We start from the raw sequence: 72089 nt of genomic DNA, 5'->3' as shown, positions 1-72089 counted from the left end.
TCCAGATTATAGATTTGCCCTCTTTGCCTTCATGATATGGAGGAACAATCTGTGTGCTCCTTATTTCCATGGTATAAGACCCTCCAATTTATTATAGCTAAGTTGGGTTTTTCTATTACTCACTTATTGTTGATATCTTTTAATCAATGGAATGAACTACTTAAACAGAGAATGACCGATATTACCCAACCAGAACATCTGCCTATGATTCATTATTCTAAGTTTCATTATTCTGTTGGTTTTCTACTTTGAAGACAACACATGTTTTTGAAGGATTTGAATGAGTTATCAAATTCTAATTTACATAAGGCCTATACTCAGTTAAGATTCCAAGCCCTGGAAACTGCTGTCCTTAAAGGTAGATATGGAAAATTCCTTCACATCTTTGTTTTTCCTGATATAAATTTGGAGCATTGATAGATCTACCTCAGTAGCTTTTGGACTGGTGAATTTTCCAGCTTCTGAGAGCATGCTGGATTTTACCTTTCTTGTATAAAAACAATTTTTATTAGCATCTCAAAAGAGAATGTTTTAAGTATTTTCTCAGTTCTCCTGTAGTAAATAAATTGGTGGCAATTTTTGCCCTTTTAACTTTGTGCTGAAGAAGAGAGTTTTTATTAAATCATGATTGACATTTAAATGTATTATATGAATGTTGCTGTTGTCTTAGATTGTGTATGTTTTTCTTTTGGTATTCCCCAAGGTCACATGTCACACGTGATCTAATAATACTGAAGTGACTACTTCTATGACAGTTTTTACTTGATCATCTAGAAGCATTTTATACACATTTATGAACTAAGGAGCACAATAGCCCTGTCAGGGAGGTAAGAATTATTGAAAGTAATAAATTATCATATGTAATAGAGAGGATTAGAGCTGGTCAAAAATAGGATATAATTTTTTAGTGAAAATATTCTCAATTTTTCCTTTTATTTTTTATAAAAATCACAATAAAAATTAAGTAAAATTTTCAACCAGTTCTAGAGCAGAGCTTCAGATGTTCTATGAAAATGGAATTAAGACAGTCATTAAGAGTTTCTGGAAAAACTGGAAAATCCTCCTCTTTCATTTATAAGAGGTACTATTGTCTGGTGGTTGTTGGATGGCATATTCATCATAGATCTCAAGAAGTAATTGTAAATTGGGAAGCATCATCATCATTTCTATTGTGGTCCCACCAGGGTCTTTACTTGGCCCAATGCTATTTAATGTTTTTATCAAAAATGTGGAGGAAAATATAAAATAATTGTTAGTTAAGTTCATGGATGACACAAATTGGTGGAGTAGTAAGCAATGATAAGGACAGGACTGTTCTACAGGTGGTCTGGACTGTTTGGTGAGCTGGGCTTTCTTGAATAACATGTATTGTAATTCAGCCAAATGAATGGTCATACATTTAGGAACTAAGAATATAAGTCACACTTACAGAATAGGAGACTATCCTGGAAAGTACTGGCTCTGAAAAGGATTTAAGGGTTAAGATGGGATAACCAACTGAACGTGAGCTCCTATGCAGTGATTAAGAGAGCTAATATGATTCTTGGATATATAAACAGGGGAATATAGAGTATAAAAAGAGATGTGGTATTATTAACTCTCTATCTAGCATATGAGATCATTACTGGAATACTGTGTTCAGTTCTGGTGTCCACACTTAAAAAAGGATGTTAAAAAATTGAAAAGCGTTCAGTAAAGAGCTACAAGAATGATTCAAGATCTGGAAAACCTGTTTTACAGTGAGAGAGTTAAGCGGATCTATCTATTTCTTTTGTCCAAGAGAAGGTTAAGAGATGACTCAATCATAATCAGGAAGATTTCTGATGGTAGAGCAGTCTTTAATTTAGCAGAGGCATAACAAGAGGTAAAGGCTAAGCACTAAAGCTAGACAAATTCAGATTGGAAAGAAAGTGTACAAGCAAGGGTAATTAACAATTAAGACAGTTTACCTAGGGGTGTGGTGGATTATCTGTCATTTGAAAACTTCAAATCAGAAGACTGGATGTCATTCCAAAAGACAGGGCCAACTCAATCAGATGTTATTCGACTTGATGCAGGAATTGCTGGGTGAAATTCTATGACCTGTGTTATGCAGAAGGTCTGACTGGGTGATCATAATGGTCCTTTCTGACCTTGGAATCTATGAAACTATAAATGTGAATTGAGCTTGGTGGTCTCACTCCAGTTCCTAAAAGCAAAGTGTCCTCAGCTTGCACTAATGCTGCATGTTTATAGTCCTGCCACCAAATCTGGGTCTGACTCAGTCCCCAGTGCAATTTAGAGCAGCTGCAGGCCTGTTCCAAGTTGCCCCAAGAAGCTGTTCCAGCAGCTGGGGATCACCAGATCTTATTAGCTCCTTGGCCACATTCCTCCTTCAAATTTTCCCCAGACACACCACCTGTCCTGGGGACTGAGAGTGGGAGATGATGGGCCAGCTGTATGCCACATTGCCACATGGGGATTCCCCATACAGCATGGAATCTTCAGGTAGCTGCAAAAAGAAAAGGAGTACTAGTGGCACCTTAGAGAGTAACCAGTTTATTTGAGCATAAGCTTTCGTGAGCTACAGCTCACTTCATCTGGTTATGTGGGCTTTCTGGCTGCTGACCAAGGATCTGGCACCATGTTAGCATTTGATGCCAAAGGTTTAATTGTCAAGGAGCGTGAACTATCCCTAAAAATGTCCCCTCCCAATCCAGATTGAGGTTTGGTGGCAGGTCAGTATGCAGAAGTTGGCTTTCCTCCCTTCTGTACTTTATACAGTGAATGCAACAGTTAATGTCAACTGCCAGGGGCATCAGTCTGGCACCTTTAATGAGCACTAAATGCACATGCATGCCTATATGAATCAATAGTACTCGATCAAACAATCTCCTATATCGGTTCCATATTTTACTGTGTCTTTTTGTGGCGTCCTAGACAAAATACAACTGTGAACATACAGCACACTGGATGCTTGTGTCAGTGCCAAGGTTATGTGTTTATTCCATCGGGATAAATATCCATTATTTTCTGTCACTGGCTAATGTTCAGATTTCTTTTATTTTCATTGGCTAGCCGACACCAATTAGTGTGTGAGGATTTAGCTACATTACATCACCAGCTGTGTCTCTTAGAAGCATGTGACTGCAAAAACTGTACACGTTTCCATTTATCCATTGCATGCCTGTGACTTGCATTCACCCTGCAACATGCTTCCACCCATTAAAGAAAAGCTGTCACTCTCCTCTCCCTTTTTAGAACACAAATGGAGCCACTCTCATGTACTTTTGGTTTCAGATCAGCCCTCTTATAAGTTATAAGGGTGGAGAATTTCCTCTGGGTCCTTAAATAGTGATTTAGAATGCTTTAACTCACCATCACAAAGATGTTTCTAAAACAGAAAAATAAAACAGCCATAACTTTTATTTGCCCCCATAAAATGACCATTTACAAGCTCCCACTGCTTACTAACAACTGTAGTTTCTGGGGCAATGCTACCTTGGTTGATGATATGAAGTAAGTTAAGAATCCTTGGGCCAGATTCACTGTTGCTCATGCAAGAGGGTGTAATTTACATCCCCCTTCACCAGCCTTGCCCCTGGTGCTTAAGGGGCATATTCACCCTAAGGGAGGATAGGCAGTGGTAGCCACTTAAATTGTGGCTAGAACAGTGGTGGAAGCTGTCAGGAGCATGGGATGTTTGCAGCCTCAGCTTCCTTGGCCATATCTCTGATCCAGCCAGTGCAGCTCATTTTATGCTCTGTGATAGCCTCTTGTAACTCCACCCTTGGTAGAGGTGAGGTTATGGGCATGTTCCTTTGTTCTGTATGCCATCTTGGGATTGCTAGACCACACTGGACTCCAGCCATGTCTCCAATACACTCCTAGACAAGAGGCTGCTGAAGGGGAGGGGCTGATGTTAAAGCCATCTCTGCCATCTTTCCTCCAACTCTGCTACACTGTGAGAATACCCAGCAGGGGAAGTATGAGCTTTCTGCTCCCTTTGCACTCCAGGAAGGTTGCAAATGAAATGGAATTGACCTGAGAATGTGATCCAATAATTTCACACAGATATGGTCATAAATACTCTGTAAGATGACAAAAGTGGTTCAGAAAGCCCTCATGTCAAAATAAGAGGTCAAGCAGTTCCCACAGAAGAAGAACAAACTTGAAGAATGCACCCGCTGACAGAGGCAGAGTAATTGCATAGATTAATCAATGGGATTGCCAGAAATGGTGCATACATTCCTGTCTATTTCCATAAACAAAATGTACAGCTTTTATTTAGAAGGATGACCTGCCTGTTATTCTGTCTTTTTGCATACGTGGACCATAGTAAAATTTTTGTAAGACCTTGGTGCTCCAAAGGAATCCTGTTGTCATTGTTTAATTGAAGCCTTAATCTCTCTTCACTTTTTCAGTTTAATATATCTTGAATGACCTGGGCTCCCTGTTGAGTTGTGTTACTCTGTTTGACTGCTAGATAATTAGTGCAGCGGGTTGTTTTCCTGGCTGTTATCCAATTGGCTGGGATAGGGTCTGTTGCTCAGATGCTGTGGCTCATTGCCCATATAGTGGAATATCATTTGGAAAGACTCTCCTTGTCTGACCCAAGATTTTAGCTAGCAACTTGAAAACACACTGGTTGATTTATTGTCCTCTTCTTGAAGTGTACCTATAATCTTCAGGGCATATATGCCATTATACACAATACAATCAATATCACAGCTGGTGCAGTTGGTGTGACCTAGCAGCAATAAAGACCCAATAATAGACAAAAAGAAAATGCTGGTACATTAAAAATAAGTCACCATCCCTCAAAATTCAAAATGGTATGTAATGGTGTAAACATGCTTTTCTGTACACCTGCCATCTGCCTCTTACTGTCCTCCTCACACATTTTTTCCACTTTTGTCTAGCTCCCTTGCACTGGGTCTTCTCAACTAGCTCATAGGTCCTGGCTTCATGTCTGCAGTACATGACTTCTGTCATGGGCATTTGACTTGAATCTCTGACTGCCAAAATAGCTCCTAAGCTGATGAATTACATACTTGGTTGATTGGCTTTCCACTGAATTGATCGCCTATCTAATCAACTGAGTGATACTTGTAAGCAGAGTCAGGATGAGCTCCACCCTGACATCTGGTGGTGAGGTGTGGCAAGTTGTGGAAAAAAACTTCAGGTGCTGATCTCATTTGCATAGGCACACCCACTCCGCCTAGAATGAGGACATAGCTGCCCAAATGGTCACTTTGGCTGCTGTATGATCCCCAGTGTCTCTGTTATTGGGGCAGGAAGAATAAATTGTTATTACCCTGATTATGGGAACTGTGCTTGGAATTGTACTTGGTCTTTTGTTATGATGGAGGGACTCACCATCAACTGAGTAGCACTCGCTAGGCAAGGGTCATGGGTTCCAAAACTCTGTGAATTGAGAAAGACTGGGGATAAGTATTAATACTTGGTGGTATGGGCCCCTTGGTGAGGGCCTTACATGCTAATTGCACTTTCTTCTCTCTCCACTGTGGAATATCAGAACTAATTTTGATTCCATTAGGAGTCTAGTTACAGGCTGCTGAGCTCACTTTGGGCTAATAGTGTACCAGCACTGAGGCTTCCCTACTACAAGCTGAATTCACCAAAGAGCTAAGCTGAAATCACTGAGTGTTGTGTTAAGTAGTGGGGGAGCCTGAAGATATATTGTGGAGCAGTTTGCGGGACAGCTGGAGTGCCTTGTGGACAGGCTGGTGGAGCAGTTCATAGGACGGTGGGAGCCGCTTGTGGGGAGCGGAGTGGAGCAGTTTGTGGACCGCTGGGAGTTGCTTGTGGGATGCGGAGCTGGTGAAGTGGAGTGGAGCGGAGCCCTATGGAGCTGCGGGGCAGTCAGCTTCAGATCATGTAAGGTGCCCCTTACCTCTCTTCTCCCCCCACCCCCCCGATCTCCACCCAGGTTGGGAGGTAAAACTCTGCAGATAAACTTTTGAACTCTGGGGCTGCCCTGACCAGAGATAGAGACTTTTGGGTCATTGGACTTTTGGGACTTTGGGTGATTTTGGGTTGCTGGACTCAAGAACCAAAGGGAAAGGACATGACCCAATTTGCTTGGGGTGGGTTTTTGCTCATGGGTTCTGTTATGAATCCTGTTGGTGGTGTTTCCCCAACATAATGCCACATTGTTTCTCTCTGTTATTAAAAGGCTTTTTGCCACACTCAGACTCTGTGCTTGCGAGAGGGGAAGTATTGCCTCTTGGAGGCATCCAGCGGGGGTGGTATATATTTGTCCCAGGTCACAGGGTGGGGGCTCAAGCCGGTTTTGCATTGTGTTATTGGAATGGATTCCCTAGATATTGAACCCGTCCCTTGTTGCTGCCAACTCTGACAGGCAGAAGGGTTACGCTTAAAGTGAAAGCAACCTCTAACCCTTTTTCCAGATTCTGGCTATTCTCTTGTTAATTAAAACCAACTTCTGCTTAATTTTTCCTGATTTCAAGGCTGCAGTAAATTCCAAACGCCTCTGTTTTTCCCCCTATGAAAGCTACCACTTCCTGTGCTCAGGCCATGCTTTCCTTTCCTTTTCCTTATTCAGTATCTCTACTGCAATTTTTCATACCACGTGCATATGATCTATGGGAGAGACATTATCAAATGCACTTTAAATCTCTAACAGCAGAGAGGAAAGAGAGAAATGCAAATAATTTAAACCACAGTTTGTTCTATGAAGAATCTGCAACTGGGAATGAAAAATTGAAGCTGGTTCAAACATGTAGAGGCCTATATCTAAATTGAAGGAGAGCACTTAACTCATAGTGCCTCTAGCCTAGACTTTCTGTCCGGTAGAGGAGAGCAGTAGGTACTCTTGAAATTAAAGGAATAGTTTTTGGGGTTTTGCAGAAGGATGAGCTAGAATGCACAGCTACAGACTAGGGACCGAATGGCTAGGCAGCAGTTCTGCGGAAAAGGACCTAGGGGTGACAGTGGACGAGAAGCTGGATATGAGTCAGCAGTGTGCCCTTGTTGCCAAGAAGGCCAATGGCATTTTGGGATGTATAAGTAGGGGCGTAGCGAGCAGATCGAGGGACGTGATCGTCCCCCTCTATTGGACATTGCTGAGGCCTCATCTGGAGTACTGTGTCCAGTTTTGGGCCCCACACTACAAGAAGGATGTGGATAAATTGGAAAGAGTCCAGTGAAGGGCAACAAAAATGATTAGGGGTCTGGAACACATGACTTATGAGGAGAGGCTGAGGGAACTGGGCTTATTTAGTCTGCAGAAGAGAAGAATGAGGGGAGATTTGATAACTGCTTTCAACTACCTGAGAGGTAGTTCCAGAGAGGATGGTTCTAGACTACTCTCAGTGGTAGAAGAGGACAGGACAAGGAATAATGGTCTCAAGTTGCAGTGGGGGAGATTTAGGTTGGATATTAGGAAAAACTTTTTCACTAAGAGGGTGGTGAAACACTGGAATGCGTTGCCTAGGGAGGTGGTGGAATCTCCTTCCTTAGAAGTTTTTAAGGTCAGGCTTGACAAAGCCCTGGCTGGGATGATTTAATTGGGGATTGGTCCTGCTTTTGAGCAGGGGGTTGGACTAGATGACCTCCTGAGGTCCCTTCCTACCCTGATATTCTATGATTCTAGAACCAGATTAAAGGGGTATTAGCAAGGGGGACTCACTATATATGAAAAAGGTGGATGATGGAAGGATTAACGAGGTACAAGATCAAGCAATATGAATAGAAATAAAGTTACACATTCTTAGGCCTTAAGTGAGTGGATGCTTTGGATCAGGTTTTCAACTGCTTTAAACTGGTGTATCAGTTGAATTCAACAGATGGAATAGCGATAGACAAACCCAGAAACTGTTACACACACACACGTGCTTACACAAATGTGTTTGCATGAGTACATGTCCAGCCCATCAACATGCACCCCTGCCCCAAATAGCTACATGAATAAACACACATCTACCTCCATATAAGCTTTCATGCCCATATGCAAACATGCACTACCCTACACCCCATGCATTCTTTCTTAATTTGATGACCTATCAATGAAAATTCAAGGCAAGTGACATACTGAACTGAGAAAAGAAGGAAACAAAACAGAAACCAGGATTTATTCAACACACATGCTTTCTAAACATAGATCCCACCCTTTTCTTACATAATTGCCTATTATGCAAAGTTTTGTTCCCAAAACATTAACATCCATCTTGATATGATTTCTTCCTCCCCCGCCCTCTCATTTTAGCACATCAGTGTTGGTGCGTGTGCAACAGGAAAGCAGAGTGATGATTGAAGTGATGTCATTAGTGAGGAATGTCATCATTTGCCATGATATACAATCCCAGTGGAACACTGAGTAAATGGGCAAGAATATTAATATCAATAAAGAGTGTGTCACTAGTATTGTGTCACTGTATATCAGCTTAACATCTAAAAAAAGAACACATGGCGAATCATACATGTAGGGAAAAAACATCTTTGCAGTCTCCTGATAGTCTTGACTGATCCGAAGTCAGTAAGATCTTGAATGGGGTAGAACACAGAATCAATTGCAAAGTTAAAGCATGGCCAATAGCGTACAAGAAATGGTAAAGTTCTTATATGTGTCATAGTGGAAGCTTTACAAAGAAACATAATAGATCAGGCAAGCAAAAGGGTCAAACTGTAACAAACGGAGGCTCAGAAAGCAAGCACTGAGGAAAAGTCATTAAGATACTGTTATCTCCTTATTACTTAAAACTCAGCTGTAGAGGTTTTTCTAGTTTCTGCAGTTTTCCCAATGTCTCATCATGTTGCTATACTAAATTAGTGAGGTAGAAGGTTACAATGAAATTAAAATCCTTTCTGGTTGCTTTCCATGAGGACCAAATAATTGTTGCAGCAGCATCAGATCAGAAGGAATAAGGCAAAGATGGTCAACAAATATTTCTTCAAGTTTTGAAACATCTTCACTCTTTGCCATGGCTTTTGTGTTTTGTGAACAGTGTGTCACTGAGGTTTCCTTACACAAATGTTTGCAGAAAGCAAATGACCAAGTTGGATGCATGAAAATAGTCAGAGGCCAAATTTTTAATTTGTGCATGCAAGTATTTGAGAGGGCTTGCTTGCTCATCCAATCAGGGAACAGAAACAGATCCGTGTGATTTATCTGACCATTCAGAACTAAGCAACAGAGCTTCAGTTTTGATTGTTTGTGATCAATACAAAGAAAAGAACTGCAAATACATTCAAGTAATGAATAAATTAGAGGAAATTATGATCTGTTTGTGGATGTTCTGGGTGCAGAAAAAGAGTCAAACAATTAGAGTCAAACACATTATTTGTATTTGCTCAGCTTTAATCACGTAATCATTATCAAACCAGAGCTGGATGAAGACCTTTCTCCTCTTTGGGGTCCCATATCCATCTCATGAATTTCCTTCTTTTATCTCTATGCCCATCCTTTGTGATCTGTTACTATCTGTCTTTTTCTCTCTGGCAGTTGTGTGCATATGGATAAAAACTAGGTCCCTTGACTGCTTTTTGTGGTTTTTCCACTTTTTGGAAACAATTTCAATTCTTAGAATGTTTTTCTCACTCTGTTAGTACTGCCCTCCCTTCAGTCAATTGTTCCTCTGGATTTTTTTAAAAAGATATGTGAATCCTCTGTCTTGTGGGTGCTCCATACCTGTTGGGACAGTGGAGTGCCACACTTCCCTAGGACTTCCTCTGGGTGCACAATACACCCTCCTGCATGCACACCAAAATGTGTGGGCCAGGGCAGCGACTGGGTGCTGAGCCTCGGGAGTTAAGTGCACTCCTGGCGGGACATAGAGGGAGTACCCTTGTTTCCCCTGGACTCAGGCTCTGCAATTCTGACAGGTCCTTCCATGGAGTGCGCAAGAGAGAGGCTCCTTTCAAACTCCCTCCCCCTGTGCACCCATATAAAGTCACTGCAGAATCTGTCCCTGTATAACTAAATGCAAGCAGTACAGTTAGGCCTACAGATGGGGTATCCTATCTCAACAGTAATATGGGTAAGTAATCTGTTCATTTTTTAATATATACACATACAAAGTGAGTCTAGGGGTTTGGCTACACGGCAAGTTACCATGTGACAAACTAGGATGTGAATCTACAGCACGCCAGCTTGCTGCGAAGTAATGCTCCATGTGGACACAGTTACATCTCACTGAAAGTCCTGGAGTGCTGCCCTCTGTGTAATCAAAAGCTATTTTCACAGTAAGATTATCCAAATCTCATTTCTTATTGGTTTTTGTTTCCAGTGGATGATGTATCTTTTATTGCACATGGTGGAAATGACCAACTTCTTGGGCTATGTATTGAAGTTCTCACTTAGTTGTCCTCTGTCGTTATCCAGGTAAAACTCCAATTTACCTCAATATGTTTTGCCTGAGAGTAAGAATTGAGTATAAACTGGTAAGGACATAAGTTTGGTTTTTACACATAAATATAATATGATTAAATTCCATTTGACATAGAGAAAGTCAACTCAGTGCTAAAATGAAAACAAAATTAAGATTATGGCTTGAATACTGTACAATGAAGATAGTCTTGTGCGTTTCAAAGTCTACAGTATAGTGATGGATGCTGTCATCAATGGATATAATTGAATACAGCACACTGTCTTCATGGTAGAGTGAGGAACTATGTAGCAAAAGTATAATAAAAATATGAAGTGGAATAATAAAACCACTCAAACTAATGGAAAATATGTTGTAGAATCCACAGCAACAATGTGGGATCCATTGAGCATTTCCAATACACATATACATAGCAAACTCTCTCAGTGGGGGAGTATTCCTTATTGTATGCTGACATTTTTTGGCATCCCTGATGTGTTCTGTGGTGCACACTTGGTGAAAAAAAATACAAAAAAATCCAACAAAGAGGATAAGAAAATATTTAACTATTTGTTAGTGGGTAAATATTCATTATTAGTTCTGAGCTGTGTTCCTGGCTCTGCCAGTGACTTATTACGTGGTCTTAGTCAAGTCACTTATGGCTAAATACACAAAGGAGACAGGCTTCACGTTGCAACACCTGATATTAGGTCCAGTGGAGTTCACAGTGCTGAATTCCCTAAACAATGCACGGGGAGAATTCGGTGCCTAAGAAAGGGATTCACAGAAACCAGCCAGCTGAGTGGAGAACTGTTGAAGTTAGCCAGTAGGAAATTCTGAAGTGATGGGTGATGCCTCAAAGGGGGTTAGGCACCTAATTGTGGGCCAGAGGGTGCTGCCTATCTCTGCTCCAGAGTCACAGCCATAAAACCTATCCTGGAGTTAGGTGCCTAAGCCGGGTCAGCCTTTCCTTGTGAAAAGCCCTCCTCTTAAAATACTTATTCAATGGGCCTGAGAGAGTGAGAATGATTCCATAGCCTAGTAGTTAGCATACGTATCTGGGTGACCCAGGTTCCAATTCTGCTTTACTGGCTCATTAGGTATTTTATACAAAGTGGAACAGCTCCAACAAGAGAGACTGAGAGAGACTCATTGCAGAATACTGCATAAACTAGTGGTTAGGACATTCAGGTGGGAGAGAGGAAACCTGAGTTCTAATCTTTGCTTCTGCGCAGATAGAGTAAGGAATGGAACCTGGGTCTCCTACATTCTCGGTGAGTGCTCTAGCTGCTAGGTTATTGGGTATGGCATAATAAGGTGGTGTGTGGGTTAGACAGGCTCAGAAAACGCCTACTTGTTCAGGCTCTACAGGTGAGAGAGGCAGGGGAGCACCTCATTTATGAATCCAGCCAAGACTTAGGCATGAGCTGGCTGCCGAACAGTTTGGTAGTATCAGGACTTAGGTGGCTTTATGTATTCCCACCAGCAGAAATTTAGGCATGGGGACTTTACTGACAATTATCTTGGTGCCTAAGTGATTTATGCACCTCCAGAGTTAGGCAGCAGCTGAGTACGGGTTTTGAAGACTAGATTTTGGACTTAGGTGCCTAAAGTGGCAATTAGGTGCCTAAATCCTTTGTGTCTAGCCTTTAGGCCCCCTGGTCCAGCAAAGCCCTCAGGCATATGCTTAATTTTAAGCACATAAGCAGTCTTGTTGACTTCAACGGCATTACTTATATGCTTAAGCGTTTGTTGGATTGAGGCCTTGATCGGTCTCTGACCCAATTTTCTCATTTGTAAAATGGGGGTAATATGATTTCTTGCTGACAAGGGTGTGGTTAGGATATGCTAGCTGATGTTTGTAAAGCACATCGTGATCCTCTGCTGGAAGGTGTTATACAAGTTCACAGTATTACTATTTTAACTCACGGCTGGATACATTTAGCTTCCAGAAATAGTTTAGGGAGAGTTGGAAATAGAATACTTCACCTTATGTGTCAAAGAAAGACAAACATGGAAATCTGTTTAGGTTTGTGACGTTTAGCCTCCCCCTGCTCCTCCTGTACCAGAGGGTAAATTAATCATATACCACACTTTGGTAAAAACAACTTTCACCCTCATCAAGGGCAAAGACCCCTATCATGTAAAATAATCTACTCCAGTAATCCAAAATCTACATTCATTTTTTAACCGGAGTAGTTGCAGAGGGACATCTGAAGAACACCTCCCCTCCCCTCAAATATTCCTGGATAGCAGCACAAACTCATTCAGAAACTGTATAGCTGTGTCACAGTCTGCTCTGTAGTCAGATATGTTAGTTTTGTGGCCCAGATTGACACTAGATTGTGGAAATTAAATCTTGCTTGACAATCCCCTCCTCCCACATTTTAAAATGTTTATTTGTTTGGCTTTACAAAATAAGAGCAAATAAACTAGATAACACCTAAGCCCTAGATCTGAAATGTGGCAGTAACACTAAAGCATCAATCCTCAGCTATTGCTGTAACATTTGGAGAGGATGTTTCATATATTCGTAGATTTTTAAAGCCAGATGGGACCATTAGATCATCTAGTCTGACTTGACAGGCCATACAATTGTACCCAGTTACCAGTGTTTTGAGTTCAGTCATTTGTTTTTCTGAAATGACCAACAGCTCCAAAGACAATACTTCAATAACCTTTGATCTGGTGAAGATTAAATTCCATGAGCCAGATTCATTCTTGATGTAACAACACGGGACGTCAGCGGTATTACCCTCTGGATTAATTTCATCCAGTATGCAGAAGGTTCGTGTTTACCCTACTGGGCAGCTCATGCCCTTTAAGATCAATAGTGGGAGAGCTAGTATAGAAAAGGCTCTTTTACACCTGCTCAGAGCATGTCTTGATGAGATGCGTTACCCATTCTTGGAACCAGCCAAGAAATAACCACAAACAAAGGGTGAACTAGAGCAGCACTGAGGGCTGATTTATTGCTTCCCTTATTTGCCCAGTTATACTCACACACACAACACATTCATGCTGGCCAGCTGCAGGCGCAGATATTGATTTTGATTTTGCAAGTTGCACTTGTTGGCAGTCTGAAGAGAATAGACCTTACAGTGATTTGCAAATAATCCATTCTGAATGTCATGATTCTCACCTGATCCAAAATGAAGACACTCGAATTCTTGGTGGAGCAGAACAAACAAACGTAAAACAACCAATAGAAATAGACAAAAACTGAAAGGGAGAGAAGATGGCTACTGCTTAGGTTAGAGTTATAAAGGGGAATTGCTGTGGTTCAGTAGTTAACAGTTTCCTTGGGGTTTCCTTGTGTTTTGCTTCAAACCTTAATATAAGACCTGCAGTTAAATCTCTGATATTTCTAAATGTTAGTAGATTTTATTTTGAACCCTCTCATTGGCATTAGACACTTTTACGGTTTACTCAGCAATTGTTTAACACAGACACCCTTTTAAGAAGGCAAATGGAAAAGGTTTGGATGTAATCCCTGGTTTTGTGAGCGTGTGAGTAGCCAGCACAGGGTTAGGAGCATAGCCCCTTTTCTCTGGAAGAAGCTTCTTGGGCTGAAGATGGCATTTGCTATTTTGAAGTTGTCAAGTGGAGAATGAATAGTGAATATTTGCAAGGTTGTGGAATAGATAGGAGCCAATCTCACCCTATATATAATCATCACCCTATATATAAATGATCATCACCCTATATATAAATGGCTCAGTCTGAAAGAAGATTTTATTAATCCTTGAGTCCTACAAAGCATACTGAGATCGAAAGGAGGTTTTATTATATGGTACTTGGTTAGAAAGAATCTTATTGGATTTATTTCCTTGTTTCTCCGCCCACTAAAATGTCTTTTTTACACATTTGCAGATTTCTACTGAAAACAGTATTACTACAGGTACCAACAAACAGGCTGCGTTATCCCATTTGCTACTAAGGATACTCTGAAGTCACTTGAAACCAATGCTTCGGTCTGTCCTTCATTTGGAAAAAAAAAAAAAAACCAAACAGCAGCTTTCTCTCCCTCTTCCCCCTCCCCCTTTGGCCCCTGGGAGAAAAAGAAAGGGGAAAGTTCCCTGGTTCACACTTCTCACATGGGTCAGTAGAGGGAGCCCAATCTGGGAGGAGCTTCTCTGGCAAAGAGAAAGGCAGGGATCCTTGCTCTGAGGTCTAATTTCAAACACAGCTGTTCCTGATTATTTTTAATTTTGAAATTTCAACATTTTTTCACTGAAATTGAATTTCAACAAAAATAGCTGATGACATCTTCATAATTTCTCTCCATATTTTGACCAGTTCTTACTTCTATCATAGTATCTCCTGTATAAAGGTACATATGGGTGGTTCTCCAATTTCTTCATTTTGAACACCACTTTGGACCTGATCCCAGGCCCACTGAAGCCAATGGGAATCTTTCAGCTGATTTCAGTGGGCTTTGGCTCAGGTGCTCAGTGGCAGAATCAGTGTCATGGAGCCACCCCACCACCTGGCACCCCATCTTCCACTTCTTGGTTTTCAAAATGTTGTTCATATTGTTCCCTATGAAAGGTTCTGCAGACTGCTGACTATTCACTTTGTTGTTTGAGAATTAACCTGGATGGTGAGGTGTCTAATAAAAAATCTGTTGCTTAAAGCATGGGGTCTTCTAATCAAAGTGGAGTAGGATAGTAGTCATGTTTGGAGACCACTTTGAGTTGGTCTTTCAAAACAGTAGGTTGCCTAGGAAGGGTGATCTGTGTACAGATTTTAACTTTCCTGTGCGGGACCCACTTGCAGGGGTGCGTTAGGTTAAAAAGCAGATGATGCTTCCATGATGATAATAGGAGACTGGTGGTTGTTGACTTAAATGGGAACAGGAGCAGGGCAGCTACCCTGGAGTTGGATTCAGGCTCCCATAAAGCAGTGTAGACCCTGGAGTGCCAGGTTGGGACTCAGAGTTCAGCAGTTCCGAGCCTGGGGTTACAAATGAGTGTAGAGGCTGGGTCTGCTAACTCGAGCTCTACTAACCCATGGCTTACATTACAGGACAGACATACAGTGGATCGCTTAGGAGGCTGTTGACTCAATGGTCTTCAGCAATGGAGAAGACTCCTCCTGTATATCCAATGTCTTGAAAAGTATCACAATCAATCACCAGCAGCATCAAAGGTAAACAATGGCAAAAGGAAAGGTGAATTCCTCCGCCACTTTATTCAAGGTACTCAGCTTCATAAAATCAACCAAAAATTGTTCCTGGAGGTGGGGGGAGGAAAAGTGAAGAATTTCCTGCCTGCAGCTCCCCCCCCCCCCATGTCCTGGGGAGCATGACTGTGTTTGCACCTTGAGGTATTTTCCCTGGCTTTGTCTCGGCGCTGGTGTCACATTGCGGTGCAAGTTCCCGGAACGTGCCAGGGTTTCCAGGAGTGAAACATATATCTCCCCCCGCCGCCCCCCTGTTCTTCGACCCCCATCCACAGCCTGACTCTGGAGCTGGAGAGCGGCGGCTGCTGCTGGCGGGCCTCCAGCCATCCACCGACCCAGCTAATGAGGGCCAGGTTTATTCCGCAAGTACGGCTGCCAAGGAGCCAATGTAGCTAGAAGAAGGGAAAGAATTTCACGTCAGACACGACTTTCCGTTTCTTTCTATCTTTTTTTTTCAAAGTGCATACATTTGGGGGGTGGGGGGGGTGAGAGAGAGAGAGATCTGCTGGGCTACATGCAATATTACACAGCACTGCAACCCATGAATACGCATGTACTAAATAACCCCCAGACAGGGCTGTCTAACGCGCACAGCTTGCGCTATGAAGTGTGTGTGGACCATCCCGTTGCACTGCATATAGGCAGCAGAGTCCTATACTGGATACAGTACTTTAGCCATCGACCCGTTTTCTCTGGCAACACACAGCTTCGAGCGCTCCTCTTCTCTCCGATCCGGAAAACAAAGGCTCCCACGTGTGAGGGGGCTGAGGTCTTCTCCAAATGCAACGCCGGGCAGCCCTCAAGAGACTTACAACCCGAAAGGACCCCTTCCCCTCTCCCACTCCCCCCATTTTTTTTTTTCAAGGAGGCCAGGGCCGATTCAGTTGCGCCCGTTCTGGCTTTCTTGCCTTCTATTTTCAGACAGTCCGTTCTCCAGATCGGTTGCCGGTGCCTTTTAAACGACTTAAGGGGGGCACCCAACTTTTGCGGTGTGTTTAAAAACGAAGGTTCCGGGTCATAAAAAGAAAGGGGGTTCTGGCTGGGGGCGGGGGAAATGCGGTGCTTGCACGGGGCGACCCGAGGGGACGCGGCAGAGCCGGGCCGATTTCCGGGCGCACGGCGAAGGTCTGAGCCAAGCGAGACGTTGAGGCGAAGGACGCCGGATAAGAGGCTCGGCCGCCCTTGGGGGCAGGGCGCCGTGCGGTGGCCTCGTCTCGCGTCCGCCGCGTTCACCCTCGCCACAGCCAGGGCTGGAGGCGCCGGGTTCCTCTTCCCAAGAGAGGAGGGAAATGCAGGGCGCTTCCTGTCCTGCCAGAAGACTAGGGAAAGTAAGAGAGTGACGTCCCTTTCTGCTTCGTCTTGCTCCTCCCTTGCCCCAGTGTAGGACCGTCCCTTGTAGAAACAGGAGAGGGGGCGGGGCGGGATGGCGCTGGGGGGCTGGAGCTGGGATCGCCTTCCAGGTAGACGGGAGCAAATTGTCAGGTCAGAAACGGGAATTATGTCATTCCTGCGGAGGAATGAATGCACAAGCGCTTCCTCGTGTGGCTGATTGACAGCAGTACATGCGAAGGAGAGTATATAAAAGCGGAGAGCAGCCCCTCGCAAGGCACTGGAAGAAATCTCAGCCAGACTACGGCGGATTCTGCAGCCCCGAGGAAGCTTGGAGTTTGCACTTCGCTTTTTCAAATAACTCCCGCTCTCTTTCTTTTTGGATTTGATTCGGAGCGTGAACGATAAACGAGCTGCAGCAGCAGAGCCTTTTATGCCGGGTAAGGGGGGGGCACCTTTTAAGATTTCACATCTGTAAATGCCGCGATTGGCAGAAAACTGCTGTTATTAGCTGTGGGTGATGGATTTGTCTGTCTGCTTATCTCTCTGTCCCTCCATCTCCTCTTAGGTCTGCTTAGCTCAGTATTAGAGCATCTGTTATTCAATCCACCTTTCTTTCGGACGACTATCTTTTCAGCTGTGATGATAGCTGGGAATTTTGTCCCTTAAGTACTTCGTGTTAACTAGTATTCATGCTTTGTGCACATACAGTACAGGTTAATTTTTTGCACAAACAGAGTATAGGACATCTTTCCTGGTGATGGTTAGTGAGGTAGATAATACGATTACAGAAACAGCATTTAGAAATGGGATGTAAACACGTTTGTTATACTACTGCTCATTGTATCCTATCTACCATAATACGTACATTAGATAGAAAAGAAAATATTTGTAAATGACTGGTGTTGCATCTGTCAAAATGTACTTGAAGTAGGATTTTTAGCTACCCCCCCCAAAAAAAATTTTTTTTGCAGATAAGTGGTTTTGTAGTAATGTCCTGAGCAGCAAACACTTATAGTTTTATATTGAAACTTTGTCTTTGTGTAAAAGATAATGTCCCTGAGCTTTTTGGAAATGTAGGTTAGACATTTTTTAAAGTGTCAAGGTAGCATACTCGTATCTTGAAATTTGTGTGTCTATACAGTACAGCTGGCAAACTGGGTTTGCTCTGTTTAACAGACATGCATGTACATACACACAAGTTTAGATGAAAATGCAGATATACTGCTTACACATCTCTGTAACCATACAGGAATACCTAAAGGGATTGCTATCTACCTTAAAGTCAGCATTGAGATAAATATTGTGTGTGTGACTTTCTAAAGTGGCATGTTAAAAAGTTGAATAGAACACATGAAATTCCATTATCTTGCAAAGAATTCAGGTATATGTTGTGATTCAAAGTGGAGTTAAGATGGAACAACTAGTATACTGTCTATCCTGTCATGTAAAGCCTTGATGATGTCTCATGGAAAAACCTTGAGGAAAATTCTGCTCACATAGCATAGATTTTCTGTACATCTTTCCTTTTTTATTGTTAGGGACAATACGTAAATACAGGATCTTTATTTTTAAGAATTCACTTGAAATCATCATGCTTTGCATTTGATGTCAAAAATCAAGTCCAGAGCACACAACTGTGATGTCATAAACATAAGAGCATGACCACATATAAGGGAGAAGCAGCAGAACTCTTAATCACAAACATCCTGTTTCATCTTAAAATGAACCAACAAGCAAACCGCAAACAAACAGGAAGAGAAATACTGTGAATTAGAGATTTTATTGTATATTATATGTGCTGTTTGGATATAAACAGAATTGCTTTTGGTCTAAGTTTTTTTTCATTACAGTCCATGAGGCATCTGAAGGTCTTTACAATAGAAAAAGAACATTTTCCTAACTGATTTTTTTGTTTATTCATAGGAGTTATGCTACAGAGGAGCAGGCTGTTGTGGCTAATTGTCTTGCTAACTTTGTGGGCTTCTTCAAATGCTCAGGGTAAGTCCTTAAACTTCGTAACTTCCTGAAGCTTGAAGCATTTGAAAGCAAGGAGAAATGACAGTAATTTGCAAAGCTAAATGTTGACTTTAAAAATGAGACGGCTAAACCACTGGAGACAATCCAGTAGGAGCATAATCTAAGGAAAACCTGATTAAAATGAACAAAGTAACACAAAAACTTTAAGGTTTCAGAGTAACAGCCGTGTTAGTCTGTATTCGCAAAAAGAAAAGGAGTACTTGTGGGACTGTAGCTCACGAAAGCTTATGCTCAAATAAATTGGTTAGTCTCTAAGGTGCCACAAGTACTCCTTTTCTTTTTGCAAAAACTTTAAGAAAAGCTTATTACTACTGGCACATTTGGATGGTAACATTTACCTATTACTGATAAAAGAAATATATAAAAATAGTTTTCCCCTACTGAGCATTGACCTAAATTTACCTATTCTTAATTGCTAAATGATTTCCTTCTGTAATGTGTATGTAATATGAGACTTAATGGACTGAGTGGATGGGAGCTGCTTTCTCAGAAATTAGAGAGAAGAAAATCTCTATGGATCAAATCCAGGCTGGGTGTAAAATGGCACAATGCCAGATATTAATTTCCAGGTGGCCTCCTGGGCAAAATTCATATCTTGTGTAACTCTACCCTCTTCTTGAGAGCTAACCTGTTGTAACATGGTGGGTGTTCATAATTTGATTCTTCTTCACTGAGAGTTAGAGTAGGTAGCTTGAAATCCTGTCCTTGTAAAAATAAGCATGTTTATGTATATGGAATTTTGTTCACTTTCACTGAGGATTTTTTTTACATATAAAGTTGCCAAATAGATGAAAGTGCTAAATAGATGGAAATGCTGTTTATTGTGCCATGCCAAATATAGCACATGTGCTTCTATCTTCCAAGCAGTTGGAAGTAATGGGTTTATTGTGCCTGACAGGTAGCAAACATGCTAGTGTCTATCAAATCGTTAGAATTATTGGGTGTACTATGCACGCTTATTTTCCCTTATGCCCATTTTTGTATTCACATTGCTACATGCTGTTAACTTTTGCAGATGGTAACAAGGAAGATGAGACTACGTTTGACTTATTTCAAATCAGTAACATAAACCGAAAGACAATTGGAGCAAAATTATTTCGGGGTCCAAATCCCACCGTCCCGGCATATCGTTTCATCCGATTTGACTTCATACCTCCATTTAACCCAGAGAAATTCAAACAGATTCTTAAACTCATCCGGAAAAATGAGGGCTTTATTCTTTCAGCCACCCTAAGGCAGGACAGGCAATCCAGAGGTACTATCATTGCTTTAGAGGGCCCTGGCATCTCTCAGAGACAGTTTGAGATTATTTCCAATGGCCGAGCCAATACCCTGGACCTTATCTATTGGGCAGATGGCTCCCAGAATGTGATTTCCTTGGAAGATGTGGACCTAGCAGATTCACAGTGGAAGAACATCACAGTGCAAGTAACAGGAGAGAACTACAGCCTCTATGTTGGTTGTGACCTTATTGACAGCTTCATCCTGGAGGAGCCTTTCTATGAGCAGCTGAAAGCAGAGAACAGTAGAATGTATGTGACAAAGGGGTCCATTCGAGAGAACCATTTCAGGGTAGGTAACGTGAAAGTGTTAGGGTCAGTGGTGAGGTAAAGAATTTAGCTATATTTAATATTAGAAGACAATGGGCCCAATTCTGCTTTCACATGCACTCCAAAGTCAATGGGGAAGCATGGGTGAAAGAACAGAATTTGCTCCAGTGTGTCTTTTAGTTGGTTGCTTGGGGTGAATTATATGAATCTTAGTGCTCATGAAAGTGAAGGACTGATACAGCACAGTCTAGAGCCAGGCAAAATGCACTCCATCTCTGTATAGGTTTCCCCATGCAGTGTCCAACAGCCCTTTTTCCAATTTGTGAGGCTTCCCATAGCAGAATGTCAAGCATGCCATATTTTGCAGTGAATTTTAGAGCTGGTCAAAAATTTTCCAGCAGAACATTTTCTGACAGAAAACACCGGATCAGTGAAAGTAAAACATTTCATGGAAATGTGTCAATTCTGGTGAAATTTCATTTCAAAAGAAAAATGTTAAAAAACATTTAGACGAGGTTGAGACATTCCATTTCAACCTTTTCAGAACAGGACATTTTTGATTTTCTAATTTTAAGTGACTTTGTTTCAATTTTTAAAAAATTCTTTGATATAAAATAAAATTTTCAAAGTCAAAATTGGAATGAAACAGTTTGATTGACCCAAGATTTCTGGGGGGGGGGATTTTGTTTCAAGCAAAATTTCAAATTTTTTGATTTTGTTCCATTTCAGAATGGAAAACATTTTGAAATTGTGGATTTTCCTGCAAAATGAAAAATCCAGCTCCTATCCTGCTCTAGTGATTTGTACAAAGTTCTTTAGGGGATAGGTTGAGCCGTCCAATTCTTTATACCTGAAATCAAACATGAACTCTTGTCTCCAGAGTTGAAAAGCCAGTGTCTTGCAACCCACTGTGCTACGAATTGTATGGAAATAGAGATTCGAACTCACAAGACAGTAGCATGAAAATCTAGTCAAATATTACTTTATCATGACTCATTCTGAAAAAAACGCTTCCTTTTGCACTTCATTAGTATAATAAATAATAACGTAACTAAGTTATCGAAGTTAACTTTTAGTATATATTTCTCATGGATTGTATCCTAAATTATTTTTGAGTATTTACGTGAGATTAAATCCAGCCAATAGACAGCGGAGGTTGATAGGTGGAGGAGAATACATACAAAAATCCCAATGCTATAAATTTAATCCTGAATTGATCTGAAAGTTGTTTTCTTTAATTACAGGGTCTAATTCAAAATATTTATTTAATATTTGATACTTCAGTAGAGGATGTTCTGCGTAACAAAGGATGTCAGAGGAGCCAGACAAGTACGTATATTTTTTCACACTATCAGTGTTCAATTGAGTCTGAAAATGAAGAAGCCCAAGGTTCATATATTAACCTCAAACCATGGCATAGCTCCCATTGAAGCCAGCGTGAATTGGGGCAGAGGTAGAACATGTCTCTGGAAGGTTTGGAATTGCTGGCAATGAACATTGTTTGGCAGTGACAAGCGAAGCAAATTGTTGTAAACTTTGCTATGAAGGTAGTGAATAGATATAATCAAAATATTGCTTCTGCCAGATACTCTGATCTTTTATCCCTGCTGCTCAAATTTAGAATTTTGGTTCTTTATGTGCAGGTTGAGGAAAAGCTAATGACCAAGGAGAAAGTTATTGAAAGTTGGAAAAAATTTTTTAGTATATGTGCAAATATCCATGTACTTCCATGAAGGAATGTTCTCCGATGATTAGAGCAAGGGATTGGGGATATGTCGACACTTCAGCGTCATTTATGTGAATAATGCATACCTCTGAGTGACATAAGTTATACTGACATAAGTGCCGGTGTGGACAGTGCTATGCTCTCCCGCCGACATAGCTACCGCCTCTCCCAGAAGCAGGAGATATTAAGCTGACAGGAGAGCTCTCTCTTATCAGCTGAGAGCAGCTTCACCAGAAGCGCTACAGTAGCGTAGCTGTACAGGTGCTGCTGTAGTACAGACAACCTAGCAATCACATGTCCGGGTTCTAATCCTGACTATTTGACTGGCTCACTGTGTGACCTTGGGCAAGTTTTAAAGAAGTGAAATTGTTAGGTGCCCAATCTATTGGAGATATTATTGAAAGGGTGTTGTGTCTGAATCTTCGTCGGTTGTGATTCAAAAAAAGTATTAATTGGGCCAGAGAGTGAGTGAGAATGACGCTTTGGCCGAGTCGGTGGGGCACTTAGACTCTGCCCTGCTCTTATGTCAGTATAACTGTGCCGCTTAGGGGTGTCCCCTCACACCAATGAATATTTAGTTATTTATACGTGGTGGAACAGTTCCATCAAGAGAGGCTGAGAAAGTCCTGCCCTAGAATACCTAGTGCTTAAAGAATTGTGTTGAGAGGGGAGAGACCCAAGTCCAAATTCCATATCAGGCAGAGGTGGGAATTGAACCCACATGCTGGGTGAGTGCTCTAACCACTAGGCTAAAAGTTATAAAGTGGACACCAACTCCTCCTGTAGCCACTTTGTGTGGGGTTAGATATGTTCCTAGGATGCCTAGCTGATTGACCTTGCATGCACCTCGGGAATTTTTGAAACATTTTATTAAGGCAAAGTTATGATAAAACATTAACATAGTACATCGTACATCACTTATTAAGGATCAGGTTAATATTCAAAGAACCTAGCTAAAGATTCTGGCTCGCACGCTGGGGAGACCTCCTCGACTGAGTACTCTAAAAAAGGTGACCAAATGTCTAAATACCTATCCTCTTTTGGCACTTCTCTTGTGTGTGAACTTGGTATGAAACTTTTCTACTACAAAGACACTCCATATTTGATTAATTCCACAGGAGAAGTCAGATGTTTCCAATAATGTGCAATTCAAAGTCTTGATGCTAACAATAAAAAATGAAATGAAATTGTCATTCTGTTTATAAGAGAGATCCTGTACTGGAACATTAAGTAAGAAGCCCAGGGGATTTCTAGGAAGACAGCATTTTATCATAAGAAGAATCTTTTAAATAATTTCCTCCCTAAACTCTCTAATTCCTGGACACAACCACCATATGTGCAAGTATGTTCCTCTTTCCCCACAACCCCTCTAACAGAGTGTCTCCCTAGCAGCAAAAATCTGATGGCTCTTAATTGGAGCCAAAATGCCATTTATGCAATAATTTATTAAAATGTTCTTTATGAACCACACAAATTGAAAATGTATATCCCCTCCTCATACAGAGACCTGCTCATACAGATCAATTTCTTTGTCCAGGTCCCTCTCCCATCTTTCTTCTGGGTTGTTTTCTCAGGAACAGCCTTTTCAATCAAAATTGTATGTATCTTAGAAATTAAACCTTTTGTTCCAGCTTGCTCCTGCATCAACTCCTCAAATATAGTTGAAAGTCTAGACAGAGCTGCCCTGTGTCCAGATTTACAATAAAATGTTTGGCTTGTAAATAATGAAAATCCCATTTGTTTATATTATTTACATCACATATCTGTTGGTATCATTCAGATCAGTACCTAGAAACAGCTGTCCAAACTGAGTAATATCGGCTGTTACCCACAACAAATAGCCACTTTGAAATTTCCTAAAGATAAATTCCTGATTATTAATGAAAGTAGCTAAGGGAGAGGACAGGACTTTAAAAACAGGAATTTAAAAACATTGTCCAAAGCTGTGGTGGTTTGGATGAACGGGTGATATTTCTTTTTAACCCAACAATGACTATGAATAGCTATATTTGTCTTCCAGTTTTGTTTGAATTTTACCCAGTGTTTGGATGGTCTATTGTTAACCAAATCAATCACACCTTTTATTTCAATGCATAATGATGATAAACCAAATTGAGGCACACTAGTCCACCCCACTTTGTAGGCTTACACAGAACTATAGCACTCACCCTTTGTCTCTTCCATTTCCATATACATTTTAATAGTGTATCTCGCCGTGTTTTTAATGTCACGGCAGGGATACCAGTAGGGATGCACTGAAACAAAAATAGTAACTCTATGAGAATATTAATTTTTACCTATTTAGCTAAGAAATTTAATATTTGTTCCATTCCTCCGAGTCTTTTATTACTGTATTCCACAGGGAGAATAATTTGCCTTAAAAAGATTTTTATATTTCTCCACAATATTTATTCCTAAATATTTTAACAATTTCTTGCCTGTTTAAATTTATGTAGCTGACAACAGTTTGTTTTGACCCTTTTGGGAATATTAATTCCTAACATTTCAGATTGATTGTAGATTATTCTGAAGCCTGATACCTGCCCAAATTCTGGAGTCAATTGTTCTATAAATTTTAATGCGGCTTCTGGATCCTGAAAATACAACAAGGTATCGTCAGCATACAAAGCTATTTTGTGTTCTAGTTCAGAATACATTTTAATGCCCTTTGCCAAGGGGCTGTTTTTTTCATATTTGTGGCAAATGGTTTCATTGCCAAAGCAAACAACAAGGAGCAGTCCCCAAGGGAATTGTAATGGTGGAAATTTAGGTGCCTAGGGGCTTTGGCAATCTACAAAACTAGGTGGCAGCTGAGCAGGGGTTTTGAGGACCTCAGTGGTGCCTAAAGTAGCAGCTAGGTACCTAAGTCCTCTTGTGGTTCGAGTTCTTAGATACTGTAGTGATGGGTGTTTTAAACATTTGTAGGCTTGATAGTTGAGTATCTTACTTTAGGCAGCATAGGCATCAAGGCCTCCTATCATTTGATCATTGTGGCACATTTCATTTAAGCAGGTTCCTTTGCTCAGGTTAGGCGAGAACTCTACATAAGTCATACCTACCTTTCCCACCATTGCTGAATGGTAAAAGGGAGGAGGGAGTAGGAGGGGAAACATCTCATTGCTAATGTTTCCATTCTGAATAGAGAGCAAATCAAAACCTGTGATCAGTTTTATCCATGGCTCCCTTGTTAGTGGCAGGGCATGTGTGGGTGAAGGGACAGGTATGAGAAAGTGTAAATCTTGTTTTGGTCTATGCCATGGTGCATTCAGAGTAAAGCAGAAGGCTGGCTTCCAGGATGCCAAAGTTCAGGCATCACTTCCCTCATTCCCCAGCAAAGAGTGAGCTTTGTAAATATCAAGCTCATGTGGACACCAAGGACCACATTAAACCATCTGATCCACAAGGCAGAGCTCTGAAATCTAGAGTAATTGATGTAATTAAGGGACTAACAGAACTCTCTCCACCTAGGTGAGGATATAATGGCATGATCTGTTGTGCCAATACAGAGCGGATCTCCAGATCTTCTCTATTTGTGTTGGAAGATTACTAAGAAGGGAAATAGTATCATTAAAAGTAGATTGGATCATGCCAAAACCCATGGAAACATACTATAAAGAGAAAGTAGAAGGAAAATTATGACAGTACTGCATGCTGATACTAACCTTAGCTGGAATACCTTGCACACTTCAGCAATTGCAGTTGTTTAGTCAACTAGGGAGTTGTTTTGCTACAGGTGTTCCTCCCCCAACCATATCCGTCAGCTATGTTTGGGGTACAAACACAACAGCTACAAATCAGTTACATTACACAAATTTGTTTTTTTTCACCCTCTCTGGAAGAAGGTGGGTCAACAGACCAATTAATAATGTTCTTATTTTTATTTTACAACCCTAAATTGAACACAATGGAATGGAAATTCCTCATTCAAATACATGAGGTGAAGTCGCGTCATTTTGTGGCATGCATGTGAGTAACATGAGACATGCCACACACGTGGTTGTAGTTAGCAGCTTCATGACGCTGCCCATGTAGATTAATTACCACAGTAGAAAAGCCATTGGTGATATACTACTCACTTGACTAACAAGTTTAACACATGCCACACTGTGCTGCATTCCTTAATGCACTGCAACATATTGATGGGGGTGTAACATTCTGTATTTCAAATCATCTTAATGATCTGATGTTGAGTAAAGACATGAAAGGGAACACTGGATTGCTATTCAGGCCAAGCCTGTATGTGCCTCTTCCAGTTTAAGGTCCATATTGGTGTTCTGGCCTATTATTATATGGACAAGGGCCACCTCCCATTATGAACTTTTGGTCCATATTTGTGACAGAAAGTGATTGTTTCTGCTGCAGCTCTGGGTTAGCACCTATTACTGATACTGGCAGGGAATTCTGCAAATGTGCCGGGAGCTGCCTGCAAGCTCAGCAGCATGGTTTCTGTCCAGGTTGGCTTGTGCTCCTGCCCTTCCCCTTGGCTGGATTGCACCCTTCTACGGGAGGTTTGTGAAAGAACAAGGCTAGGGCTTTAACTGAGCATGGTGATGCTACACACTAGAAGTATTTGATCAAGTTTGGCAGGTTCAGAACTTGTTTGGGGACAATTTAACATTTTATTTGAAAACCATTTAAAATACAGCTGAGAGAACTGAGAAGGTTGGGAAGTAGAAAGGTTGAGGGATGTTTTCTTGGAGCCTGGAGAGAGGCAGGAATGGTTGTTAATCACTTGGAGTCTGGAGAGAGGCAGGAGGTGTAGGACACTGGACCACCATGTCCATGGGAACACTGAGCAGGCAGGAATATAGAATGGCCCTGCTACTTCCATGGACTGTTCTTTGCACCCGGGGAGCCTTATATTAGCAGTTCTTGTTGCTTCTTGCATGGAACTACCATGAAGATAGTCTCAACCTTTGTGACCTGTGACATTCTTGCAAAACACATTCTGGGATCTATGAAAATCCATCATGGAGCAAGCTTTCAGATTATACTTCAGAACCTTGGTATTTCAGCACAAATCTAAATTAGGTTTCACATAAGGCTATTCTCTATTTAGACAATCGCTGTACTTTCAGATAAGAAAACAACTAGTTAATCCTTGGTATGGTTTGATGCCAAGACAAATTACTTTCAATTAACACCACACACCTTGATCAAGCCCCAGATGCTAGTCTGTCCGAACATTGACCAAATGTGACTGACGTATGGATCTGCATTGGGTCTTTTTGGATCCTCAGTTGCCTCTAGATGTTCAGATAGCAGCAGTGACCAAGAAATCTTTGTCCCGTCTACACTTGATTAGCTTGCAACCTATTCTTTAGAATTTGTACCATGAGTTGCCACAGTTATTCATGCCTGTGTTACTTCCAGATTGGATTACTGCAATGTACACTACTGGAGGCTATCTCTAGTGAACTCTAGGGAACTTCAGCTACTGCAGGATGCGGCTGTCCACTTACTGAGAGGAGTTTCTTGCTGGGAGTGTGTGGCAATGTCTTCCACTATTTTCCTGGGTGCAATTCAAGGAGTTAGTTTTGATTTATGAAACCTTTAATAGCTAGAGACCTCTACTTTTATTATTATTTATTTGTATTATGGTGGCATCTAGGGAATCCAACCCGGTTCAGGTCTCTATTGTGCTAGGTTCTGTACAAGCACATAGGAAGAGAGAATCCATGCCCCCATCTAAATAGACTAGACAGACAAAGGGTAGGAGAAAGGGAATGTGATTATCTCCCTTTTACAGGAAGAGAACTGAGTCACAGATCGATTAAATGATTTTCCCAAGAAAGTCTATGGCAGGGCTGGGATCCTGCAAGCTTTAGGACAATGCGCGAAACAGAAGGCTGCCCTTCCTTTCTCCTTCGCTGATTACATGACAGCTGAGCTGAGGTGCCTGAGCAAATTGACTCCAGATTTAAATGTGAGGGGGGCAGGCATTGTCAATGAAATGCCCTCAACTCTGGGATTACTCCTGTTGCTTTTCTGAAAGGGGCCTGCATTTGTTGACTTTCAGGGCACAGGGCAAGGCCTATATATTTTTAAACCCTTTCTGAGAGGAAGGCTGACTAGAGAGGTGGTCCAGGAGGGAGCTATTGGGTTGATGGGTGGGGGAGCCTCACTATAATGTGTGCATTGTGTGCATTTTAAAAAATGATTTATACATGTGCCCAGAGATTTGGAGAGGCATGTTTAAAAAAGTAAATAAATACATAAAATAAAATCCCACCCACGGCCAGGTCAGAGGAATGAGAGTTGTGTTTGGGAAAAGATGCACGGTTTTACCTGTATATTAACATTTGCAGTTTCAGCACCTTTACCTTCCAAAGCGAGTCATCTAGCCCTAAAGAAATGAGCAGGAAGCCAGCCCTGTAGAGCTGACTCCCCAGAAATTCCCAGGTGTCTTCTTTCGCAGATTGCCAGGGGGGAGTAGGGAGCGTAGATGTAATGCTTCTAACATAGTTTAGGGCTGCACTCTCTGTTGAGATTACAGATTTAATAATGTTCTTAAAATGCTCAGGTCAAGTCAAAAATCTCCATTGACTTGACAAGTATGAAATTAATTATTTGAAAAGTATCACATGGCGAATCATAGAAGCCTAATGTTTCCTCATGGTAAGAAAACGGCATTCATTTCAAGGAATCAAAAGGCAACTGAGGTAAAGGGAGTCACACCACAGATGATTCTGGCCCATCGTGCCACATATGTAGTTTCTTTCTGTCCTAGTTGCTAAGATACCAATATTTTAAAATTTGATAACTGGAAACAATTCAAAGTCGACTGTGTCACAGGGTATTCACAACCATGAGGTAACCAAGAATAAAATCAGCCTCCTCGCTGCATTTTTTAAAATTCCTTTCACCTCGTGTGGCTCTTTATTGAGCCGAGAGTGAGGAATGGTGCTGATGCATTTGTGATCATATGCTATATTGCAATCACTGGATGCATTTCTCCTTTGGAATATTTAAGGAAGGGCAGAGTGTTCAAATCATCTCTCTAAGCTATGTTAGGCTCTGGTTCACCTTACCAGATTGAGGTACTATATTGACACTAAATATGGTAAATGAATCTTTACTGAAAGGCAGGGAAGTAAAGCTTTCCATATAGCTGAGATCAATACTGGGCCACATCCTGTAGCTGTTACTCACACAAAGCTCCCTTTGAAGTCAAAAGGAGCTTTACCTATTTATGGAGCGAATAGACACTGAGTAAGGACCTCAGTGGTGCAGAGAAGGATTTTAGTCCCCGTTTATTATCAAATTATTGTTTGTTAAAAAAACTAGTTTCATTAAATAAAATCTTTTGGCAGAAAGAGAGTCGTCTTGCCACAAAATGTTTGGAAGAATTATTTCTGCTGTTTTCTGTCATGCTTATTTCCAGCAATTTGCTATGCACAGGGAGAACTTTTAAACTGTGACTTCAGAACTCTTCCCAAGCCTTTGTTCAATTATCCCTACGTAATGCACCATCGAGTGCATTTTGTAGAACCTCTTCGGGGACATTTGAAGTGCCCGGAGCCAATTTATAGCCTGGTCTTAGCTGGGCCTACAGTTCACTCCAAGAGTTTCCATGTCAATGTAACAGCTCCTATGAGGGCTGTCACCAGCCATTACAATTTAGGCTATGGCTCCTCTACAGAGCTTACAGCAGCTCAGCTGCACGGATGCAGCTGCGCCATTGTAACACTGCTAGGGCAGATGTTCTAAGCTGGTGGGAGAGAGCTCTTCCGTCGACTTAATTACTCCAGCTCCCGTGAGTGTCAGCGGGAGGAGCAATCCTGCCACATAGTGCTGTCCATACGGGTGCTTAGGTTGGTGTAACTTACGTCGTTCGGGGGGGTGGCTTATTCACACCCCTGAGCAACGTAACTTATAGCAACGTAAGCTACAGTGTGTACATAGCATTAGACTAGACTGGAGACTTCTATAAATTGCACTGGTCCCTGAACTAGACTCAGGCAGTACTAGGGCTTGAGTGGGCAGAAAGGTTGCAAAAGCTGCTTATACTCTCCCTGCCCTTAGAAGTGCACTGCACTTAAACATCTAAGAGTCTGGCCCTAACACCTTCAGTAATTTGGGAAGTAAACTGTAACTGGAAGATATCCTTCGGTTCCATTCAGTATTGGACCATGTTGTTCCCTCATTTACTCAGAGGGGGGAACAAAAAAGGCCTGATTCTGTAGTCCTCACACTGGCAAAACTCCAGGGGACTTAAATGGGAATTTTGTTTGCACAAGGACTGCAGGATTATGCCAAAAGCCATTTTTCGCTGTTGATTTTCAGTGATATTTAGCTGTCTCCTTTCTTTCTGCCATAATTTTCATTGCAGTTTAATAACCAAGCCTTGGGTTACTTAGACCTCACACTCAGGGGTATGGTACACTAGCTAAGAGACCTCAGGACACTCTATCACTGGTGGAATAAGTAGAAGAACAGAGTTTTCACTGCCACCCGTTAGTAAATGTAGCAGCTCAGCTGGTGTCTTAGTGTTTTTGCCTGGTTTCATGGGTGAAACTTTGAATAAACTTCTTGCTAGCGAAACAAAACCTCTCAGTCACACAAATACACAAAGCTGTTTGCAACAATTGCCATTACAGAGACTAAGGAGAAAAAGAAGTCGGGTCAAATACTGCTCCAGCTGAAGATAATAAGAGTTTTGTCATTCTCTTCAACAGAAACAGGCAAGGACCCATACAGTACATCTACACTGTCTCCGGGAGCATGCTTCCCGGCTCGGCTAGATGGATGAGCTAGCTCTTCTCTAGCTAGTGCACTAAAAGTAGCAGCGCAGCTGGGCTCGCGGCTGGAGTACAAACCCACTTATGCTCACTGGGTCTGTACTAGCTCAAGCTGCCACCCAGGTTATCCCAGCTACACTCCAATTTTCTGTGAACTAGCTAGACTAGTAGTGAGTGTTGGTCTACCGGTGCTGGGAAACATACTCGCAGTTGCAGTGTAGATGTGCCCTAAGGGTCCTTGCCTGTTTCTGTTGAAGAGAATGACAAAACTTCCAACTTCAGCCAGAGCAGTGTTTGGCTTTAATTATTTTTCTCCATAGTTTTTGTAGTAAAGGAGTTTATTCAAAGTTTCACCCAGCCATAAGGTGAAGCTGAAAAAACACTAAGATACTATGTGAGCTGCGGCATTAACTATCAGGTGGCAGCGAACACTCTCTGGTCTTCCACTTATTCCACCAGTGATAGAAACACTGACCATTCTATTGCTATTCAGTAGATAACTAGCGGTCTGGTGCCACAAAGGGGCTGGAAAAGTTATCCAAGCAGAGAAACTATCCAAGTTATCCTAGCAGCATTTCCTAGGCGTTGGAACTGGGACGAAATCCTGGTCAGTACAGCCGGCTATACTACTTCTCTGGATGTAGAGGGTTGTACCAATGGGGAGAGAGGATTGACTGGACCACAGTGTTTTTTGGTGTGTGTGTGTGGGGGGGGGGGTCCCAGATCCCAGAGATCAGGTTCTAGCCTGGTCCTGACAGTCTACACTGCAATTAAACATCCCCGTAGCCTGAACCCTGTGAGCCCAAGTCAGCTGACACCAGCCAGCTGTGGGTGTTTAGGTTCAGTGTACACATACCCAAAGAAGCTGTTACCAGCCGGTTAAATTTAGACAAGCCACAAGGCTGCTATGAGATGTGCATGGGGCTGAAGAAGGCCAAGAAGTTGGGGGAGCACAGAAGTGGCTTAAAAGCCACCTTGGCCTCTTAGTGGTGGCCTCATTAGCAGAAGAGTCCTGTCTCTGTGACCCAAACGAAAAGGATAGTCCTTGTCGCCTCATGAAAAATGCAAAACTTTTCATGGCCTTGAGAGGACTTAATGTGTATGTTTTTATGACGTTCTATATTTTTATTATCTTTTCTTCATAAATGAGTGTTTTACATTGCCAATAGTGCCTTGAAATTATGACTATGTGAGACGGAGCTGGGCTCATAATTTTGAAAGGGAAGTCTGTAATTGGAAGCAGCTGACATTCAACCCCACTCTTTTATTCTTGGGTATAATTTAGCATGAAGCTGTTCCAAAAGAGCTGCAGTTAAACCCTACCTACAGGTGCCAGTCTATAATTCCAGCTGTAAGCTATAATCAGCAGAAGTCTGTTGTAGTCACAACTGTTTTTCCCCTCTCTCTCTACCAGCTGAAGTGAACACTATCAATGAGAGTACTGAAATCCTTCACCTTAACCCTGCTGTCACCACGGAGTATGTTGGTGAAAAGACAGAGAAGAAGATGGAGTTCTGTGACCGCTCCTGTGAAGAGCTGGGAACTATGTTCACTGAGCTCACTGGGTTGCGTATTGTTGTTAACAATTTAGTTGATAATCTTCAAAAAGTGGTAGGTATCTCTGGACTTAAGAATCAAAAGATACAAAACGTCAATTATAGAATGTGTCTTCTCTGTCGCCCTCTGTCACTTTGCTTAAACATCTATAAAGATGTTGGGGGAGGGGGATCCTACATTTTCAAAAGTGACTACAAATGATTTTGCGTGCCTGACTATGACACTTTACTTGGGCTTGATTTTCACAGGGCAGGTTTAGAACAACATTTTCTGAAAATCAGGCCTTTTAAAAATATTTCAGATCTGGTAATCAAAATTCAAAGCACCCAACATCATGAGTCAAATTTGGCCATATGTGTACTATATATCCATATGTCTGTACGTCCATATCTATGCATTTGTGTACATAATTTATATGTTTATCTTTATGATATCCACATATTATAGCTAAGGGCCAAATGAATGCATGTGAGTTTTATCTTTTTCTTTCACCACTGCAGCATGATGAAGTGTGTAGTTACTTAAAGTCTTAGTTATGAATCATGTTCATACTTTCTAAACAAAGTTTTAATAATTTACTGCATGTCATGAGATTAGAATTATTTTCCCTTCTGAAGATGATGAATTACATTGGAAAAAAACCCCACCTTTTACAGTAGGTTTTATTGAGCACTAGGTAATCATGATCATAATATTAGCTGAAAGAATTGCACCCTGTGGTACAGTAACTGACTTGTGTTTTTCTTCTTGGCTAATGTACATGAATGTATAAAAGTGTAAGTTTTCAATCATAAAATTAAAGTCAGGTGACTGAGCAACAGGTTCTCTGTTTTTTGATTTAAGGCACTTTAGTTATTTAATTAATTTATTTGTTTAATCTTTCAGTCTGAGGAGAACCAAATTATGTGGGAATTGATTGGGCCTAACAAAACTCTAAAGAACCAGTCGGTCTGCTGGCAGGATGGCCGTGCCTTTTCAGATAATGAAAACTGGGTTGTGGATAGCTGTACCAAATGTACCTGCGAGGTAAGACTATAGAAGGAGTCCCCCTATTTCCAAAATGGACAGTGGACTGAATCCAGCTTGGCTACTCAGTCCTGTTCCAGCATTCAACGTTTATTCAGGGCTTGATTGAAATCTCACTGAAATCAATAAACAGACTCCTCATTGTCTTCAATGGGTTTTGGGTTAGGACCTCAGTTTCTGATGGACAATACTACAGACTTATACTGGTAACTTGCTTGGTTTAAAAATATTTCCATTCAACAAAATATTTTTGTTTTTTAAAATTATGACAAGCAAAATCTCTTCAATGTATGGGATAGAATTTTCTCTGGATATACAGATTTGCCTGTATTTGAACATAAACACAAGCCAATATATTGCTTTCCTTGTCTGTAGAATTCTAAAACTGTGTGCCATCAAATCACCTGCCCAGCAGTGTTTTGTGCCAATCCATCATTTATTGAAGGTGAATGCTGTCCTGTCTGCTTTCATTGTAAGTACTTAACAAAAGGAAAATCCACCTGTTTGGCAGTTTTAAAAAACCTTTTCATTTAAGGGGTGGTAAAGGAAGAGTTAAAAACCAGCTCAACCAAAGAAAAATCATTATTTAAGCATCAGGATAATGAGGTTTAACTGCATTTTCCCTGGTTGCACATTCCGGTTTCTCATTGCGTATGCTTTTCTTTTCTTTTCTTTTTTTCTTACTAACTGGTTAAAGTAGACTGCAGTGAGAGTGGATTAGAGCGCCTGCCATTCCCCTATACAATGTGTTTAGATTCTAGAGACTAATGGGAATTTCCTGTGTTTCAGTATAATAATTGTTGGAAAGGCAAAAAGTCTCACAAATTTCTTTTCTCTTTCAGTTGTTTTGAATCTTACAATATTTTACTTATGTGGAACAGAATAACAAAAGGATTCTTCCAAGATAGCACTGCAGTTTGTGGCTTGCCTTTGTAGTGAGAATAGTTCTGGAAATATATCTTGCTCTGGGCTGGACAGGTCTATTTTAGAAAAAAAATTGCAATACATTTTTAATAGTTTCAGTTTTCTGAAGTGTAATATTTATTGCATCATATTCAGGTTTCTTGCCTATTCAGATCATATACAGCACATGTTTTCATTGTGCTCTCAATCACATTTATGGTTATGTTGTGTTCAGAGATGGGTCCAAGCCTCACCTTTTGGATCTGGGTCCCAAAGTATGTGGATGTCTGGAACCAGAGATTGGGTCAGCCCATTACAGAGATCAGTCCCAGATCTAAATTTACAAAATGTGAGGGTGTTCAGATCCAGGGATCTGAGCTGGGCCAATCTCGAACTATGTTTTCTTTTTCAATAAAGTTCTCTAACTTTTCTGTGATAGATTAAAATAAAAATCAGAACCAGAGATCTAAATAGCAAAGAATACGTTCTAACAGAAAGACACGTGAGAACAAAAATCTTATGACAAAAGGAATTCACAGTGTTAAGCAGTTTTTGCTTCTTCTGCAGCCAAAGACAGTGAAGATGGTTGGTCTCCATGGTCTGAGTGGACAGAGTGCTCAGTGACATGTGGCTCTGGAACACAGCAGAGAGGACGGTCATGCGATGTCACTAGCAACACTTGTGTAGGCCCGTCCATCCAGACAAGAACATGTAGCCTTGGCAAATGTGACAATCGCAGTGAGTGCTGACATCTCTCTCTCCTAATAAATGTTCCCTCTGCTTCTCCCTTTCTAACCAAGTAGCAAAAAGAATCCTAGCCTGGATTTCCTACGCACACTTTTGATAGTCAGAACTGTATATATTTTAATACTAATTTATGCATTAGTAAACTTGTTGTGAAGACATATTTTTGTTCCTTTACTCCTGCATCTAATATTCCTCACCTTTATTGTCAATCTAATATGCATGTGTATTGGCCAGTCTAGTTTTTGCTCTGTGAAAGGAAAGATCTAACAAGTAGGGCCTCTTGCCTTGAGTCAGCATATATACAGTACTGGCTTCTGTGCAGGGGCAGCTAATTGCTTGTGTGTCATGGAGCCATGATTCTCAGCACAGTCCTTAAGCACAGAAGTGTTTAGGATATGGGGGAAAAATACCCGCATTAAGTGGTTATAGAAAACTTTTGTAAAATACTAAGTAATCTTATATTTATTGTACCTACAAGTTAGACGAAAGGAACACTGGTCATGATCACTTTCAATGACTCCTGAACAACTGTTTAAGACAAGAAGAAAAGGAGTACTAGTGGCACCTTAGAGACTAACCAATTTATTTGAGCATAAGCTTTCGTGAGCTACAGCTCACTTCCTCGGATGCCGTAGCACACGAAAGCTTATGCTCAAATAAATTGGTTAGTCTCTGAGGTGCCACAAGTACTCCTTTTCTTTTTGCGAATACAGACTAACATGGCTGCTACTCTGAAACCTGTTTAAGACAAGTATTTTCTTATGTTCTTACAACATATTTATTTTTAAAATATCTGTCCTCTGAACTGAGCTACTCTAACATCCCCTTCAGTCCTGTGTTGATGGTTGTGTTTCATAAGTAAGATAGTCTCTGATGTCTGAACCCAAATGCTGGCTTTTGTAATAGATAGTAATAAAGAATGGGACACCTATTATAAAATGGGGAAAGCTCTGTTGCAGGGCTAGGTTCATAAGTGAATTGCTATTATGCCCCCAGATGGGACAAGCACTTTTTTATGTTGTGTGGGGTTTTTTTTTCTCTGTCAGTACGTCAAGATGGTGGCTGGAGTCACTGGTCTCCTTGGTCTTCCTGTTCTGTGACCTGTGGAATAGGCAACATCACTCGCATCCGTCTCTGCAATTCCCCCATCCCACAGATGGGTGGGAAAATTTGTAAAGGAAGTGGCCGTGAAACAAAAGAATGTGAAGGAGTCCCATGTCCAGGTAAGTTTGAGGGATTAAACCCAAATTGAAAGTCAAATAGAACTACATTGTGTCTTCCAAGAAGGCAGGTTCTTAACCTTTTTCTTTCTGAAGCCTCCCAACATGCTATAAAAACGCCATGGCCCACCTGTGCCACAACAACTGTTTTTCTGCATATAAAACCAGGGCTGGTGTTAGGGGGTAGCAGGCAGGCTGGGGCCCCATGCCGTAGGGGCCCACATGAAGTACATTGTTCAGGCTTCGGCTTGAGCCCCACATGGTGGAGCTCAGGGCCTCGGGCTTCAGCCCCATGCAGTGGGGCTTTGGCTTTCTACCCTGGGCTCCAGTGAGTCTAATGTTGGCCCTGCTTGGTAGCCCCCTGAAACCTGTTCACAGCCCCCCAGGGGGCCCTGGACCCCTAGCTGAGAATCACTGCTCTAAATGATAATGATACAAGATCTAACATGTAGCTTGGAGATGGACTAGTATAAGCCTATGGTATGTGGTCACTTGGCTCTGTTCCTTTGCTTTGATTTTTGGGACTGTGGCACTGAATACAGAAAATAAAGTTCAGAATCAGTGTGGTCTTGTGGGTTGATCAGGGGCATTGAAATCGGACATCCAGGGTTCTACTTGTGCCCTTGCCACTGACTCACTGTGTAACCTTTTGCAAGTCACATTGCCTCTCGGTGCCTTGGTTTACTTATTATCATGCTTACTTAGCTCACAGGGGTGTTTTAAGAATAGATGGGTGACAATGGTGTAGCCTGAGGCTTTCCAAGCTTCTTTAATTGTTATTTGGGTTTAAAAAATTAGAGTTTGGGAATCTTTCCTTCCTGTAATTTAAAGACATATTTTCCAAGGATAATTCAAATGTACAATAACAAACAGATAAATATGTTTTCTGTCTAAAGGGAAACCTGTGCTATGTATTAGGAATGGAAGTAGAATCCCCCTAAAGCTGGCATAATTATATGCCCTATATATAGAATACACACATAATTTATATTTAAAAAAAAATCTTTCTCCTCCATTGCTTTCTTTTCTCAGAGTCAGTTTAGATTTGTTTTTCATTCTGCCCACTTCCTGCTCAATTTCATCCTATTTTTTACAGTTTTTTTTCTCTCTCTCTCTTTCTCTGTTCACAGTCTCTCCAGTCTATCATGGAATGTGAACCCAAGTATGTTTAAGTGAAAGTTGAACTTCTGAATCCACTGTATATTTGTGTGGATTAAAAAACAGGCAAAATGAATTTACTCATCTCTCCCTGTGAGGCCAAATTACTATAAGTGCCAGGTGTTTTTTATTTATTGAGAGCCATCAGGGTGCTTGGTGCTCTACAAAGCATATGGGAACACACAGTCTCTATTCTGGGAAGTTAGGTCCTGATTCTGTTCTTATACTAATGTAATTCTGGAATAACTATACTGAAATCAGCAAAGTTGTACTAGCATAAAAGGTGCATGAAATCAAAATCAAGCCATTATAGCCTGAGTTAGCTAGGTGGTGCAGTTTGGAATATGAAACGAGAGGGAAATCTGCAGGTGGTGTATATGTCACTTTATTGTAAACATGTCATGTAAGTTAGCAGACTTACTTTCAGGTTTTGATAGAAGTAGTTTTCTTAAGAAGGGATTTGAATGTAAAAAATTGAGGTCATTTGCTATCTATAGAAGGAGATCCCAAAATGCAGTTAATTTCACTGAGCTGGATCTTCATCACCAAATGTAAACAAAAGATTCTCAGCACCAAGTGGAAGCTGAGGGTTTTTGCAGCTGTAAATTCTGATTAGAAACAGCTGGTTCAGAATTGGCTACTAACAAAATGACTTCTCAGGTCACCTTTATCATGGAAGAAGTCACAGAGCTCAGAGTTGGCATGCAGGTCATATGCTTGGTGTTCTCCAGTGCCATGTTTCCATAATAGGAGTTGTTTTAATAACAATCTCATCAGTGAACTTTGAAAATCCAGATGCATCAGCCAACCTAAACTGCTTCTGATCACTTTAATTGGAAATATACCATATGAAAAGGCATTGCATGCTGTTATGAGTTGTCAACAATGACTAAAATGGCTGAAAAATCCATGTATTTTTCTGGAAATAATGTAACCTCAGTTTTCAGTTGTCCAGTTTCATTTCTTCCTCTGGGTACATTTACAAACTGTTTATAGTCAGAGATCTGAAGGAGGCGTTATTGAATGTTGTCTACAGTATGTTGCTCATACTAATTTTGCCCTTTGTCCTGCATGTTTCAGTTAATGGCAGATGGGGTCCCTGGTCTCCATGGTCCGCATGCTCTGTCACCTGTGGAGGAGGGATCCATGAGAGGTCTCGTCTCTGTAACAGCCCAGAGCCACAATATGGAGGAAAGAAATGTGTGGGAGATGTCAAGCAACATGATATATGCAACAAGAATGATTGCCCAATTGGTGCGTATGCACTGAATGACCAGCAGTGAGCTATGTAGCTTGCAAACTTTGTTATTGCTAGTTATTTACCTCCTGTCACATGGATAGGAACACTAATTGATACTAGAGAGTCTACATGTATGAAATACACTAATTCAGTCCCTGTTTCAGAAAAGCACTTACATAAATGCTTATGTCTAATTCACTTCAGTGAAACTTTTTGCATGTGCTGAATGTTAAGTGTTATTCGGAATAAGAAGCTTTCCTGCATCAGGGTCTCAGTGTATTATTGATATAGTCAACTGTTTGTAGCAATCCACGAACCAAAAGGGAAATGCTTTCATATATAGTTGAAAATTCAAATATTTTTAATTGTCAGCATTCCATCATTTTTATCTAGATCTATTTCAATGAATGGAGAATTTTTTTCTTTAATAAGGGTTATGGTTCTTTACTTTCTGCACTACTAACCTTATTTACATTTTTGCTTGTGTTTTGACAGATGGGTGTTTGTCAAATCCTTGCTTTCCTGGAGCAGAATGCAACAGTTACCCTGATGGATCTTGGTCATGTGGCCCATGTCCAGCTGGGTACCTTGGAAATGGAACAGTGTGTGAGGATCTTGATGAGGTATGCGTTGTTTCAGTTGTCAATCAACATGAAACATTTCCTTGAGGCTATTTATAAAGATTGTATGGTGATTATACAACAGGCTAACTTGGTTCTTTCGTTTTGCTTCTTTGTTTCTCCATAGTGTATAGCTGTGCCAGATGTTTGTTTTAAGGTGAATCAGGTACATCGCTGTGTGAACGCAAATCCAGGGTTCCACTGCCTGCCCTGCCCACCACGCTACAAAGGAAATCAGCCTTTTGGGGTGGGCCTGGAGGCTGCCAAGACAGAAAAGCAAGTAAGTGATGTTGAAGAGAGGTCAATGGTTAGGATTGTGATGGAAACTGAAACCTATCTAGGCATTCTCCATAAAAAAGAAATTGTGAAAGAATATTTAATAGATTTGGGCAACAAACAAATATAGCCTCAAATAGCTAAGTGCCAGATTTTCAAATGTATTTAAGCAGCTACTGATATAGATGGACACCAAGTGGGATTTTCACAAGCTCGTAGGTGGCTAACTCTCGTTGAAATCAATGGGAGTTAGGTGCTAAGTTGCTTTTGAAAAATCACACTAGGCATCTATCTGTTCCGTAGGTGCCTAAAATCCCTTTAAAAATATGGTCCTGAATGTGAATGCAACTTTTCTATTAATACGATGATGCATTGGGCCTGATTATCCACTGCTCGTCACCTTGTGTAGTCATTTCTACCTGCGCAAAATGAGTGTAAAATGCTACAAGGCCAGAATGGTAGCCTTTTACAGCCAGAGTTTACAATCCCTTTTCACAGGTGTAAAAGACTACATAAGATTCAATGCAGTGGAGAGCTAGGATGATTATCTTGATAAATGCACCAAAGTAAGTCATCAAACATCTGTCTGAAGATCTCACTTTCTAAATATCAGTAGGTCAAGATGTATGTGTGTGGGGAGGGGTGGGGGAAAGGAGAGGAAATGACACAGAGGAATGTTATCTCATAGAAAATTAAGGCAACTTCTTTAAACAGCTGCCATGAGACTTCATCAGGCTCTTCTTTTTGGGCCATGCTGTAGTTAGCCCAACATGCGAAGTCTAAATGTACAACACCCTGTTAAAATTAAGCCACTCAAACCTTACCAGGAAAAACAAAAGAGAAAAGAGGAAAGTGACTGCGCATTTGCTGACAGGATATTAAAATCAATTTGTTTGTCTCTCTGGTTTAAGAAAAAAATGACTACGCACCATCTGGTAGACTTAGACCATTATATCCTGACGACCAGTACTCGAAAGGAAATGGCCGTGTGCAGTCTTTCCTGTCCATGATGAGAATTAATGGCTCCTAGGGGAATGCAGATGTAATTCCAAAAAACCACAAACAAATTGTTTCAATTTATTTATTGAGTAATGTCCATTTTTACCTGTGAGCTTTATGCTTTTTTTTAAATGACCAAAAAAAAAAAAAGTGTGGCTTAGACCAACTTTTTTTTTTAAAAAGTGCCTAACTTGAGACATCTAAATATCTGGCCTGGGTTTGGAAATGTGCTGAGGACCCAGAAGTTCCTACTGATGTCATTAAGTTTGAATGAGGACGATCTGTTCTTGTAGGTGTGTGAACCTGAAAATCCATGCCTAGATATGACACACAGCTGCCACAAATCTGCAGAGTGCATCTACCTCGGCCATTTCAGTGACCCTATGTACAAGTGTGAATGTAGAACAGGATATGCTGGTGATGGACGCATCTGTGGTGAAGATTCTGACCTGGATGGTTGGCCCAATAGCAACCTGGTCTGTGCTGCCAATGCTACTTACCATTGCATGAAGGTAAGCAAGAAGTGGCAATAAAAAGTCATTATGTTGCAACCAATTTTCTTTTTTTTAATAGCTAAGGATACTACTTTTCATTATAAAACTGGTGATGGTTTCTATGCAGACTTAAACTGTTAAGGTATCCAGTCTTTCTATGAGATAGTATAGAATGTATATTCACTTACCCCTTAATGGAATGCTGTGTTTCACTGGCACACAATGATCCTATTCTGTAAAACACTTCATAGGAAAAAGAGGGACACTCCTGGATCACTGCTTCTCCCAAACTATCAGTCCCCTCCCCTTTGTAGCAGAATTCTTTTTCTGTTCTGGGAGGTCTTCTGGGGACCACTAGAAAGAGTTCTGTGGACCATCATTTGACAATCACTCAAGCATTACTTGCATGAATAATAATAATAATAATAACTCTTCTCTAAAGAGTTATCTAAGAAGACTGAAACCATGCAGTCACCACAATTCAGTAGGAGCTTGTGTACTGGTAGCCAAATATTAATAATGTTCTACACCAGAATGCAGATTCTGTGGGTGGTTATGCCAGAAGTGTGCAGCCCCATGCAACTCCATCCCCACTTGTGATCTGGCACACCTCATTCAACAACAAAACAGACAATAGGATTACAATTGCTCAGGTATTGCTGACTGAAGGGCAGATGGAGCAGGGCTGCTGAGATAGTAGAGAAAGGGTAGATGATGGTTAGGATAGGTGTGTCTGGGGCCATGTGTGAACTTGGCCTCAGCTCTGGAAGGTCCTTAAGCATGTACTCAACTTTAAGCACTTGAGCAGTCCCACTGAAATCACTGCATTATTGACATGCTTACAGTTAGGCACGTGCTTAAGCACTTTGCTGAGTTAGTCTTCATGCAAGGACATTGGCTGCATAGGCCTACAGATGGCACTGTTTTCTTTTAATTGCTCTTTTTCAGTTCTAAGCGTGACCTTCTTAGATTTCTGTTCCTGCCCCAAATTAAAAAAACATAGGTCCTTAATGTACTTGAGAATGCAACCAACCTGTCTTGAATGACGGCATCCTCTTCTAGCACTCTGACAGTGGCAATAAAACCAAAAGAACCTTGTCAAGTTCTGAACTAGCATAATGGGTAAACAAATGAGTAACTTTACACAGAGACTAACAGTGTTTGAGCTAAGAGTGTTAAATGGGGCAAAAAGTCAATTGAAGTCAATGGCATTACACCAGGAATGAATTTGGGCCAAAGCCTTATTAACAGAAAGGGTGTATTAGATAGACCCTTGCAGAACACTAGTCTCAGATGCTGAACTTTCTCACGCTGCCTGCTGTCAGCTCATTGTAGATCTGGCCAACTCAGCTTTTGCAGTTCATATATTCTTTTTGGCGCCTGTCATCAGGACATGCAACATGTTGACTCAAGATGCAACACAAAAGATCTGCTTTCATTAAGAACATAACATGTTGAACACATTTAGAGGAGACTGTTCCCAAAGGTTCAGTCTTGTCTTTCTGTAAGACATACATTAATTTTATAGAAACAAATGTTTGATTAAAAAAGGTCTAGTTAAAACACAGAAAATATTCTCAGGCAGTAGCACTCATTAGAAATTATTCTAGTTTAGCAATTTTCTAAAAAAATATATATATATCCTTTTCCTAACCTGTGAAAGTGATTGAAAAATAACTTATTGTCTAAATAAAATTAATATTTTGAATTTAAATGTACTTCTGGTTCTCTCAAAGTTTTCATGTATAGACATTTTTTTCCTCCAGAATTCCTGTACTGAAAAATGAAACATTAGCATAAATATGATACTTTGGAGGCTAAGATTGGGTCAATCATTCGGGAGCACCTGTATATACAAAAAAAGGAGTCCTAAAAGTTTGGAGGTTCATTTTGATGTTGATAATCATCCAAAAACTATAATGCTTTTTCCTTAGCTTATCTAGATGAACAGAATCTCTTGAGCTTGAAAATTTGGGCTGGAAACCTCATGAGAATAGATCTTTCCCGGAGAGTTCAACATTTTCTTTGCTGATCCTGGACACAAATATATGTGCTATAAGAACAATATTTCTGCAGTGCTTTGGCATGTCCAGTTTTGGTTTCTAGCAGAAGTGGAAAGGTGAAAATAAGTGAAAACAGCAATGAGAACAATTTATAACCCCAGAAAATGTTTTGGGATAGGAAATAGACAATGGTTCAAGTGGCTTTTTACATTTTCACCCATTCTTTATCCCAAGGCAGAATGATGACCCAAGGTAAGGCATAAATTTGTAACAGTGAGAGTAATTAACCGTTGGAACAATTTACCAAGGATCATGGTGGATTCTCCATCACTAAAAATAGCAGTTAAAATGTTTGATCATTGTTTCACTTTTTTATTTTTATATTTATATTTCCAATTTAGAAAGCCCACGTAATTATTGTAAGAGCAGGATTTGGCGACTGAAGGACCTACTCTTTTTTGCACCATTGTGATGCCACTGGGGTACATCCATGCAACCTCCCTGAATTCAATAGGATTCTATGAGTGTAAATGAGAGCAGAATTTGCCTCCATATGTTAATCAGAGTAATTGCTTTCTTGAACCGCGGTTTTTGAAAATCTATACTTATTTTTTCCCCCAATCCAGAAAACTGTTCACTTGGAATAATCACCCTTTCCTCAGTTCTGACCTTCAATGAGAAATAAAAAAGGATACATTTGTCTTTTATTTTCAAAAGTCTTGGAAATCTAACAGTGCAAAAGGACACACATGTCTCAAAACTACAACCCCGTGTCTATGTCTTTGTTGCATTAACTTTCCGTGTGACAGATTACATCTGAAGATCATCCTTTTAGCTTTCATCTTTATTCTTTTGGTTAAAGGCAGCCAAAGCCAGCCACGTTACATTGCAATCTTCAAAGTTCCTTCATGAGCTGCCTATAAGGAGCTGACACTGTGTGTGTGTGTGTTTTCCCTATCAGATGCTCTCAGTTAACATACACTCCAAACATTCCTTTTAACAGAAGGAAGTTGGGGAATGTGATTTGCAACTTCATTTAATTTATTTTACAGCATGAAAACTGGATGAACTAATATTTTTGGCAACAAACAAACACAAAGTCTTTAAAACGTACTTGTGACAGATTTCCTCAGCTATGTGTTTTATAGCCTCTTGTGGGCTATATAATCTTCAAGCCTATGTTACGAGCCTGTGACATGACATAACAAAAATAATGTACTGATTTTTCTGGACAGGATAACTGCCCCCATCTGCCTAATTCTGGACAGGAAGACTTTGATAAGGATGGCAAAGGTGATGCCTGTGATGAAGATGATGACAATGATGGGGTAGAGGATGACAAAGTATGAGATTTTATTTAATGTTTGATTTTTTTTAAAAAAAAGTCTTTTATCATTTTAATGCATATGATGGGATGGGGGGAGGGCGGTCCCTGTCCAGAGCGGGGTGCACACTCTTTCTCAAGCCGCCTTCTGCCTCTAGGCCTCAGAGTTTAAGTCTACCAATTGGCTCTCTGCTGTAGGGCTGTGTAGCATAGGAGTCAGGGTCTACAGCAGTCCCCTGACTACCTGGGCTGTAAGACCTAGTTGCCAGAGTCCCTAGCAATACCCTGGCTCCCAGGGCAGTGATGCCTAGTGGCCAGAGTCCCTAGTAACACCCTGAACCTCGGGGAAGTGAGACCTAGAGGCCAGAGTCAATAGGGTTGGGCCCAGGGGGGTAGCGGCCATGGTAGTGGCTCCACCGGGTCTCAGCCCAAGGCCCTGGTAGTGAGATGTAGGCTTGCCACTTAGTCAGCAGGGATCCACCCAAAACATGCTGACTGCTTTAGGGACAATGACTAGTCCCTCCCTGGGCTACTTAGAATCATAGAATATCAGGGTTGGAAGGGACCTCAGGAGGTCATCTAGTCCAACCCCTTGCTCAAAGCAGGACCAATCCCCAACTAAATCATCCCAGCCAGGGCTTTGTCAAGCATGACCTTAAAAACTTTTAAGGAAGGAGATTCCACCACCTCCCTAGGTAACGCATTCCAGTGTTTCACCACCCTCCTAGTGAAAAAGTTTTTCCTAATATCCAACCTAAACCTCCCCCACTGCAACTTGAGACCATTACTCCTTGTCCTGTCATCTGCTACCACTGAGAACAGTCTAGATCCATCCTCTTTGGAACCCTCTTTCAGGCAGTTCCTACTGTGACTCCTGCAGTCCTGGCCTGGGCGTCTGCCTGAGACTCAATGTCTCCGGCTCCCACAGTCTGAGGCTCTAGCAGCTCCTGGGCTGGAGCCTGCAGCATGCATCCTTCCTCTCTGGCGGCTAGCCCAGACTGAGCTGGGCTGCTCCCTCTTATAATGGGGTGCTACACTTCAAGCACGCCCAGTTGGGACATGGGGGTATGGCTTCTCAGCCCACAGTCAGGAGTTAACACTTCCCTGTCCAGTGTGGGGTGAGTGCACCCCATAACACTCCCTTACAAGAAATAATTAAGGACTGTGTGGATCAGATCTTCAGTTGCATTAGGGCAGCTTTGAACTGTCCTGTCTTCTCTCAATTATCCTTGGGGGGGTACAGCCTGGTGCAGAGCAGAGTAGGATTGCAGAAGGGCAAAGAGGACCTAATGCCCCATTTAAGCCTTCACCCTATCCTGTGCTGTGCTGAGTGCTCTGTGGCATAATCTTAGGGTTTTGGTATTGACTAGAGCAGGAGCTGGTCCTCTGGTTTAAATCAAAAATGACATTTGATTGCTCTGTCTGCACTGGGGAGAACGTAACAACCAAAGGGGAAAATGAGGTATAGTTTGCTGCGTGCCTTCATGTTCTGGATCTGTATTTGGAAACTTTAAAAAAAAAGTTTAACAAGCATTTGATCAATAACATTTATTTTGCATGTGCAGTTACAGAAATTATTGCCATCAGTTACATTGCCCAGTTAGGTGACACTGAAGTGAGTATTCTTCTCTCTGTCAGGCACATTTATTTTTTTGTTACCCTATGGCAGTATTTGATAAACTAGGACATATTTTGCCTTTCCTTTATATCTTTTCCTCGAACATCCAGAATAGTAAAGTCTGGCTGTTGCATTAAGACAGTAATTTGTCTTCATGGAAAATGCTTGCTCAACAACAAAATTGTGCAAAATATTCTCCAATGACTTCTCTTAAGGTTCTGTGAGATCTAGTCTCCTCTCTACACATGTACGTTGGGCCTCATCCTCCACTGCCTTGCACATTAGGTAGTCATTTACATTTGTATAAAATGGGTGTAATATGCCTACCAATCTGCCTTAGTATTTTGCACCCGCTTCATAGAGGTGTAAATAACAACACAAGGGAAAGGACTAAGCTCATCAGTGAAAGGTACACTTGTACATCAATTTATATGTCTTAGTTTCATTTTCACTTTTATTTCTGCCTAAGTGGAATACGAGGGACGGGAGGGTGGGGAAATACTTCTTGATACATGAAATAATGTCTCAGGCCAAGCTGTGATTTATATTCTTAAATCCTTTGCTTCTGCTCGCTAGGACAATTGTCCTCTTCTGTTCAACCCCCGTCAGTTTGATTATGACAAGGATGAAGTTGGTGACCGCTGTGATAATTGCCCGTATGTGCACAACCCTGCTCAGATTGACACGGATAATAATGGAGAGGGTGACTCATGTGCTGTGGATATTGATGGTGATGGTATGTTCTTATTCAATAAACCAGACAGCAACTGGTTCAGAATTAGTTACTATTCCAGACCTAATACTTTGCCTTATGGTCAAATGGATGGGCTGGTTGCATTTGTATGTAAGATAAAATCAGTTCCAGCTTATATTTTGCAATCAGAAATATAGGGAAAAAATGGGAAGACCAAGGTCCACCAATCCCCATGCTTTGCATTGAACACAGGACATTGATTATAGACTCATAAGACTTTAAGGGCAGAAGGACCATCAGGATCCTCTTGTCTGACCTCCTGCACATTGCAAGCCACAGGATCTCACCCACCATTCCTGTAATAGGCCCATAACCTCGGCTTGTGTTGCTGAAGTCCTCAAATCTTATGTGAAAATAATGTGAAATGTACTCACGTGAATGTAATAGATCATCCCTGCCCAACATTTTAGATAAATCACACTTCCCCACCCCATTCCAAGACCCTTGCAAATATCCCTCAGAGGAGGGGAAAAAGTTCTTCCTGACTCAAAAATAATCAGGATGCAATCAATATGCTACTTTTGTTTCCTGTTTGGATACTAGAGAAAAAAAGATATTGGTTAAGGCAATATCTAGAGGATATTAATCTGGGCCAGGGAAAATCAGAATTGACCTGGATAATCATACAAAGCTCAAACCAATCCAAACTCAAACACCCTCTGAGTTTTGCTTATTTGTACACACCTCTCTAGTCTTGGTTCTGGCCAGAAATGGAAGCAAAAATATTGAAATATCTTTAGAAAGCTTGTTCTTGAAGCATTTCTAACACGGTTGAAACCCAGGAGTGTTAGAAATAGAAGAAGAATGTCTGGTCTTGCATTTGCTTCAGTAATCATGTAACTTTTGGATGCTTATCTGAATTGAACTGCTGAACCTTTTGAAGTTCTCCCATCACTCACAACATCAGATTCTTACTAGAGCACATGGGATTTCTGCATGTGCAATGAATGGAAATCATAACTCTGTATCTTTGGCTGAGGCTCCATATTTTGACGTTTATATAAAGCTCCAGAAGCCATATAATTGAAGAGATGATCATAGTGTCATCTTCTGGCACTTGTGCCAACACTGTCTTAACTTTTTTTTATCACCATGACAATAATTTTGGAAGGAGAGGACAATTTGTTGCAAAATGAGAAGGAAGGGTGTCTGTTGAATATTTGGCAACGCTGTACAATTAATGATATATATGTTATACTAAGATGAGTTCATTTAGCACTAAAGCATAAACTCATGCAATGCATTGCTATATAGAATTCCTCAGGAATTCCATTGTGATATAGTATTTATTGCAGAACATTACTCAAAAATTCTGGGGAGGTAGTTCCAACTCTAAGCAATAAAACTCCAAGTAATTTAAAATGAAAAAAAAATCCTACTTTTTTAGCAATACACATTTTCTTTAGGTTCACAAATATAAAAGGCCAAATTCTTCAAAGCTCATGCATCCTTACAAAAGCAAAACTTCCATTGAAATATATCTGGGAGTTTTTACATTAGTAAGGAAAGCAGGATTTGGCCCACAGTGTGAAATTACAGTAGAACCTCAGAGTTACGAACACATCAGGAATGGAGGTTGTTCATATGAACAAAACATTATAGTTGTTCTTTCAAAAGGTTACAACTGAACATTGACTTACTACAGCTTTGAAACTTTACTATGCAGAAGAAAAATGCTACCTTTAATCATCTTAATTTAAACGAAACAAGCATAGAAACAGTTTCCTTACCTGTCAAATCTTTTTTTTAACTTTCCCTTTATTTTTTTTTAGTAGTTTACGTTTAACACAGTACAGTACTGTATTTGCTTTTTTAATTTTTAGTCTCTGCTGCTGCCTGATTGCGTACTTCCAGTTCTAAATGAGGTGTGTGGTTGACCAGTCATTCGTAACTCTGGGGTTTGTAACTCTGAGGTTCTACTGTACACCCATTCCTCAGTAGCTCTTTCATTTCTTGTTGTGATGTGGTAGTACAATAAAACTGAAGCAGCTTTAATGGAATGTCAAATAAAATGTACCATGAATAAAACTCACATCTGACAGAGGATCAGCAGAGGGCTACGAACCTCTTCAGAGCCGCTTAACCCTCAAAATAGGGCTTCAATGGAATTTAAGTAGGGGCCTGACCTCTGCAATGGTATATCTTACTGTATGTGAACCAGCCATGCTAGATTTCTTATCTGCTTCAGTCACATTATTTTTTTACCCTCACAGACATTTTTAATGAACGAGATAACTGTCCATACGTTTACAACACTGACCAGAGAGATACAGATGGGGATGGAGTAGGCGATCATTGTGATAACTGTCCATTGGTGCACAATCCTGATCAGGTAAACGCTAAGCCCATTTGTGTGAGGAGCGATGGGTGGGAGGATTTGCTCTTGAAGTGGGAACTCTGAAAGCAACCTTTTAACTGCATGTATTAATGCTGACCTCAGAATAGGAGAGAATGAGAGAGAGAAAGTGTTTAAGGAACTAAACTAAATGATGATGATGATTTGCATTAGCGTCAAGCATAGAGACCTCTACCAAAATCAGGGCCCCATTGAGCTAGGCACTGTACAGACACATAGTAAAGGACAGTCCCTGCCTCAGAGAACGTATTGCTTAAATAGACAAGAGGTGGGAGGGGAAAGAGTGACAGAGAGGCTAATTAACTTACCCAAGGTCTCAGATCAGCAACAGAACCAGAAATGGAGTCCAGGTCTCCTGACTCTCAGTCCAGTGCCCTGCCCATTAGACCATCTTGCCTTCCTTTTATGATCTTTAGCTAGCTGCTTGCTCTGTGTGGGTGTGGGAGATACAGTACAGACTCGTTGGGTAAAAGGCCAGGAAGCTCTTTTATTATCACAGGATACAGAATAATTTGAAAAAAGAAAAGGAGTACTTGTGGCACCTTAGAGACTAACCAATTTATTTGAGCATGAGCTTTCGTGAGCTACAGCTCACTTCATCGGATGCATAATTTGAATGATGTGATTTTAAAAGTCTGATATCCCACAAGCCGCCAGTGCAAAATGCAGCCTAAATTCACTTCTGAACTGGAGGGGCCCTTTTCTCCTATCACAGGACGTGAGTAACTGCGATTGATTTCAGTGACAGTAACTCAGACCTGTGGTAGGAGAATCATGCCCCTTCCTTCACAGAAGAGACATAACAATGTGTGGAAAAGAAAAGGCCGTATTTTGCTCATTTTTCATTTCCACATAAAACATAAAGGCCCATTATGGCAATGATGCACTCTGTTTAGTGATAATTCTCTTCTACCTGCAATCCACCCACTTTACATGAAAAGAAAACTGCCCTGGTTGGCAACATAATATACGAACAGCTCTTTTATGGTATTCGTGGTAAATTGCAGGTTCTGGTATGAACTGAAAGCAAAAATTATGAAAAACAGTTTTGCAGGTTTTCAATGATCTAACAACGAATATTGCCTTGGTTCAGGTGAATGCTTTGGAATTTATAATTATGCAAAGTTATTGCACTTAGCTTCACCTCAGGGCTTATAATAACTAAACTTCATTGAGCCCAATAGCAGCCACTCAGACCTTAAGAACCTTGTCTGGGCAAGACAGTTCATATGAGAGCTACACAGCTTGCACAAAGAAAAGGAGGACTTGTGGCACCTTAGAGACTAACCAATTTATTTGAGCATGAGCTTTCGTGAGCTACAGCTCACTTCATCGGATGCATACGGTGGAAACTGCAGCAGACTTTATATATACACAGAGAATATGAAACAATACCTCCTCCCACCCCACTGTCCTGCTGGTAATAGCTTATCTAAAGTGATCATCAGGTCACTAAAGATCATCTAAAGTGATCAACAGCTTGCACAGACTTCAATAATATGAGGTAACACACTCTCATGAGGGACTGTCAGGCCAGCTGAAATGCATGATATCATATATGCATCTATTTTTTGCTTGCAATGTTAATTATGTTCCAGGGAAGAATTTTATCACATTGCACTATGTTTTATTAAATAATTACATCAGATTTTTGTCCTGCCATGTATCTAATGAATACTCTAGTGTCCATCCCAGATTTCTAAATTGTATAACAGTTGCAGTCAAACCCCAAACAGCTGGCTTTAAGACTGAAAAGTTAGATCTGAATTGTCCATCCTTCTTTGGACCTTTAACATTTTATACATATAAAAAAACCTCTCCTCTTCAATGTAGGCATTAAACTTCCTTATATGTGAAAAACAACAGCCCTGATTTTCAGGTCTGGCTAAGTGCCACTCCGTGCAGAGCTTGAGGGATTGGGGCAAAGATGTCTTTAACCCCACCTTTTCACTCCCTGTGCCATTTGGAGAATAATTTGGCTCCCACTGCAAGTTAGAGCAGCCTTAGGTCTGCTTTGAACTTCACTTGGCTTTCCATGGCTCCAAGGGCTCTACGTGGCAACAAAAATTGCCAGAATGCAGTGGCACTCCAGGCAAACCTCCTACCTTGGCCACATCCCTATGTCTACGCTGCATTTAAAACTCCTCAGCTGGCCCATGCCCTGTGAGGGTTCTCGAACCCGGACTTCAGCCTGAGCCCAAACATCTACATCGCAGTTGAACAGCCCCTTAGCCCAAACCCCGCAAGCCTGAGTCAGCTGGCATGGGCTAGTTGTGGGTTTTTATTTGCAGTGTAGACATACCCTATGATGCACAGAGAACTCCTTTACATCAGGGTTATTTCCTGTAGGCTAGATCTGACCAAGGTTCAGCAGTGTAAAGGGGATGTATCAGACCTGTGAGTTAGGACCAGTAGGTTCCAACCAACAAACGTAAACTAGGAGCCATGTCAGAAAATGTTTGCCCGAGTTTCAGTAAGGTCTTCATTAACATTCCTCATATTAGACTGAAAAAAATTGAAATTTTATTACATTTCTACTTCATAGAAATTTGTCACCACCATATAGGAACTCTTCAGGAAGTTACTGGAAGAGAAATGTAGAGAATAAGGAAACATGTCATCTCAATTTTGTGCTTTGTAACAATCAAGATGCTAATGTTGTTGCCTGTTTTTTTCTGTAGACTGACATAGATAATGACCTGGTTGGTGACCAGTGTGACAACAATGAGGACATAGATGACGATGGTCACCAGAACAACCAAGATAACTGCCCCTACATCCCCAATTCTAACCAGGCTGACCATGATAAGGATGGCAAAGGGGATGCATGTGATTCCGATGATGACAATGATGGTGTTCCTGATGACAGGGACAATTGTCGGCTCATGTTCAACCCTGACCAAAAGGACTCTGATGGTAAGAACCAAGTAGTGTGGGTTTGATTCAGTTCTAAGTACATGAAGAACTGGTGCATGCATAGACTAATGCCGAGGATATTTTTTCCCATGGATAAAAGAAATAAGACATTTCAGACCAAATTGAACTTGAGGTAACAGGCCTGATATCACTGACCTCAGTGAATTTGCTCCTGCTTATGCCATGTCTGAACTTGGAGCACTGTATTAAGGCATCAAACTAGAACTTGTCAAACATATAATATAGTTTTGATTAAAAAAACATTTTCTGGGAAAATGTTTTTTCCTTTTCAAATGTTAATTTTTGATGCAATATTAAACTAGATTTTTTTTTAATTTAAAAAACTGTTTTGGGTTTTGAAAACCAACACAACTGAAAAATTTTGGTATTCAGCTTCAGTTTTTTATTGAAAGAATCAAAATATTCCATAACATTTTAAACAAATGAAAAATATTCATTTATTTGTAAATATGTATGGAAAATATTTGCCATTTTTCAACCAACTCTACTAAAAATTGTTTCACAGAGGAAGCACTTTAGGTATGTGTTGATCATGTGCACCATACACTTGCATAAATGGATGCAGTATTTTTCTTCATTTCTTTTCCTGAATTGTTGTGCTGTAGTCTAGGTCACTGTTAAATAGGTGTAATGGTCTACCATGTAAATGGTTGCAGTTCAGTGGTTAATGATGTGCTACCTATATATATATATATATATATATATATATATATGTTTTATATGTTATATAATACAATTTGTGATCCTTTAAGATAAAAACTGAGATATACTTTTGATATATCTATGAGTAATGACCCACAAAATAAATACATATGAGATACTTCCTAGTTACACGAGTGTATATGAAATTGCTGGAGTTCTTCCACATTGATGCTGGTGTAACTGAAAGCAAAATTTAGTTCATATGTTCATAGTGAGGATACATTTACAGTGGACCAGTTCTCGATTGGTGCTCTGGTTACTTTGCGCTGTATAGCTGGTAGTTATAGCCCCCTGAGGATTCTATCTGCACTGGGAAGTCCTTGGGTGATATAGAACAGTGATAGCAGTTCCCACACCTCCTCTCCTCCCAGTATCCTGGTGTAAAGGGCCATGGCTAGGATAAAGAGGGAATGACTTACACAAGTCTGTGCCCTGCCAATCTCTGTAGTGGCCCTATAGCCCTTGGGCTGCTCTAACTTCTATCAGGACCTCTGTAGTCCAAGGGTGATCTGGGGATTTGGGCAGTATAGTTCCATTAAAGCCAGCTTTTGCTCCTCCTGGTCTTGTGCCAAGCACAGCTCAGCCGGGCTATGGAGGTCTAGGCCAGTGTGTGTGTGAATGCACTTCTGTGAAGACTATCCCACAGAATCAATAGTACAGGTTGACTTGCTCATCATCATCATCATCAACGGCAGAATAAATCTTGTTCAACTTTGGCAAAAGCCAGACTATAACTAAAACCAAAAGATGTTCATGTGAGCCACACAATTTTAAGTTGCAGATGTGGATAGAGTTTGTGGACGACATGGCTTGTTGGACAAATGCTTTCAATATCGTTTGAAACAAAATCAACTCTGTCAGCAGTCAGGACCACTGGGAACTTCAGCAACATATGCACTGAATAATTAAAATCCTCATATAGATTCAAGAATTGCTTCTTTGATATTGGCAAAGGGAATAAAGTTGGAAATGCATAGTTTTTTTTATCTTAAATGTTAAGATAAACAAGTGCAGGAGTGCACAGCTGGTCAGAATTTGGAGTTCTACTTGGCTGTCAGACAGTGGAATGTGGAACCATTTTCCCACCAAGTTGAACTGCAGAAAGTCTTTGATTTGTTTCCTGAGGTCCATTCTCCTTCTTTCCGTCGGAAAGCCTGTGTTTGAAGAATACAATGGTGATCAAGTGCACTAAAGACATTTTACGTCTGCATCTGCATTTTACGTCTGCAACAAGTCCTTGTTGGTGGCAGGATGGCACACTACATAGGCTACTGGTCTCTTCCAGTGTAGTAATTCCTATGTGAACAGCTGTTGACTTATATAAATAGAGAAGGAGAGAGGTACACAATGCTAACAATTTTTGCCTGTGTATGTGTTCTGCTTGTAGGTGATGGCAGAGGTGATATCTGCAAAGACGATTTTGACAATGACAGTGTCCCAGATATTTATGACGTGTGCCCCGAAAATATTGACATCAGTGAAACTGACTTCAGAAAATTCCAGATGGTCCCCCTGGATCCAAAGGGAACAGCTCAAATTGACCCCAACTGGGTTATTCGCCACCAGGGTAAAGAACTGGTGCAGACTGCCAACTCTGATCCTGGCATAGCAGTAGGTGAGTATCAAAAGAGAAAAGAATTATCTGGATTCTTTGGAACAGTGCTGGCTGAAACACATACAGAATAATACACAGCCCCAGACCTTAGGATAGATATAGTGCTGTTTATCTTCAAAGCACTTTACTTTAGCTACAGCACTCTCTTCAACACTCCATTAGGTAGGTAAGTATAATTATTCCCATTTTACCGATAGGGAAAATGAGACAGAGGGTTTAAAATACAGAGTCACTGTCGGAGCTGGGATTAGGACTTTGAATTTTTCATAGTGACCTGAGTGTTCAAGCTGCTAGACCACACTTCTATTATACTTGGTGTAGCACATCAAACAACTGCATAGTCTTGTTTCTCTTTTCATATAGAAGCCCAACATAGCATGGATTGGTTCATTTACTCAAACGGGAGTATATATCCTGAGTGTCTGAGAGTACCTGCGTGTATATACCTGTCAGAGTTTTTTCCTGTTGCTGTTAGCACAACTCTCTGCTCAGCTGATGAAGAAAAAGCATTCTGTATTGAGGTTGCATATGAGAGAAAAGCCTGTTGAGCTACTTGATTCCATTTCATTTTGGAATGTCAGCTGCTATATGTTAGACCTACCTACAATAACCCCCACATGCATTTTTATAGAGTTAATTCTGATAGGTAAGAGGGAGCATAGCTGTTTCACTGATCTGAATAAATCAGGACTGAGGCAGGCTTGCAAACATACAACACATTAGTTTTTCTTCCTGCCAAATGCTTCCTCCTTGCTCCCAATTGGTACAGTAAGGGATCCTAATGTAAGACACTATAAATCTTAGTTTTTTGTTTAAAAGGGCTATCAAGTCATGTTGTTTCTGTAACAGTGGTATTACAAAAGGGAAAGGGACAGAGAAATGCAAAGAGTACTCAGAAACAAAGGTACAAAGAGAGGATGATATCATCTTATCCTCATCCCGGTTTAAGGAATGAGACAGAACAGATATATAAGTACTATATAAACAGTACATATGAGTTCATTCTCTCTCTCTCTCTCTCTCTCAACCCTCCCCCCCCACAAAAAGACCCCCACACCAAACAAACTAGAAAGCCCAAAGCAACAGAAATGGTATAACAGTCTGCTTTCAAGCATTCTGAATTTGCAACACATGGAGGAACTGAATATCTTGCACATTTAATCCCCTACCAGGTTTTGATGAGTTCACCTCTGTTGACTTCAGTGGCACATTCTACGTTAACACAGACCGTGATGACGATTATGCCGGGTTTGTGTTTGGTTATCAGTCCAGCAGTCGATTTTATGTCCTGATGTGGAAGCAAGTCACACAGACCTACTGGGAGGACAAGCCCACCAGGGCTTATGGTTATTCAGGGGTATCACTCAAAGTAGTGAACTCTACGACTGGCACTGGTGAGCACTTGAGAAATGCTCTCTGGCACACTGGAAACACACCTGGACAGGTAAGAGAATCAAGTCTTCATACCATTGAGGAGTGACCAATATTGTAAAAAGGGGGCTGACACAAAAAACGGTTACCAATTAAAAAAGGGCATTGAGGCTCAGTATGCCAATAAGAGTAGGGAAAATGGTAAATTACTTTTCAATATTATTTTAATTTTTGGATAAAATTGCCAGTCTTTTTAGGTGGTTTTGTTCTGATTTATTTGTACTGTTTTCACAGTAATGCAAAATATACATAGATAAAAGAGAATATGCAAAGTAGTTAAAAAGAATCTGCAAAATCAAAGGACAAGGAGTACAGGTCATTCTTCCAGGTTGGAGATAGTATTGTTGTTACACTACTTCTAAAAGCCCTTCATGGGCTTTATTCTCTTCAGATGGGTGTTTAAACACCCACCTTTGGGGCATCACTTATATCTGATGTTTATATTTCTGAACGTGGCTGTGTTCAGAAAGTTTGCCGCAAACTCCCATGTAGATCCGGATCTTGCAATAACTTCACACAGTGGCCCTTGTGACCCTAAGGAAGTCCATTGAAGTCAGTGGGGCACTACACAAGCACAGGGATCCAACTGCATACAGTTAATTCCAGGGTCTGGGCCTTCCTGGAGAGTTTTATTGTGCCAGAGATCTGAAACAATGTACAATAAATATTGGGCCAGTCTTGCAGTAGCCCGTACTCAGCTGATTAGTCCCATTTCTTTCAATGTAGCTACTCACATAGGTAAGTGTAGCAGGATCAGTTCTGTAGGGTGAATGTTGTGTGAGAGTGTGTGTGTGTCTGAACATGTACAGAACTCAAAGATAAAATATATTCCCAGGTCTCCACTCACCTTTACCTTCCTTGCACTTTTTCATCAATTATCAACATTTTCATCAAGTGGTCTGGAAATAAATATAAAATTACTGCTGATAAAATTTTTGGATGACACAAAGCTTGCCAGAGAGGTAAATAATGATGAAGATATGCCAGTCATATAGCGTGATCTAGATCACTGGATAAGCTGGGCACATTACAAACAAAATCTTGGCCATACCTACAGAATGGCAACTGTATCCTGGGAAGCAGTGATTCTGAAAAAGATGTAGGGCTCAGAGTGGACAAGCAACTGAACGTGAGCTCTTAGTGTGATGCTGTGACAAAAAGAGCTCATGTGCTCCTTGGATGTATAAACAGGGGAATACCGAGTAGGAGGAGGGAGGTTACATCCATATGCAGCATTGGTGAGACCCGTTCTGGAATGCTGCATCCAGTTCTAGTGCCCATATTTTAAAAAGGATACTAAAAATTAGAGAGGGTGAAGTAAAGAGCCAAAAAATGCTTTGAGTAATAAATAAAATGCCTTGCAGGGAGAGACTTAAAAAGCTCAATCTGTTTAATTTATCCAAGAGAAGACTAAGAGGTGACTTGATTACAGTGTCTAATACCTTCCTGGGGAAGGTGTGTGTGTGTGTGGGGAGGGGGGAATTCTATGCACTAAACGATTCTTTAATCTAGCAGAGAGAGGCCTAACAAGAACCAATGGCTTGAAGTTGAAGCCAAACAAATTCAAATTAGAAATTAGGTATAATTTTTTTTACATTGAGGGTGGAACAAACTAGCAAGGGAAGTGGTGGATTCTCCATCTCTAATATCTTCACATTTTTCTGGAAAGATATTCTTTAGCAGAGGATATTCTTTAACACAAGTTATTGGGCTCAATACAGAGGTAACTGGTTGAAATTTTATGGCCTGGGATATACAGGAGGTCAAACTAGAAGATCTAATTGTCCCTTCTGGCCTTAAACTCTATGAATCTATGAATTAATCTACTTGTTTGAGGGTAACTGATGTATAACTGAAGATGGCAATTTTCATGTGACTTAATATAGGTGATCAGAGTGTGGGGGGAATGTAGTTCAGTGTCACTAAATTTTAAAGTGATTTTTAGTTTGATGATACAAAGAAAATAAGCTGTGATCAGATATCCAGTTGCTTTAGTACAAACTGTTTCTAACGAAGCATTTGTATTCCTGTTGTAGGTACGTACCTTGTGGCATGACCCCAAGAATGTTGGCTGGAAAGATTATACTGCCTACAGGTGGCAGTTGATTCACAGGCCTAAAACAGGATTAATAAAGTAAGAAGTGTTTCAGTGCCTACAGATTTCCTAGTAATATAGCTTTCGCTTCGAATGAAGTAGTGGCTTTTAATGGTTTGTTTGTTAATTCCAGTGCTGCTGATTCATTCATGGCAGAGTGTCTCTCTATTTTTGGAACATTTTATTAGATTTTAAATAACTTCTGTCTCTCTCCTCACACACACATCATATGTGTTCAATTTCATTAGGACTGTTCAGTATTTACATAAACTAAATATTATTAAATAAAATATCTTGAATTCTTACTAAATAACGTATAGAAAGATACTCCTGTTATGGGCAGGTTATATCACAGTTGCGCACTCACTATGGTGTTTCTTGCACTTTCCTCTGAAGCAGCTGGTACTGGCCACTATCAGACAGGATACTGCTCTAGTGGGCCCATTGCCCTAATCTAATGTGGCAGGTTCTACGGTCCTTGTCCATGAAGCTCCTTCATCCTACTGGGAATTCTAATAGAAAAAAGAAAAATTAGATAGGTTTTTGAATAGTCATTAAAGTATATTTATTTGTGAGGAGGTAACAGACTTACTGTGAGTCAATTAAATTATGTGTATATTTCTCAAGCTAACCTCTGAGCATAAAGAGGCTTGTGGCTAATCAACATTAAGAACGTAACACTCCTTCTTTACAGTCCAGAAGACATAGCTGTAATAACACAAGGATTTGGGAAATTCTTTGCAGATGATGTTCATAAAATTACTCATGGAACAGCACCAGGGCTTCCAATAAATGGGCTATGACTACCAGCCAGACTCGGGGGAGGTACAACAGAGGAATGACCCATGTAATGAAGTTGTACTACATGGCATCTAGCATTAGAATTCAACATCATATCATCATCTGACAGCTGTTATTACATGTCCAATCTTGGAATGTTCTGTTGATTCAGGATACTAACCCAAAATATGTCTTTCTTTCCAGAGTTTTAGTATATGAAGGAAAACAGGTCATGGTAGACTCTGGACCAATCTATGATAAGACCTATGCTGGTGGACGATTAGGTCTTTTTGTCTTCTCTCAAGAAATGGTCTACTTCTCTGACCTCAAATATGAATGCAGAGGTTAGTTTTTCAGTGAACTAGGCAATTATGAAAGTTTTACTTATGCCTCAATTACTTCAGTCTCCCAGATAAACAGAACTATTTGAAAGAGGCCAGTGCACATAAAATGTATGCACTAGGGCAGTGGTTTTCAAACCGTGGGTCGCGACCCAGAACTGGGTCAGAGCATGTAAGGCTCTGGGTTGTGGTGGCTCTGGTCAGCACTGCTGACTAGGCCGTTAGAAGTCCCACCGGTAGTGCTGCCTGGCTGAGGCAGGCTAGTCCCTACCTTTTCTGACACTGCGCTGCACCCCAGGAGTGGCCAGCTGCAGGTCCGGCTCCTAGACGGGGGGTTCCACTGGGCTCCATGCGCTGCCCCCACCCCGAGCACCGGCTCCACATTCCCATTGTCCAGCAAACGGCCAAAGGGAGCTGAGGGGGGCAGTGCCTGCAGGCGAGAGCCGCACAGAGCCGCTTGCATGCCTCCACCTAGGAGCCAGACCTGCTGCTGGCTGCTTCCGGGGTGCAGCGTGGTCCTCAATGCCAGGACAGGCAGGAAGCCTGCCTCTGCACCCCCGTTGTGCTGCTGACTGGGAGCCGCCCAAGGTAAGCCCGTGTCCCAATCCCCTTCTCCAGCCCTGAGGCCCCCGCAAACCCAGAGCCCCTACTGTACCCCAAACCCCTCATCCCTGGCCCCATCCCAGACCCTGCACCCCCAGCCCAGAGCCCTGACCTCTTCCTGCACCCCAACCCCCTGCTGCAGCACAGAGCCCCCTCCCACACCCTGAACCCCTCATTCCCGGCCCCACCCCATAGCCCTCACCCCCACACCCCTACCCTCCACCCCAGCTCTGAGCCCCTCCCACACCCTACACCGCAAACCCTTCATCCCCAGCTCCATTGCATCTCTGGCATCAACAATTTTCTTCAACTGGGTCTCCAGAAAAAAAGTTTGAAAACCACTGCACTAGGGAGAAATGATGGAAATAGAAAGTATCTTCCCGTTGTTGAATGGAATCCTTAATCCGTCAATCATTCTGAAATAACTCAATCAATTGTTAACTATGAATGAAACAAGAGGGAGTTTATTTTGAGTTGATCAACGTGCTGTCCTGAAACATAGACTTAAGCCATGTGCTTAACTGCTTTCCCGAATCAGGGCATGACTGTATAACATATAGCAATAGTCCTGATAAGTTTCAGCCAGAAGACACCTTCCAAAGCCAGAAGGGACCACAGCATAATTTAGATACTGATTCATTGAAATAGCTTGGATCCCACTAGTCTTAATGTAAATCTGAATAACGACAAACACATGCTTAATACAATCAGCCTGGAAAAAGAAGATGGAATTATCTGAGGGAGATATTTGTTTGGAACTGTGTGTGCATACCCAGCGCATTAGTGCGTGTTGCATGTGTGATGGTTACCTTCATGTCTGACACACAAGGACTGAAGCAGGGAATCTCTAGAGCTAAAAGTATGAACTGCTACAGCTTGAGCTAAAGAGCCAATGTTACCTAGCTGGGAGAAGTAACAACTCATATCCTCTGTTGATCAGAGCAGGACTTGTAACGTATTCAGCAGTGGGTTACTCATGCACTTGCAGATTTATGGATAGCCCTTCTTTAAGGAGGCATTAAGGATTCAGTGGATATTTTCAATTATCATTTTATGGAAGTGTAGGACTGGAGGGGACCTCAATAGGTCATCTTGCCCCTGGACTCAAGGCAGGACTAAGTAAGAACGAGACCATTCCTCACAGGTGTTTGCCTAACCTATTCTTAAAAACCTTCAAATATGGTGATTCATGCATTCTCCAATTTTTTTTTAAATATAATGAAACCATCCACAATGTTTTAAATAGTACTATATTTTCACATTTATAAGAAAATGAATTCAGAACAGGAAAAGTTATCTTTGTATTACTCAGGCTGCTTCCCTTTACTGTAGCACATTTAAGCTCTTGTTCCATTTTTACTGGATTCCGAACCAAATATGCCTCTGCACCAATTAATATTGGTTTCTCTTTTGCTTTAGATTTCTGAGCTATGGTTGCTGCATTACCAGCAAAGTACTGTAGATGCTGTGCAACCTAGACACCTCAGTACATCCTGGTACTCCCAACATCTCTTTCTGTGTACCTCCTCCTCCTCCAGCCTTCTGTTCAACTGACTTTGTACCTCCCTGCTGCCAAGAGTGCTCAGCCAATCCTACGCTCAAGTGCCTTCTGAAAACGAGGACTAATGGGACCTAAATGTGAGCGTCCAACCCACCACTGAAGCAAAAGCAGATTGATACATTAGAACATTTTTGTAGAGTGAAAACTTAGCAAGACTTGTTTGTTTTTTTACAAAGGAATGACGTTTACATATAAAGTGTAATTACTTAATGTATTTATATATATATGGAGAAAAAGGGGATGAGTATCATCCATTGTCTTAAACAAGTGGGGAAAAAAAGTGTAAAAAACACTTTTTTATGCCTAGGGTTGACACTTCCCTTGCTCCGATCAGGGCTGGACCTCAGTAACACAAAACCTCTGAGCCTAATTTCGGTAAAATAACAAAGGGACAACACCAACAATATCTAGCCTAATAATGAAGAAGCCATTGGAGAATAAAGTGAAGGCCACATAATATGAAGATGGCTTGATGCAAAAAGATCTTTCAGCTGATAAAGATGCTTTTACTAACTCTTTCAAAAATACCTTTTAAGATTAGAAGTTGCTGAAACTTCAGATTTTTAGTTTCTAATAATGTCTCACTAGAAATAACAATGCATGTTATTTGTATGGACTTAAATCAGGACAAATACAATTGAACCAGAACTTAAACATCAATATAAGAAAGCATAACAATTCAGTTAAGCACTTAAGGCCATCCACTGTGGCTTTTATAAAATGGTTTCCAGTTGGCCAGTGTACATCTTATTTTGCATTTCCTCTTCATAAACATATTTCACGACCATCTGGAACAAGTTGAACCTGCATCACTTTCCCATCTCTGCTGCAAAAAGCACTTTGACATACTGAATCCTGATCTAGAGTTATGAAAAGGTAGCTACGCTACCATTACCTAATTTGGTAATTCAGAAATTAAGGTTCCAGTTATAAATATTTTGTTAATATTTCTCATGATTACACATACTGCTACCTTCTCTGATAATTTATTTTTAAAGCATGTCATACAGTGCATTAGTAATGCATTAACAAATAATGCTAGAACAATCTGTTAAAGCGTATCACACCATGAAGCTATCATTGTAGCAATGTACACACTTGTTTAAACATGCGGTTTTATGTCATGACAATCCAGCATTCTCTAAAGTAGCACATGATTAAATAAATAATAATGAGGAATTTATAAATGGAACCTTAATATATATACTGTTATCCTAATTTTAGTATTTTGTATTGTTACCTATGTCTGCTGTATATAGAACTGTTTTATTTTTTAAATAATGCTGAAGGGATACCAGTGTTTATTCTAACCAGATACAACAGTTATTCAGTTATACAATAGTATGCAAGTATTTAACACTTTTTTGTTTTGTTTAAGATGTATGAGCTTTGTTCACAAAAAAAAAAAACTCATGCTGGTGTAATTTTAATCACAGATGAGGTTTACTAAGGGAATAATACAGTATCTCTTGCCTTATCATAGGGCATGGTGAGCCAAATGTTGACTCAGCTCTTTTTTTCCTTTTAAATAGATTTTACTGCTATATTCATTAGAAAGAATTCAGTTGCACATTTTACAGTCTCTTCATATGAACAAACCCTTTAAAAAATCCTCCTTATGAGGTTTTTTGAATTTGTTGCAATTCATATTTTGTTGTTTCAAATTGTATCCCCAAGTCCCAGTGAGAAAGTGGGGAGACTTCATTAAATGTAATGATTGTGATGGACGTGTAGGGTTTTTTGGTTTGGTTTTGTGAAAGCAAGACATCAGTGTGGGGATGAAGATGTTAATATTTAGATTGTACCATAATTTTCCTATTCTATGTAAATTATTTATGAAGATTTTCTTTTTTCTTTTCCTTTTTTCTTTGCAAGTGTGTGTGTGCCTGTGAGAGAGAAAAGGAGGGAGAGAATGAGATCAATGAAACTTCACTTTGTTTTGCCAAAGATTGTAAATAATTATTTATTTGTTTACACAGTCAAAATTCACCATTTAACATCCTGCTTCATTTAGTTAGATCATTTTTTATATTTTAACAATTAATGATAGGAAATAAACTGTAAAAAGGTTTTATAAAAAAAATCTCTTTACCTTTTTTATAGTTAAAAATGTTTCTTAAAAAAGAAAGAAAGAAAGTGCTACCATGCCCTGAAACTCTCTGGTATCTAAACAAACCTGTTGCTTGGTTAAAAATCATTTCATAGTCAAACAGATCTGCTGGTTAGTTACAAATCATTGAGTATATTTTAAGGATGTAACAGCAGGCTTCCTGGGCTCATTGACAGGAGCCATAATTCCATTTGAGCCATTTAATCTCTTGGTGAACCACCCAAAGTTGTTTTATTTCTAACACTATAATTGAGAAATTCACTCCTGCTTCTTGTCATTGCCAGACAAATGTACAGGTTTCTGCACTGGATCTTGGCCAGCGTAATTGAACAGATGTATAGGCTGATCCTATAATCCTTACTCCCACACACACTATTGAAGTCAGTGGGATATATTAGTGTGAATAAAGATTACCCACACAATCAACGGTTTCAGGAATGAGCACAAAAAATGAGAAAAAATTCTCAAAACAACACAACAATGCTTTGCCAGACGATGAGCTGCAATCATTTGGAGATGGGGGCAGGTGAATTGTTTTAGAGAAAACAAGAACACCCATCATGCCAAAACTTCGCACACTTTGCGAAATGAACCTGAACCAAACCTTTCTTTAAATTTCTGAATAGGCTTGCACACCCCCAACTTTAATTTTCATGTGCCTTTCCAATTTGGTGTTCCAATGGGGATAGGAAACAAAAGGTTTTTTGGGTGACACTTCTAGATAGGATCTGAAGTACGAGAAACGTCACACAAGAAAGCCATAGAATCTTTTGATTAAACCCCCCAAATCTTTTGAAAGCATATCTGAACTGATTCTGATCTCCAGGCTTGTGGAGAGTTATCTGTCTCTAGCTTTGACTGCCGTTTGGGCTGCAGAGGCAAAGGCTTCTTTTGGTATACTGTGGCACATAGCCTCAGAGAAAGGAAAAGTCTAATAACAGCATGGCAAAAATACAGGGTCTCTGAAGAAAATAGGGATGAAAATGCCTGAATAGAAGGTACTGCTCCCAGTTAATGCGTTCATATAAAACAATAACATACTCTGACCTTTCTTCATACGTCTAGCTAAATTAGAATTGAGGATCTTGAAGTTCAGAAACATTTGGTTAACGTTTGAAAAAAAAAAAGCAATTTAATTTTTGCAGCCTCTGAACTTCTTTCTTCAAGATGGAAATGGAAAGAGAAGTGTTGAAAGAGACCCAAAGGCAGACTGTTTCTTCAGTGGGCGGAGCAGTGGGCCAGTGAGTAGACCTGAGTTCTGGTTCTGCCACTGATTTGTTTTGTCCAATGTCACACATCACTTACAGTCCCTGGGCCTCAGTTGCCCCGTATATAGAACAGGAATGATCAAATTTGCCCTCCGTTGTAAAGTGCTTTGAGACCTGTGGGTGAAAAGTGCTATGTAAGTGCCATGTATTATTATTTCTGGACCAACCAAACCAATCACTACTGAAAGTCCCATGAAAGCACGTTGTGACTAGATTTCCAGTCCAATTTTGTAGCAGTTTAGCTATTTTAGATAAGCTTCAGCTAGGCCTCTGAATTTTAGAGCGTTTATCTGAACTGAGCTGCTGAATCTTTAAAGGTTTGTCCAGCACCACCAGGTTAAAATAGCTACAAGGGTTTTCATCCAGGAGGAAGACAAAAGCAAGAGTCAGACCTGTGAACTCTCATGTTAAACAGCCTGAAAAGTAGCATAAGTAATGTTAACATCTGTGTCCACCATAGGTGCTGGAACTAGGGATGATGGTGGTGCTGCCTCACCCCCTGACTTGAAGTGGTTTCCCTCATATCCAGGGTTTACAGTTTGGTTCAATGGCTCTCAGCACCCCCACTATATAAATTGTTCCAGCACCCCTGATGTCTACTGCTTGCTAGTTTCATTCTGGGGCAGCAGAATGTAAGTCAGTGAGCCAAATCCTGATCTTGATGAACTCAGTGGGAGTTTTGCCATTGACTTCCATGGGATCTGGGTTAGGTTCAGTGTTCAATTTGCACAGCAAATGTAAGTAAAAGAAGAGCTAATGCTCACATGGGAACATCTGCTCTACAAAGCCATTTGAAAAATAAATAACTATGTAATAACTTGGCAGAGATTTGTTCACAATATGGAGGGGACCACCCCTGTAGAGCAGGAAGGGAGACCTTGAAACAAAAGGAGCATAGAACCACTCGAAACAAAAGGCCATCTGATCCAGTATCCTGTCTCTTGACAGGGGCAAAAATCAAATGCTTCAGCGGAAGGTGTAAAATCCATATGATTAAAAATTATACTTTAACATGCCTATGGGGGAAATGTTCTTCCTAGCTGCATGCATTAAAGGCTAGTGGTTGGCTTATGTCCTGAAGCATGAGTGTTTACTTTAGCAAGCTAATATAATTGCAGATAGTTTTATTATTCCTGTTGGTGTCTAATTTATTTGAATGTCACTTCTTGGCCCCAGTAAACTCTAACAGTGAGTCCCACAGTTTGATCATGCATGACATAAAATATATATTTTCTCTTCTCAGTTGTAACTGTATTACCTTTTTCTTTCATTGGATGGCCTTTTTTTCTTGCCTTATGAGAGAGGGTAAACAATATATACCTCTATCATGTCAGTTCTGAATTGTTTCCTTCCCAAACCAATTTGTTCTTTATAAAGCTACGTAACGGGAAGGAGATGCTGTCATTCTGTGTTGTGTGTGTATGTAGGGAGATCACCTCCCTGCTGATGGGGGAAAGCTGCCATTTTGTATTTCAGTACAGATACAGGGACACTCACTGTAGTCACTCTCTCACTCTCACATGGAAACTCTGTAATTTGTTGTTTTTCTTAATCTGAAATAAATCATCTAGACTGAAACATACTTGTTTTATCTGCCCCCAACATTGTCTCCGCCTAATTTCTAACTGGTAGAGATTGGTTTAAACCCTGAAACATGAGGTTTAATATCCCTTCCATAGTTTATTGGCATTAATTATAGCAGCACTAGACATTCTTGTTATTTATATAAATGTCCATTCCCTTGAAGCTTGCCAAATGTTTGGCCTCAGTGACATTTTGTAGTAATGAGTTCAACACTCTAATTATACGTTGCCTGGAAAAATGATTTCCTAGCAGTTTTGATTTTGCCACCTTTTAATTTAATTGACTGCCCATTTGTTTTTGTATTGTGAGACACAGAGAACAGATGGTTCCAAGCTACCATTGCTATCCCATTCAATATATTATAAACTTTTATCATGTCCCTCCTTATATTTCTCCTTTCTTCCTACAAGAACTTTTCTATGCCCTTAATCATTTTATTACCTTTACCTGAACCCATTTTATTGCCACAATATACTTTCGGGGGGTTGGAGCACATAATATTCCAGATGAGACAGTAGTATTGATTTATATAATGGTATTATAATATTTATCATGTTGTTTTCCATCCTGTCCCTTATACATTGTACCTTCTTGTTTGCTTTCCAGACTGCAGCTGCACACTGAGCAGACGTCTTCATTCCGTCATGCACAATTATGCACTTTCCTGAGTTGATACAGTTAATTTAGAAACCTGGAAGGTGTATGAGTCATACAAATGTTTCTTTCCAATGTGTATTGCATGTGGGAGTGGGATCATAGTGGAGGGGTGGGGCCACAGGGGCAGAGTCACATGGGGCCTTATGTCACACTGTGCATAGGGAACTAGATTGTCTTACTTCACTCTTGAAATATCTGTTCTCGTGAGGTCCTTTCTATTGCTGGGAATTCAAGCTCAGCTATTTTTGCCTTTAATCTTCTTGTATTAGCACATAGACATTTGTAGACTTTATTCCTGGATGTACTTTCTTAATATAACATGCTTATCTGCACCATTATCATTTTGGATTGTACCTCAATGACTTCAACTTCTGCTTCCTGCAGTGCTGTTGTAATTCTTTCCTCTACTGCTAGATGCATAGTTTCTCGTGTTACTGACATCCCTAGCAGATGTCTTTGTCTGACCTAAATGTTTCTCAGAACCCGTCAGCCTTTCCCTTACCACCTAGTTTAAATAATCCCCCAAATCTTCCCAATTTTCTGTGCCAGCAATCTGGCTCCACTTTGTTTAAAATGGAGTCCACGCTTTCTGTAAAGAATCTTCCTCAAAGGATTCCCCAGTGCCTCATAAATTTGCATCCCTCCCTCCTATACCATGTTCTTCTCCATAGATTCAGACCCTGTAGTTGTACCTGTTCTCTGCATGAAGCCAGAAGCATTTCAGGGAAAGCTACCCAAGAAAAAGAAAGGGACAACTAGAAAGTGATAAGAATGGGAGGGAGACTGTAAGAAAAAGATGAAGGCTGTAATTTCCCTGTGTTAAAGTGGTGATATGCAACAGGCAGAAACAACCATTTCTCAGGAACACTGTCCTTTGCATTTTCATGGTCTCTGCTAAGCCTCCTTAGTGCAAGGTTTCCCTCTTACAAGAAATTTTCCCCCCAGCATGCCCTTTCTTTAGTTGGCCCTTTAAATTTGGCAGAGCCAAACAGTTGTATCCTAATATGACCATTCTTCAATTGGCTGCTGCTTGTGGCATCTTTATCCCTTCCAGCTGATAAATATTCTTAACTCCCATAATGTTTTGCCTTTTTTCCCTATGGAAAAAAAAATCAAATATCTCCAAAAATTTGTGGCACGAATGAAAAATATTGTTACTGTAAGCCTGTATGGAATGGGATTTTTTGCTTTGGTGAAAAATCCTCCCCCCCCCCCATAATTAAATAAGAGATGAGCTCAAAGAGTGGGATACTTGAGTCCCACCACCTGGGGCCATATTATCTCTGGCCCTTGAGTGGGTATGCTGAAGACCAAAAGAAAGGGAGTCTTCCCTGCTGCTAAGCAGCCTGCTCAACAACCAGTGACAATGCCGTAGCCTCAGGAGAACATGGGAAGCTGAGGGTCAGATAGCTCCTCAAAAGGCCGGGGGGAGGGGAAAGAGAGGAGGCGGGGCCATGGTCCACTCCTTTCTTGTCCTCCTTATACTGGCCTACAGGGTGCCTGGCATGCACAGTGCAAAGCAGGCTGGATTATCCTAGGAAGATGAAGTAATGTGTGTGTACCCTTCTCTACAATCTCTCATCAAACCCTTCCAGAAGAAATGCAGTTCCTAACTGCCCCCCCTTTCAAGGATGTGACTGGTACTACACAGCCAAACCCCCAATGTGGGTGACGACACAGGTTAGCTTAAATGAGGTGTAAAACTAAACAGTTGTACAACTTTTCCCTTGAAATTGGGTGGGTTGGCAGTTTGAATTAAATAAATAAAAGCTATGAAACTTACAGCAGATGGAGATACAGTTAGAAATACGTTCTTGTGAAGTCTCCCCCTTCCAAAAAAAGTTGCTTAAATGTGTGCTGGTTTATTGCATGAGTGAGTGCCATTTTTCTTAACTGTCCTTTTTTCTCCTTCAGTCTCATAATTTTTTGGATTTATGTCCTCCATAGCTGAGAAAGAGCTACATGCTGCAATGCATCCATATAGAAAGTATGTAAACCCTGAAAACCTCACGCCTTATGGGCCAGATTCTGTCTGTCCGTGAAATCCCAAGGAACTCCACTGATTTCAGTAGACTCAGAAGACGACCATACCAGCGCAACTAATATCAGAATCTGGCTCATAAAATCCAGAAGTTTCTGCTTTACTGTATAAAATCAATCCAGCAGTGTTGGTACATGGTATATTGTGGAGCAGTATGCAGACAATACTTTTTAGTTGTCATGGGGCTTCTGTAATGCCTTTTCTTCTTCAGTGAGAAAAAGGAGAGCAGTTCTTATCTACCAGAGCTGCCCTGTTCTCCAAGGATGCTTCTCTCTGCCTATCCAGCCAGTGCCTGCTATTTTATTAAGTGAAGTGGGGTGGGTACTGTATGGTGTATCAGGAACTAGTGCTCATATTTGCTGCATCTCCGTGTTGCAATCACAAATAATCTGGGTGGAAAGTGGTTTTCCTCCCCCCCCCCAACCTCCCCAAAGTCAAGATTTTGAAAAATATTCCTGTCTGAAATCAGGATAAAAAGTTGAAATCTCAAAGATTTTCACAAATAAAAAGACAGGGGCGGGAATGGTGATGGGAGAGGAAGGTGAGAAAAGAAAGAAAAGACAAGTTTGGGTCACTCAAACATTGCATTTAGATAACTGTGAAATGTTTCATTTCAATTTTGACCTTATGTTTACATGTGTTTTTTTTTAAGCCTACTGCATGATGGGTGACTCCATTTAGGTGAAGAAGAACTAAGTCTTTAGAAACATTTATAGCTTAAGCTACAGTATACTTTTCAGCCAACCAATTATCGAATCTACATCTATCTATCGACTTGTATATATCACTGTAGTATCCATAAACAAAAAAGATTATCATCTTTTCTTTAAAAATACTTTAAAAATTCTTTAAAAAAATACTGGAGATTTCTTTAAAAATACTGGAGATTCACATTCTGCAAATCACACTTTAAAACTTAGTAACCGCTGTTAACATTGTGTCTCGGAAATTGTTTATAGTCATTTAGATTATGTACTCACTGAGTAACTTCTAATAGATACATTCTGAGCACTCCCTTTGTGAGTCATTTTCCGCTCTTTAAATCATAACTGACATAAAGAAAGAGTAAGGTGGCTTGTGTGGGAGGCAGAAATCAGCAGTCACATCAGTTCCTGACTGATTTTGACCAAATGTCTTTTTTAAAATCTTCGAAGAAAACAAAATGAAATATTTTACTGAACTGAGGACTGTTATTCATAAAAACCTCTGTCTTCGGAGGGCTTCCATTTCAGTTGTAGGCCAGGGATCTCACTGAGCTCAACTCCTAACAGTGTAGTGAACACAGTTGTCTGTCCAGTGTCTTTGCTATTGCAGTCTTTAAAGAGGCACCAAACATCAGTCAAGATGGGGAGGGTGGAGAAGAATTTTCCTATCATTAATAAAGAATAATTCTTAGAAAGGAACACAACAGTCTCAGAATGCTTTCATGTAACATTCTAGAACACACTAATCATTCATTCATGTGTTTAAAGAGCTAGGTATCGAACGTTGTTTAAGATGATTAGGCAAAGGGGAAAACAACACATATGCATTGCCTCTCTGTGCATCGCTTTCTCCATCGCTAAAAGGAGGGTAATGATACTGACTTCCTTTATAAAGTGCTCTGAGATGTATGGATGAAAAACACTATATAAGAGCTAGGTATTATTTTTTATTATTATTAATGTGTGTAAAGTCTTTTGAGATCTTCAGATGGAATGTGCTGTATACATGCAAATTAATATTATTGTCATTTGGTAATCCTAGCTCACAAATTGTTTGTAATGCAGTAACTCGTATTTCCCTTGTGATGCAGTGACTCGTATTTACCTTATGATGCAGGATGATCAGCTCCAAGCAGTATGCATCTATTCCACCTGCATGCAGCTTGTCATATTTCCAACGTGCAATGGAGAAATTTGGCAATCATTTAAATTTAACTCCTGCAGATACCACTGGTAAACCCTGATCTATTTTTCTTGAATTGTGAGGTTCAAATTCTCTCCCACGTTATTTGTATTTAACTTTATGCAAAACATCTTCTTCTTCAGCTAAATAATAAAGAAGACATTTTTACTCATTTTTATTAGTGTTTTTGGTCCTGTCTAATTTTTAAAACACAGTGACTCATAAAAGTTTTTAGTAGTGTTTTATTTTCAGAAATACAAAGTCCTTTGGAGAAACACTACCTTTTCTTTGCATAGCTACAAAATAAATGAAAGTTCCATTTACACATAAACAGGAAATGCCCCTTTTCCTCACATTTGATCCAAGTTTTATCATTAATTTAAGGTGGGCATGGAAATGATTTTATCAATACACACTTCTGTCCTCTTTATTTGCAATATTCTGGAACTGTTTTAACAAGAAAGGTTGTTTGGGAAACCATTGGGTTGTGTCTACTAAGTAATCCAAGACATGTAACTAGTCCTTTTCAAGAACTAAAGATGCATTTTTAAAAGGTAGTTTGTAAAAATATCATTAAATGGTGATTTATAAATGATTTGCTAAGTAAGAATAGTAGTTATTTGAGATACCTTTTCTAATCCATTGCTGGATCATATCATTATAGGGTCACACCTCACCTGGGATAAATGTGTGGCTAAATTGACTTCAGTGGGGCTATGCTGATTTCCTCCCACAGCACTCAAATGTCCCTTGTTTGGAGGGACATCACTCATTTTAGTGCAAAAATTACCTATATTCCACATAAACTGAGTGTCTCTTCACTTCTAGTGCTGAAAATTATTTACATTAGAAATAAAGAATGACCAAAGTGAGGCTATGGAAGGGATATTTATACTACAGAAAAGTATCCCACAGTTTATTAAGCTTCCTGTATTAACAATTTTATTTATTTATATTATTTATTTTGCTCCTCCACTTTGGATCTTTGTCATACACTGCATTCCACAAATGGGCCTTGGCAGGTTGAGAGGCTCCCTGTCCAGCTGAAGCTCTGGTCTATAGTCTCGTAGGTCTATATCTTTCTCTCCCATAGATAAACCTGCGGAAGAGGAAGAAAACTCTTCAAACTTTGCCTTACACAATGTTCGGGGTGAGGGATCCACATGGGTGCTGAGATAGAATGGGGTGATGTCTGCCAACCTCATAGATCCCCAGGATGCACAGAGAATGAAGCCATGGAACTGTGGAAGCAAAGGGGTCTGTAAGAAGAACCTGTGGCTATCT

At 40.5% G+C, this 72089-nt stretch overlaps 1 protein-coding gene across 1 annotated transcript; it reads left to right on the top strand.

The window, feature by feature from the left end:
* Nucleotides 1–17017: 17017 nt before the first annotated feature.
* THBS2 (thrombospondin 2) lies at nucleotides 17018–66214 on the top strand. Its single transcript, XM_084623724.1, has 22 exons — nucleotides 17018–17281; nucleotides 18768–18842; nucleotides 19897–20453; nucleotides 21676–21760; nucleotides 32313–32509; nucleotides 33341–33481; nucleotides 33857–33953; nucleotides 34952–35122; nucleotides 36178–36354; nucleotides 38590–38763; nucleotides 39245–39372; nucleotides 39497–39649; nucleotides 40938–41156; nucleotides 44377–44484; nucleotides 46660–46819; nucleotides 49051–49169; nucleotides 51875–52109; nucleotides 54220–54447; nucleotides 55620–55891; nucleotides 57915–58012; nucleotides 58958–59097; nucleotides 61117–66214. The coding sequence occupies exons 1-22, from the start codon at nucleotides 17275–17277 to the stop codon at nucleotides 61122–61124; spliced, it is 3549 nt and encodes a 1182-aa protein (XP_084479850.1). The 5' UTR covers nucleotides 17018–17274; the 3' UTR covers nucleotides 61125–66214.
* Nucleotides 66215–72089: the final 5875 nt, after the last annotated feature.

Source organism: Lepidochelys olivacea (assembly GCF_965140295.1).
Source record: "Lepidochelys olivacea isolate rLepOli2 genome assembly, chromosome: 3".
NCBI classification, from domain to species: Eukaryota; Metazoa; Chordata; order Testudines; family Cheloniidae; genus Lepidochelys; species Lepidochelys olivacea.
This window is presented reverse-complemented; position numbering and strand designations above follow the sequence as displayed.

Bases quoted from the DNA above. Each gene is read 5' to 3' on its own strand.
- THBS2 (XM_084623724.1), top strand. The intron at 32,510-33,340 runs GTAGGTATCTCT...TTAATCTTTCAG, and splicing joins TTGATAATCTTCAAAAAGTG to TCTGAGGAGAACCAAATTAT. The intron at 36,355-38,589 runs GTAAGTTTGAGG...TGCATGTTTCAG, and splicing joins TGAAGGAGTCCCATGTCCAG to TTAATGGCAGATGGGGTCCC.